We start from the raw sequence: 72,089 nt of genomic DNA on the forward strand, positions 1-72,089 counted from the left end.
GATCCAGGTGGCAGAGGATCATCGGTGAGCGTATCCTAAGACAGCAAAACAAGGACCTTCTTCGCTGAAAAATGCAAAAATTCAATACATCCTTAACAAAGGGTATTAGCAAAATGATTTTTTATAAATAGAAAACATGAATTCTGTCTTCATATGCTGTAATGTTTTAAATATCAAGTGTTAAACCAGACATAGTTTTCAAAGAGTTACTTCATCTGAAAATAATCATTACGGGGAAACCAATCCCAGTAGTATGTAACAACAACAACAACAACAACAACAACAACAACAACAACAACAACAACAACATGCATTTTAAGGCCATTTTCCCTGCTAGAGCGGGGGTTAGCCTTGCGGTCCCCATGACAATCCTCTCCATTTTGCCCTATTTTCTGCATCTCTCCTTGTAGTATGTAACTTGTAGTATGTAACTAACCCAGTAGTATGTAACTGGTGTACAAACTTTGTAGTCGATGCGCGACCCCTAAATAAATGGATACTCAAATAAAAATTTGTCTGTGGTGTTTTCTCCTTCAGTGGCTTAATTGAGAAAGTGAGCAAAATAAATGGGCCACCTTCAAATTTTTTCCTTTATGCAGCGACAGTACACCCCATGGAAAGTTTGAACTTTTTCAACATATTTCAACATACAGCTATTTGAATTTCATTTCAACAATATTGACAGATAAAGGTGATATAATGTAACAAATATCATGAAACATTTACATATAGTCCATTAGTCCCTGGTGTTGGGCTAGTGGCTAGGGTGCCAGCTTAGGATCCTAGAATCCTGGGCTCAAATCCCGGTCGATCGCTGAATTAACGCCATGGGGGTTGACTCAGCCTGTTCATCCTTCCGAGGTCAGCTAATTGAGTCCCAGTTCACTGGTAATTCCCAGTTTGTCGTAAAAGGCGGCAAAAAGGGTTGGCGGCAGGAAGGGCATCCGGCCGTAAAACACTGCTTCAAAAAGGGGACCAAAAAACAACAACAACCACGGTTCCCGAAAAAGGCCAACCCCCGCTTTGCGGTGAAAAATGGCCTCTAAAGGTGGTTTTTTTTTTTGTTTTGTTTTTTACATATAGTCCATTGTATAATTTAAATAAACATAAATGCAAATTTCACATGTGGAAAAAGTAAGTACACCCTTGGCTCTAATAGGTGGTATTGCCCCCTTTGGCAGAAACAACCTCAAGTAGGCGTTTCTTATAACTGTCTACCAGTCTCGGACATCGACAGGGAGAAATTTTTGCCCACTCCTCCATGCAGAATTCTTTCAGCTGTGCGATGTTGGAGGGGTTTCTTGCATGCACAGCTCGTTTCAAATCCCCCCACAACATCACGATGGGATTTAGATCCGGGCTTTGACTTGTCCATTCCAGAACTCTCCATTTCTTTCTTTTCAGCCATTCTTTGGTGGATTTACTGGTATGTTTAGGGTCATTGTCATGTTGCAAGGTCCACCTTCGGTTGAGCTTCAACTTTCCGACAGATGGCCTCACATTGTCCTCAAGCACCCTCTGGTACAATGAAGAATTCATTGTGGATTATATGATGGTGAGCTGCCCAGGCCCTGATGCAGCAAAGCTGCCCCAAACCATAATATTTCCACCGCCATGCTTTACAGTTGGTATCAGGTTCTTGTGGTCAATTTCTGTCTTTGGTTTTTGCCAAACATGTCTTCTGGTAATGTGGCCAAATAGCTCTACCTTTGACTCATCTGTCCAGAGCACATTGTTCCAGAAGTGCTGGTCTTTGCCCAGGTGTTCATTGGCAAACTTTAGTCTTGCCCTGATGTTCTTTCTGGACAGCAAAGGTTTCCTCCTGGCACACCTCCCATGTCGATCAAATTTGTGCAGCTTCTTTCTCATGGTAGACTCGTGCACTTTGACATCAACAGTGGCAAGAGCTACCTGGAGGTCCCGTGATGACATTCTGGGGTTCTTAGATCCTTCTTTCTGCATCTTGCAGTCTGCTCTCGGGCTGAACTTGCTGGGGCGGCCGGGCCTGAACAAGTTGGCAGTTGTTTGGAATCTTCTCCACTTGTAGATGATCTTCCGGACAGTCGAATGATTGATTTCAAATTGTTTGGAGATCTTTTTAAATCCCTTCCCAGACTCGTAGGCATCTATAACCTTCATTCTGAAGGCATCAGAGAGCTCTTTTGATCTAGGCATGGTGATGCCGCACACTTCAACAACAAAGAGCAAACCAAACTAAATGTCTGATGTTTAAATAAGACAGGTTCCTCCAAGATCCTCTCTCACGATGTTCTAATCATTTGCACCTGAGCTGGTGCACCTGATTCTAACTTTAGGTATTTGAAGTAGTGATAAATGTAGGGGTGTACTTACTTTTTCGACATGCGAAATTTGCATTTATGTTTATTTAAATTATACAATGGACTACAAAATGTAAATGTTTCATGATATTTGTTATATTATATCACTTTTATCTATCAATATTGTTGAAATTAAGATCAAATAGCTGTATGTCGAAATATGTTGAAAAAGTCAAAACTTTACATGAGGTGTACTTACTTTTTCACATGACTGTATATATATATAGTTACGTTTGTGGGGCATAGGTAAAAATATCCCATAGGAAAGGTAGGATTGTATAATTATAGCATGGACCGTGGACGCGTAGGAGAAATCTCGATGTACTTGAAAGTAGGGAGACTGTAACTTAAGATTGTTTGTGTGTACATCACATGGGGGGGGGGTGGTGTTGTGTTAATTAGTTAGGGATTATGGTTAGTTTTCTCCAGTATATAATTTTTCCCTCTGTAATTTTCCCTGATGTTTTACATTTACCATTTCCGGCCACAATAAAACCTCCATTTAACGATAACAACCGCCAACGGAACCCAAGCATAGCTGATCAGACTAAGCCCCGCCCACATGAACACTTACGGCAAAAGGCCACTCACCCAGTGGCATGAAAGAAAGAGCTGGCAGGCCACGCCCCTGAAGGTCATGAGTTGCTGAGAGGGCCAGGGGTGATGTGAGAGCAATAAGCTTTGAGAGCTTCGGGAGCTGAGAGGGAGCTTGTTGAAAGAGACGCTGGCCATTGTGTGCATTGGTTTATTTTGGTGCGTGTTTTCACAAAGCGTTTTGGGCGGTGGGCTCTACCAGGGAGCTGAAGGCCGCATTCTTCGGCCATTGTGACAAAGAGGTGGAGAAGCGAGAGGGCCACCTTCACAACTTTCGTTCACAAGGTTGTGGCGCAGTCGATCGCAACGCTGCCGCCATCTTGTGCAGGAGGGACATCGAGCTCTGAGCCTCGTCCCCAGCTGCCAACCTCGCAGAGGAACTCGTGAGGCCAGAGCTGTGTCGCCACTGAAAAGGGAAGCATTTTATTTTTATTATCTGTCCTCTTGTCTGTTTTTGAGTCCTTGTGTGGAGGTACCTCAGATAGGAATTAGTTTTATCTCAGCTTTCATTTTATTTCTTGGTTCATTTTTATTAAATCGTTATTATTGACTTTTTCTTGTCGCGTTTACTTGTTTTTTATTTTGGAATAAACCCGTGTGTTCCGTTCAGGTAAACGCTTCGCCTTCCTTCATTCCGCGCGCGACAAAAATACCGCCATCTTTCGGGCTGCCGCCTCGGGAGTAACACTGTCTCGGCTATCCGTCATCCAGCGGTCTTAATCGCTGGTGACGCGACAATATATGTGTGTGTGTGTATGTATGTATATATATATATATATATATATATATATATATATATATATATATATATATATATATACAGTATACACACACACACACACACACACACACACACACACACACACACACACACACACACACACACACACACACACACACACACACACACACACACACACACACACACACACCTCACATACGCACACACGATAACTTTGATAACTTTGTCAAGGATTTGAGGATCATTCTCATGGACTGCGAGTATGCTGATTGTGAGGACATTCTAATAGATGTGATAATTGCTGGATATTGTGAACCCAAGGTGCAGGAAAGGTTTCTAGATCAAGGTGAGGGACTGACACGAGCAAAGGTGCTCAAGATTGGACAACAGTTTGAGTTGTCTCGCAAGCCAATTCGCATCGTGCGGGATGAAGATAACTACCAGCCTGGAGCATGAACCATTACAGCTCAGAGGAAATCACATCCCAAGCCTCTTGCCTGGTCATCGTAGCCACAGGAATTCAAAGCGTGCTGTAGGTCTGGCAAGGATGAGCAGCATTTGTGGACCCAAGGGAAATGCCCTTGGTTCCACAAGGATGAGCGGCATTTGTGGACTCAAGGGAAATGCCCTTGGTTCCACAAGGATGAGCGGCATTTGTGGAACCAAGGGAAATGCCCTGCAGTGGCTGCACCTGTTCCTATTACAAACGACCGGACCACTGGAAGTTGATGTGCCATACGCGACAGCGACTCAGGCAAAATGCACCGAATGAATGGTGGAGAAAACAAGGAACAACTACGGGAATACAATTCAGAGGTCCTTCGGATACACAAGGTTGACAACATCGGCACTCTGGCAGGTGACAAATTGTCCCAGACTGTCTGTGTTGGTAGCATTGCGAACATTACCTTCAGTAATGATCCAGGTGAAAGGTCCAATGTACTCACTCTCAGGATTTTCAAAGACTATCGATTAACATTGAGTTCGCAAGTCTAATAGGACTCCGAGAACATACTCTAACCTTATCATTCAGCCAGTTGCTTCCACAGATATTTCCCTGGAATTCAAGGGGAGGTCCGCAATAGCTTAACGGAGCTGGTCAACCTGTATGAAGAGCACATGATATCTGGGGAGACAGCTGAGAACCTCAGCCTCATTGCTTGGCTGAGTTCCCTGGTGGAGATCCAGTCAGTGGATGGTGAATCGGTTTCCCCAGAGCTACGAGACTTTCCCGACATCATTGGTTATTTCAGGTTTCCTACCTGAGGTCAACTGAATCAAAATGTGCCATACGCCTGGCAGCCAATGGTGTGGTACATGCTGCATGCTGACAACCTGCTGTGCTGATGCCTAAAATCAGAGGATAACTTTCATAACTCCAGGGGATTGTCACACGGTCATGGATCGTTTAACCCCAATATTGGGCCATTCAAAAATCACACAACACTACTTTTTAGGGAGATGCCTACCATGCATGCTGACGGGCTTGATCAAACCATACTAATAATTCTTATTCGACATTGATTCAATTTTTTTCGGGGTCTCTCATCGTCAGTAACACTCAACCCAAACACAGCTAATGGAAATTATCTGATGCAACACACCCGGACAGTGTATAATTAGCAGAGGCCTACAGGCCTGATGTCTTAGGCCTACCAGAAAACCAAGATGGTGGCCATATTACTTCGGCTGGGTACCATGGTGGGTGGAGCCAAGCAACAAATGCGGGTAAGGGTAAGGGTAAATGTGGGTAGGCAGCTGTTCAAAGGCAGCAAATTTAAGCAAAAGGCACAGAAGAATTCAAAGGAAATGAACTATTGGACATGAGGAAGCAGTGATACCTTAATGGTATTAAGAATGACATTTTCTAAGCATTGAACCGGTGTTGAATCTCGAGAATAGTCGAGAAAGGTTGTGATAACATACAGTGCAATAAAAAACTAGAATGGCACTGTTCGACGTCTTGACGTGGTTATTTACCTGTTATTAGGTGACGTTGTGAAGTCGAGCAATATGCCTATGCCCACATTATTACATCATTATACGTACTTGTACCAAGTGTTACGTGTTCCTCCCCGACCTCCTGGTCTCGGTATACCTCCAAACCCCGGGAAGAATCACGGCAGAAAAATATATATATATCACTCCGTGTCGAAATCAATAAGAAAACCACACCAATGGGTATAAACAAACCAATAATATATTAAAACCCACACAAGAATAACATTACCAATAATAAAAGCAAATCCAGACAATCAATATCTTAGGATGGTACCATCTGTTAAAGTAATCGAACTCACTGTTCCCAGTACATGGAAAGAACCTCTTCAATATCTCTATAACCTTCAAGGCGAAGTTGATTCGCTCCGGCGATCGTTGGAACAATGTCCGATCAAGAGCAATCGAGGCGTAGACGGTCGAAGCGACACAGAAGTCACGTGGTCCAACACCCAGCAAACTCGCGGTAGAATGGACACTCTCCAAAGACGCGCACCAACGTACACGTTTGCCGTTCAATCAGCGAATTGCCGTGTACTCCTCAAACGCCGCTTTAATGCACAGCCGTCCCCGGCAAACCACCGGAGGATAAGCCCAGCCGACGCGACAAAAACCTTTTCCGATGAAGGCAGCGTGCGGGGAGAAATGGCGGACGGCTCTCACTCGGGCCGTGGCCTTGAGACGAAGATTCTCCGGAATCTCACCCCTGTACCTGGCTTCGCAGGCTTTTCCACGACGCCAGCGATAACACCGATCGCATGCGGTTCCTTTCAAGGACTCAAAGTTCACTCGCCATGTACGCTCGACCACGTTAGGTATGGAGCTTTTTCAGAACGCCTCGTTTCACTGTCCTCACGCCTTCTTCTTCTTTACCGCCTTTTTCTTCCGGGTCGGTTTCCTGTATCATTTTACGTTAACCTTTTAAACTTTAGACAGCTGTTCCTGAATACTAAACCTTTTGAGAATAATAATACTACATGATATCAGAAACATGTCAAGTGGGTGAAAACCACACAGCGGAAGTGAAGAATCCGTAACACAAGTTTGATTAAAATCCCTACAGCTGTTCTCAAGTATTACATTTTTACCTGACATGACCTCTGGCCTTTGATGCTGAAATCTAATCAGTTCATCTTCATCAGTTCATCTTTCATAATATATACTTGTACCAAGTTTGTTGAAAATCCCATGACTGGTTCACAAGTTAGCTCGGTAACAGAATTTTTACCTAACAGGATGTCGACATTTGACCTCTAGACTACAAAATCTCATCCATTTATCTTTACATCATTATACATACCTGTACCAAGTTCGACTTTTGAGGGAGGTGGATGAGAAAGAGAAAAAATTTACGCATGCAAAGAGTGCCCAACCTCAGTGTTGACCAGGTAAAAAAAGGAAATTGTAATACCCTCCACCACCATCACCAGGTGGCGCTACATGGTACACATTTACATGGAGAATTTACGCCCCTCTTCCGGTCCCCCACACCCCTGCTCGAGGCCACGGCCACATAGCCCATGTTACCCCCCCAGACAAAGTGGTATTTGTATTTGTACCCCGAGTAAAGTATAAAAGCCTTTATAGCTGGAGTACCCGGCGTTGCTTAAGCGAAAAAGAAACATTAACATCTTTGAAATGAGGGCAAATATAATGGAAAAGCAATTACATCCAATTCAGAATCCATCACAAATGTCAAATCATCATTCCACCTTTTTTGTTGAATATATCCAGGTGAATGTACCGTTCATCATGTTTCTGAGTTAAGAAAGATGACGTTCAGGAAGAAGAAGAAACCGTACTACGAACTTCGTACACTTCCGGAATTGTTTGATTTATTTGTGTTTAAATGTTTGTGAATTGTTTTGTATTTATTTATGTGAATGTGTACTTGTATATAATTATAACTGTCATTAATCAAAAACCAAAAGGTTGTTGGGCTAGCGGCTAGGGTGCCGGCTTAGGATCCTAGGATCCTGGGTTCGAATCCCGGTCAATCGCTGAATTAACGCCAGGGGGGTTGACTCAGCCTGTCATCCTTCCGAGGTCGGCAAATTGAGTACCAGTTCACTGGTAATTCCCTGCTTGTTGTTAAAGGCGGCAAAAAGGGTTGGCGTCAGGAAGGGCATCCGGCTGTAAAACATTGCTTCAAAAAGGGGACCGAAAAACAACAACAACCACAGTTCCCGAAAAAGGCCAACCCCCGCTTGCGGGGAAAAATGGCCTCTAAAGGTGGTTTTTTATTAATCAAAAAGGCTTAGGCACCATATAGCGATTTTTAGAAAATTCCAAAAAAACCAACTTAAATTTTTTTTTTTTTTATTGGCCTACAACACTCCCAGGAAATCACTGATGAACCTCTGAAAGTTTGACGAAGATCCGTTCAGCCATCTCTGAGAAAAATGGCGACACACACACACACACACACACACACACACACACACACACACACACACACACACACACACACACACACACACACACACACACACACACACACACACCAACAGCTCTCTTATATAGTAGATTACGGACACCTTTGACATCTTGACCCCAAAATCAAATCAGTTCATCCTTGCATCATAATTCATACTTGTACCAACTTTGGTCATAATCCCATTACTGGTTTACAAGTTATCGCAGTAACAGGATTTTTACTTAACATGGCTTTTGACCTCGTGACCCCAGAATCTAATTAGTTAATCTTTACCTCATTATACATACATGCACCAAGTTTGACTTAGATACCTTCAGCCATTCTCAAGTTATTGCAGTAACGAAAAGCTATCATGGACAGACGGACGGGCGGCGGACAGACAGCCAGACGGACAACCCGAAGACATAATCGCCGAAGGCATGAAAATAATAGAGGTTGTTGTAGCCATAGGTTCCTATAAATAAACTAAAGGTAAAATTAAATCAGTTTTGAAGTAATAAGGAGAGATTGCAAAACTTTACCCATGCTATGTTGTCATGCCGGTAGGGCCGCCAATTGCTTCCGGTGTCGGATGCAAGGAGGTGGTAGCGAGAGAGCCAGTCGTGACTTCCGTAACGGCCCTGTGTGGCCACAGCTTCGACCACAGTCCGTTGTCCCAAGTCTATCTGAAGCCATGATGAGTGATCTCCAGGCTTGGGAGACCAACCGCCTGCACCTACAACAACAACAACAGCAACAACAATAACAATAACAGCAGGACAAAATGAAGGAACAATTTAAGAATGGCAGTTCTAACCATGATCATAAAAATTACATGGATCTGAATTTTGCCAATTATGCTCCAAACGAGAGAGTTCATGGAACACGATATCCCAGGCAGTGTTCAAGTATATACAGGAGGGCGCGGTCGTTTGCAGGTATTACATTCTAGAAAATCCCCGTGAAATGCAAATCCACAAACTTAGGGGTTAATGGGGAAAATAGGGTTAAGGACTTCGACTTTAAAATCTGTGCAAACTGTAACCTTAATTAACATGTTTTTGCGATATTTATTCTCATTAATAAAAGGGTTATTAAGAACATTTAAAAAGTTTATTTTCTTGCGTTAAGATCATGAAGCTTACCTTTAATTACTATGATTATAAACGTGACCCAATAAATAATGGTGATGATGAGAGATGACTTGATGGTGAAGACGTGGTTGGAGGGGTTGTGGGTGTTATTGTGTGACGACCCATGTTAATTAGGTGAATAAATGTGGAAAATCGTATGCAAACCCAGGATTATTCAAGAGGATTCATCGAAATCCACAAACTTTGCCTCAATAAATTAAAATAAATGCCATTGCCAAATAATGCCAACTAATTCCAACTAAATGCCAATGAAATGCCTCTCCAAGAAGTTCTGTCATTCAAGCTTTTGGGTCTCACTATCTGCCATGATCTTTCCTGGGAAAACCACATTTCCAATCTGGCCTTCAAAGCCAGTCGCCGACTGGGCATCCTCCATCATGCGAAGTCCTTCCTTGGCACACCTGAGCTCCTCACTACATACAAGGATTTCATCCGCAGCTCAATGGAATACTGCTCTCCCCTCTGGGCTGGTGCTCCTGCCTCACACGTAGCTCGTCTTCACGCTGTAGAAACCAAAGCTTTCAGAATCATTGGAATCTCCCACGATGAAGCTGATTCTGAGGGCCTTTCACTTACTCACCGCAGGCAGGTTGGTGGTCTTTCTGTCTTCTACCGACTCCTCTCCGGCCTTGCTCCCCCTGCTCTCTCTGTGCTCTGTCCCCCAAATATTCCTACAGGTCGCACAAGATCTGCCAGCAACCCTCTTATGGTTAAACTGCCAAAATCAAGACTCTCTGCTCACCTTCACTCCTTCATTCCTGCTTACTCCTGCCTCTGGAACAAACTCCCTCACTCTCTTCAATCCCTCTCCTCCCTCCAGGTCTTTAAAAACAGCTGTTCACCACCATCTCTTATCTTCCCCAATCCAAAACCTTGATCTTTTCTACCCCCGCTAATTTCACCCCAAATCCACTTTTTTGAGGTGCCGACTTCTTTCCTGGAAGTCCTTGGTGTCCTTGCATTTTATGCCTATCCTGCCTCCCCCCAGGCCCTCTCCCTCCCACACATCTCCCGATGTCCCTGCTCTCAAATGTTGTGTTTGTGTGCTTCCTTCCCTTCTCTCCCCATCTTGTCGACCACTCCCCTTATTATATACTTTGTTTGCTTGTTTGTTTGATTTGTTTGTTTGATAAATGTTAGCTCTTTCACGAGCCTCGACTCTGTATCCAAAAAACAAAACAAAAAAAACCCAAAAAAAACACCCTCCATACACACACATATCCACCCCCCCCCCCCCCACACGCACACCCCTCCACACATACACACACACACACACACACACACACACACATCCAATCCCCCCTCCTCCATATGCACATCCCAACCCCCCCCCCCCCCACATACACACATATCCACCCCCTCCCACACACAAACACCCCCCACACACAAACACCCCCCACACCCCTCCCCCCCACACACACACACAAACCCCACCTCCACACATACACACACACATCTGCCCCCCCTCCATACGCACACCCCAACCCCCCCCCCCCCACACGCACATATCCCCCCCCCCCCCACACACACAGACATCCGCACATCCACACACACACACACACACACACACACACACACACACATTCCCCCTCCCCCCCCACACACACACACACATCCACACACACAAATCCCCACATGCATACACACACAAACACACACACACACACACACACACACACACACACACACACACACACACACACACACACACACACACACACACACACACACACACACACATCCCCAGACCCCCCCCCCCACCCCCACACACACACACTCTCCCCCCCCCCCACACACACACACACACATCCCTCCCCCCCCCCCACACCCACACACACATCCACACATGTCAATCCATGCACTGATTGCAGAAAAGGCCATTTTAAAAAAAAAACTAGAATCCGGGCACTCGGTAGAGCGCATACCTTCGCCGCAGCTACTGTTCTGTACTTGGCATGGGAGTGTATGCGATGTGAAACTTTATGTGAAATGCGATCGATTTTTAAAAATCAGAATTTGAGCAAATCTGTTTCATTCGTCTGTTAATATGCCTCCCCGATTGACAAATCTGCAATTTGAATTTCATTTGAGGTTGAAATGATTGCGGGAGATCGCGTTATAGTGATGACGTCTTGGATGGACATCCTCTTCTTCAGTCGCTCATAACTTTGAGTGAAATACGATCGAGTTAAAAATAGTCAGAATTTGAGCAAATCTGTTTCATTCGTTTGTTAATATGCCTCATCTCTTGACAAATCTGCAATTATAATTTTTTTTGAGGTTGAAATGATCGCGGGAGATCGCGTTATAGTGATGACGTCTTGGATGGACATCCTCTTCTTCAGTCGCTCATAACTTTGAGTGAAATACGATCGAGTTAAAAATAGTCAGAATTTGAGCAAATCTGTTTCCCAAAATCTAATCAAATGTGTCCCGTATAATAACCAATCATCCCACCAAATTTCATGCAATTCGGTTGAATACTTTTTGAGTTATGCGATTAACATACACACACACAGACATACAAATAAATACACAGCGATCAAAACATAACCTTCCGCTTTTGCGAAGGTAATTAGCCTGAAATTGCAGACAGAATTATTTATTTTATCTGAGAAGCCAAACGCTTCTTCTTCTTCTTTAGTTGCTCAACTTTGTGTGAAATGCGATCTCGTTAACAAAGTCTGAATTTCACCAAATCTGTTTCATTGGTTTGTTAATAGACCTCATCTATTGAGAAATCTGCAATTGGAATTTTATTTGAGGTTCAAATGGCCGCGGGAGATCGCGTTATCGTGATCACATCCTGGAAGGACAAAACAGTGTTTCTTCTTCTTTCAACAATAAAGACTTATAGCTTCGAGACCGTACATCCAATCCTTTTGAAATTTTGCACACGTCTTCCGATTGATGAGAGCTACATTGCATTAAAAATTCAAGTCGATCCATGCAATGGTTCAAGAGTTACAAGCTTTTAAAAATTTAACTTCCATTATTTATTGCGGCCAAACCATGTGACGTATCAAAACGTCTCAAGTAACGTTGAAACATCCCCCCATGAGGAACATTTGTGTAAAGTTTCCACTCGATATCTCCACAAATTATGGAGGTGATACCATTTCTAGTTTGAGCTTTAAAACGTCATAACTCTGAAACCATGTGTCGGACGACGTCGTGCTCACTGACTTTTTTTGTTCGTCATGGGTATGCGAATATGCATGCCAAGTTTGGGCTCGATCCGTTCAGCCGTTGTGGAGAAAAAGGGGTTTTTGTGTTTTTTCACAAAAAACAAGATGGCGGCCGAACCATGTGACGTATGACTTCGAAATTTTTTCAATCTGAGTTGTTTTTAACTAAGCATCTGGGGAAAAAATCCCATTTTTGGGGGAGAAAAGTTTTTGTTTGACGAATTCTAACCTCTTAACATTAGCATTTTTAATATACTCGATACACATGTCTTTTGTTCCCATTGAAGAGTTCTTTAGAATGAGCCATTCCTCAAATTTTTCCATTGAGCCGTTTCGGAGATACAGAGGGGCAAATTTGAATGTGTTTTACAAGATGGCGCCCATACCACGTGACCTATGACGTCATAATTAGCATTAAAAAATTATACGAGCCGAGACGATCATTTGATGAAAATTTCCTGTCAATCCGACTAGCGGTTGCTGAGAACATTAATTATGAAATTTTCGGAGGTGCAAAATATGGCGGAAGAATAATAAGAAAAACTCTAGCAGTAATAATAGGTTACTCTCCATTAAAGCTCTCCATTTCATGGAGAGTAAACCTAATAATAATACACGAGCCGTGCTAACTCTGGTTCCGTGTGTTCGTGTGGTTTATTCGGCAAGATACAACAGGTATAAGCTCGTGCGCGTAGTCTGAGGAGAATTACAAGGACCTTACAGGTTTTATAACCAAACGGGTTCATTCTACAAACAACCAGAGAAAATGAATTCAATAATAACTAAGGCGCCTTTCTGCAGTCACAAGCACAGACAGGGTGATGGACACAACCGGACGACTTGTCTCTGGTGGCAGCGTGGGACGGGAGGATGGGCACGGAGCAGGTGATGAGACGGGCAGGACTATCAACCGGCAAGAGTTAGCAGATGAGAACGGCTCAAGGACCACGGCAGGCGGGCAGGATGACCTCCTTAAAGCTCTCCTCCTTCTTAAAAAGATCAATCTCCTCCGACGTCCCTCAGTTGTCCTCACCAAACCACGATCTCCACAGCGCACTGTTAATTTTCCTCTCTCTCCCTGTTGATTCTCCTCACTAAAATCTAGAGAGAGCTCCTTTGTGTTCTGAATCTGTTCCCGCTCCTCCAGGCTCCTCCCCCTTCTCTTAGCTCTATTCTTCTTCTTCTTTTGGGGTTTATGGCGTTTTCAGAGCCGTGAGGCTCTATACACGCCACCCGCCTGAACATCACTGTATTGCAAAAAAAAAATGTATTGAAAAGGAGGCCTATGGGACATCCATAGAACTATTTAGGTCTCCCTCCCACACGCTTTCAAAAAGTTCAGGACCGCCTTGCACAAACGAGGATGCTTCTGGTCTAAATGTCCAAAAATGATGGGCAGTTCAGACCCACCGACCCCCTCCTCTCTAACGATTTTAAATAGGAGCAACCTGGGTCCGTCGTATTGGCGGCATACCATAAATAAGTGGGATAAATCTTCGGGTTCCCTCCAGGCGTCGCAAGTACCGGAAGGGTGACACGCTATGACGTGAAGATACGAATTAAGGCGACGGTGCCCACGTTTAAGCCTGGAGAGAGCCACCTGGTCTCTGAGGGACAATTGGGGTAGCCGAAAAGACGGGGTCACGTCTGGATTCTCTCAGATCTCTAGCAATCCTTTTACTTTAGTTTTAGATTTGTTCCCGCCAAATTCTCCTCAGTTCTCATCAGTCCTCCTCAGTTTCCACCAATCCTCCTCAGATATCACCAATTCTTCTCAATTCTCTTCAACAAAAGAAGCTCTCCTCAAATCCTATGCAGTTCCTCACAGGCCTGTTCCCGCTTCTTTCAGCCCACAGAAACGAGAGCTATAGCTCCTCCCTCGTCTCCCTTGACAACTCTCCGCCCTCCTTCAGGCGTTAGGCTCCACCCCCGTCCAGGGGACGATTTAGCTCCGCCCACTCTCTCATTGCTGGCAGAATCCCATAGCTTTCTGCTTCGTTTTCCTGGGCTGGTGTGAACTCTGTTCTCCAGAGAACCATGTTTTGAGGTTTACAATTTAAATAAACTTGAATATGGGATGTTGTGAAATTTACATCACTTACAGTAATCCTTTAAATTATATGAAATTTTTGGAACAACCGATACTGCACAATTAATTGTGTGTGTGTGTGTGTGTGTGTGTGTGTGTGTGTGTGTGTGTGTGTGTGTGTGTGTGTGTGTGTGTGTTGTATATATATGTATGTGTTGTGTATATGCGTGTTGTGTCCCAACATAGGTACACTGAACATTCGAAATACAGTTTGATCGAGAGGTCGGTGGTGCAGTCATGCTGGTTGGTAGATTGGTGTATTTAAGGTAAGATGTGAATGATTTAATGATACTAGGGCATGCCCGTACAAAATTATATCCCCCCCCTCTATTTACATGAAATGGTTTGGTCCATTCGCAAAGCCAAAGCGAACGGCTTGCGAGTACGGTGACAATCCCCCCCCTCTATTTACATGAAATGGTTTGGTCCAAAGCGAACGGCTTGCGAGTACGGTGACAATCCCCCCCCCTCTATTTACATGAAATGGTTTGGTCCAAAGCGAACGGCTTGCGAGTACGGTGACAATCCCCCCCCCTCTATTTACATGCAATGGTTTGGTCCAAAGCGAACGGCTTGCGGAGTTTGGTAAAGAAATCGCCATAGCTCGGTAACTACTTGTCCGATTAATATGAAACCTTGAAAAGGCACATCCTCGGGTCCCCAGCAATATACCTGGCAAGTTTCAAGTATATCGGACCGGTAGTTGTCGAGAAACAGCGGTCGCATACACACACACAGACACACACACACACACACACACACACAGAGATTACTGGAATTATAGATAGATTATCATATTATCGAGTGTGTAAGGAAAGTTATAAATATATGATAATACATTAAATCCTATTGCGAGTAAAGTTGGAATAAGTGATGTTGCATTGATGGGTTGACTGACTGCCTGGACGTAACTGACGTTGTGGATCTACTGATGTACCATCTATTGATGTGGATCCATGATCGAGGTTGTGGATCCGCCGTTTGGAGAGGTCCTGGGCTGAAAGGATCGAAACCTCGAGGAGGAACGGTACCCAGCTGATGATCCGTGCAGTCGGGAAACGAGTCAATTGCTTACAGGTTAAGGTTCTTGCTTTAGGTGGAGAAACGATGTTTGAGGGTTACAATTTAAATAAAGTTGAATATGGGATGTTGTGAAATTAACATCATGTACAGAAATCCTTTAAATTATTTATATTTAAGTTTATGAACAACCGATACTGTACAATTAATTAAATGTGTGTGTGTGTGTGTGTGTGTCTGTGTGTCTGTGAATAAAAGAGAGAGATAGAATTGTGAGGAGCAGAAATGTAAAATCGAGATGTCTGTGTGTGTGTGTGTGTGTGTGTGTGTGTGTGTGTGGTTGTGTGTGTGTATGGTTGTGTGTGTGTGTGTGTGTGTGTGTGTGTGTGTGTGTGTGTGTGTGTGTGTGTGTGTGTGTGTGTGTGTGTGTGTGTGTGTATGGTTGCGTGTATGTGTATGGTTGTGTGTGTGTGTGTATGGTTGTGTGTGTGTGTGTATGTGTGTGTGTATGTGTGTGTGTATGTGTATGGTTGTGTGTGTGTGTGTGTGTATGTGTATGGTTGCGTGTATGTGTATGGTTGTGTGTGTGTGTGTGTGTGTGTGTGTGTGTGTGTGTGTGTGTGTGTGTGTGTGTGTGTGTGTGTGTGTGTGTGTGTATGGTTGCACGTATGTGGATGTGGATGTGTGTGTATGTGTATGGTTGCATGTATGTGTATGTGTATGGTTGTGTGTGTGTGTGTGTGTGTGTGTGTGTGTGTGTGTGTGTGTGTGTGTATGTGTGTGTATATGTATGGTTGTGTGTGTATGTGTGTGTATGGTTGTGTGTATGTGTATGGTTGTGTGAGTGTGTGTGTGTGTGTGTGTGTGTGTGTGTGTGTGTGTGTGTGTGTGTGTGTGTGTGTGTGTGTGTGTGTGTATGGTTGCACGTATGTGGATGTGGATGTGTGTGTATGTGTATGGTTGCATGTATGTGTATGTGTATGGTTGTGTGTATGTGTATGGTTGTGTGTATGTGTATGGTTGTGTGTGTGTATGTGTGTGTGCATGTGTATGATTGTGTGTGTGTATGTGTATGGTTGTGTGTGTGTATGTGTATGGTTGCGTGTATGTGTATGGTTGTGTGTGTGTGTGTGTGTATGTGTATGGTTGCGTGTATGTGTATGGTTGCGTGTGTGTGTGTGTGTGTGTGTGTGTGTGTATGGTTGTGTGTGTGTGTATGTGTATGGTTGCGTGTATGCGTGTGTGTGTGTGTGTGTGTGTGTGTGTGTGTGTGTGTGTGTGTGTATGGTTGCACGTATGTGTATGTGTATGTGTGTGTATGTGTATGGTTGCACGTATGTGTATGTGTATGGTTGTGTGTATGTGTATGGTTGTGTGTGTGTATGTGTATGTGTGTGTGTATGTGTATGATTGTGTGTGTGTATGTGTATGGTTGTGTGTGTGTATGTGTATGGTTGCGTGTATGTGTATGGTTGTGTGTGTGTGTGTGTGTGTGTACGTGTGTGTGTGTGTGTATGTGTATGGTTGCGTGTATGTGTATGGTTGCGTGTATGTGTATGGTTGCGTGTATGTGTATGGTTGCGTGTATGTGTATGGTTGCGTGTGTGTGTGTGTGTGTGTATGGTTGCGTGTGTGTGTGTGTGTGTATGGTTGCGTGTGTGTGTGTGTGTGTGTGTGTGTGTGTGTGTGTGTGTGTGTGTGTGTGTGTGTGTGTGTGTGTGTGTGTGTGTGTGTGTGTGTGTGTGTGTGTGTGTGTGTGTGTGTGTGTGTGTGTGTGTGTGTGTGTGTGTGTGTGTGTGTGTGTGTGTGTGTGTGTGTGTGTGTGTGTGTGTAAGGCAGATAGAACTGTAAGGGACAGAAATGAAAAAACGAGATGTGTTTCTGTCTGGGTTATTACTTTTTTACCATTTAAGGTTTTGTCATCAAATTTTCAAGAAAGTTTTATTTTGAGAATATGGAGAAGACAAATTAATAATTTGGTCAAAAGGTCAAAAGTCAGTATCACATAAAATTGTCAATTTTCATCTGATTGACCTGAAATTTGAAGAATTTGCATATCGGTTCAGTGAACTGTTTCACCAATCAAAAGCTCGAAGCTGATTGCTTTTCATATCAAAAGGTCAAATGAAAGATCATGGCTGCATAAAATTGTCAATTTTCATTTGGTATTTTCTTTTAGCTGTTTTCATCATGTTTTGCATAACAAGAAGACATCTGAATACAAAGTGGACGCTGACTGGCTTTGCATTTTCAGTTGTTTTTTTTTGTTTGTTTTCTGTGCATGATTGAGGCTTGTGGAAAGGATAGAGCAGAATGGAGGGGAACAAATGGAAATGGGGGAAACATCGACAGTGGAGTAGAAGTGAGATTGAGATGAAGGGGAGGAGGAGAAGGATGAGTACATGGGGGTGAACAAGCTGAATGAAACACAAGAAGAAGAGGAATGGGAAAGAAGGGATGAAACAGAAAATAAATGTACTAACTGACTACTAAATGAAAAGGGTCGAGGGAAAGGGGGGGTCACAACAACCTGGAAAAAGTCTTGGGAATGGAGTCATTTGAGGTAGAAGAGACATTGAGTATGGAGATGGTATGACCTGAGATAGAGGCAAATAGCTGTCTTGAAGCTCTGGAGAGAAGAATGGGACTGAACAGACAGGAAGTTGGTTGCAGAGGTGAGCGAAAAGAGGAGCAAAGTAGTGGAGGTGAGCAGTGAGCCTGAAGAGGGTTGCTGGCAGACCATGTGCACCTTAAAGTAACCTGGGAGGGACAGAGCCAAGAGAGGACAACGTCTGCAATGTGAAAGTTAACAGGGCGAGACACTCAGCTTCATCGCCAGAGATCCCAATGATTTTGAGGGCCTTGCTTTCCATGGAATAATGACGGGCAAGGTGTACGGTAGGGAAGTGAGGATAAAGGGGAGATCAGTACTCAATTACGCTGCAAATGGAGGCTTTGTAGGTTGTCAAAAATTCAGATTGGCCAAAAAAAGACGTTGCATGATGAAGTATGCCCAGTCGGGGCCTGGCTTTGGAGGCCATCTTGGAAATATAGTCTACCCAAGAAATATCACGGCTGATGGTGAGGCCCAACTGTTTAAGTGACTTAACCTCTTCAAGTGGTTTGTTTACTAAGTAGATGGCAGTGTTTGCCAGACGATCCTTTCGGAGTGACCGGGCGTGCGTGGGATTTGTCAGGGTTGAAACACATGAAAAGTGTTCAACCAATTCCTGATTCCACAAAGGTGTGCAAAAAGGGAAGAGGTTGCTGCCTGTTTGAAGGATCAGATGTGATATAGCAAAGAGTGGAATCATCGGCAAAGAGATAGGATTTTCAGGGAATCCGAATGATCAAGGAGGTGGCCTTGGATGCCATAAGCAGTTCAGAGATTGAAGATCAAGACGAGGTGCCAGACTATATCAAATGCTCGGGATAGGCCCAGAGAGACGGACCTGATATCGTGTCTGAGATTGAGGGATTCCATCCATTGTTGGGAGAGTAGAATCAGCATGTCCAATCTCCAAGGTATAATGAGGGAACCTGGACATGAACTGATGATCTGAGATCAGTGTTTTGGACAAGAGAAAAGATTTGATGTCAAACGCAATGAGATCGATTCCATGACCTTGCTTATTATTTGAAGCAAGCTAATAGACATGTAGTTAAGAGGATCCCTTTTTGCACCATGTTTGTGTTTTACCATGATGTTGGCTAACTTCCAGGCACACTGAAACTGACCCAGAGAGAGTGATTGAGTGAACAGAGAAGAAAGAGCATGAAAAGGAGCACCAGAGAAACCTTTTGCTGTGTGGGCCTGTCGCAAAATCAGTCAAAGTTTCCCAGAAACGTCTCCACCTTCTTAAGTGAGAAAGACAGTATCCGGGAGCAGTTGGGTACGAGAGGGTTAGGCAGTTGTCAGGAGTGAGGGGTTGGGGAGACAAAAACACAGAATTGAGGCATTCGGCCTGCTTAGGGGCCCGCAAAATCGGCTGTGGTGCCATTTGAAGAGAGGGAAGGGATGGAGGGGGAGCATACTCCAGAGACAGACTTGACAAGGTGCCACCGGGTCTTTGAAGGAGACACGTTTGAGAGTTCAGCTTTGAGATTCATGGCCGAATGTTGTTTTTCTGGCTTTCCTGGGAGTGGACACTTATCCTTCATTTTATTTATTTATTTATCTGCTTGCAGAATGCAAGTGCAATCCACTATTACTCGACTAAAATCGTCCTCCCTTTGTTTATTATTCTTCGTTTCCATTTTCCACTTGGAAGATTGAATACATTATTAAAATACAAAAAAAGGATGAAAATCACAACTTAACAATGAACATTTACCATTGATTCCTGTGCAGATTTATGATAATTAGGCTTTCAAATCCACAGGCGGGGAACCTGTTGTTGTTTTTATTTTGAAATCGCTCTTCAAATATCCCATTTATTAATTATTTATTTATTTTCATGTCATTCTTCCGACATGTTATGGTTAGGATTCGGGTTAGGGTTGGAAACTCGTAGGTGATGGAGGACCTGAACCTCAAGCAAAATGTCAGGGAAGACTTTATGCACACACAACCTATATATATATGCAGTATATGCATTTGACGGAGTCTAATATCCGACTTTACATGTCTTTGGTAGTTATTTTAACCTTACAGGAAGGCTTTCTACTTCCATGTCAGCAGTGAATAATTTCCCATGACTTCATTTATCCACTTACTCCAATAAGACTCCCAGTGTGCTTGCTGGGCCCTATCCTTTTTCTGATTTACATCATTGACATTTTTGTCCCCCGTCGCACCGCGGAGCGAAAGGGGGACTATGGTTTTCCCCTCCGTCCGTGTGTGCGTCCGTCCGTCCGTCCGTCCGTGCGTCCGTGCGTGCGTGCGTAAGCGAAGTACCAACTTCTAATCTGGTGTGTGGGTGTATCTACGCATATGGAAGAACCCTATTGAAAATTGGGTCGCCACGTCAAAATCCAAGATGGCCGCCTCCATGTATGTCTGAACCTTGTGAGCGGAATATCTTGAAAAATAAGCAAAGTACCAACTTCTAATCTGGTGTGTGGGTGTATCTACGCATATGGAAGAACCCTATTGAAAATTGGGTCGCCACGTCAAAATCCAAGATGGCCGCCTCCATGTATGTCTGAACCTTGTGAGCGGAATATCTTGAAAAATAAGCAAAGTACCAACTTCTAATCTGGTGTGTGGGTGTATCTACGCATATGGAAGAACCCTATTGAAAATTGGGTCGCCACGTCAAAATCCAAGATGGCCACCACAATATATGTCTGCACCTTGTGAGCGAAATATCTTGAAAAATAAGCAAAGTACCAACTTCTAATCTGGTGTGTGGGTGTATCTCGGCATAAGGGAGAACGCTATTGAAAATTGGGTCGCCACGTCAAAATCCAAGATGGCCGCCTCCATGTATGTCTGAACCTTGTGAGCGGAATATCTTGAAAAATAAGCAAAGTACCAACTTCTAATCTGGTGTGTGGGTGTATCTACGCATATGGAAGAACCCTATTGAAAATTGGGTCGCCACGTCAAAATCCAAGATGGCCGCCTCCATGTATGTCTGAACCTTGTGAGCGGAATATCTTGAAAAATAAGCAAAGTACCAACTTCTAATCTGGTGTGTGGGTGTATCTCGGCATAAGGGAGAACGCTATTGAAAATTGGGTCGCCACGTCAAAATCCAAGATGGCCGCCACCATATATGTCTGCACATTGTGAGCACAATATCTTGAAAAATAAGCGAAGTACCAACTTCTGATCTGGTGTGTGGGTGTATCTACGCATAAGGAAGAACGCTATTGAAAATTGGGTCGCCACGTCAAAATCCAAGATGGCCGCCTTGCGTCTTCCACTTTGTCAACTCGCATCACTTCACCGACGGGGGACCTAGGCGTAACGCTTGTTCCTTTTATAACAAACTTTTGGAACACTTTATGGGTGACTCTACCTTGTGCTACACAGCTCGTTACCCTGACACCCAGGTTGCAGCAAATTACCATCTTACAAAGTGCAAAGATGGTGAACTCACCTTTGAGCTATCTCACGTTGGCTTGATTCTCGACCCGACTGCAAACGCTCGGACTGATGCTTCACAGTCATGTTATTGAATCAGGAAGTGCAACATCATTTGGGCATGTTAAACTAGGGGCTCATCGGATGGTGTTAGTTGCTGGATGTTAACACTGCCAGTAATAATTTTCTTAGTATGAAAAAAAATTCTTCAAATAAGAAAGGCTTTCTTGAAACAAGAAAACCATTAGAGAATGTATCATGTCTTTTGAGGAAGAGTAGCTCAGTTGCCAAAGGCAACAAATTCCTGCCCTACTCACAGGGGGCACTGCATCACCATTATAATGACGCTCTCCCCCGCCCCGAGTTTTGCTTCTTCTCACCTGACTCGTTTTTAGCAGTGGTGGCTCGGGATGTAAACGGGACAATAATTTATGGGATTTAAACCATTAATCCCAGCATGACCCTGGTGTTGGGCTAGCGGCTAGGGTGCCAGCTTAGGATCCTAGGATCCTGGGTTCGAATCCCGGTCGATTGCTGAATTAACGCCAGGGGGGTTGACTCAGCCTGTCATCCTTCCGAGGTCGGCAAATTGAGTACCAGTTCACTGGTAATTCCCTGTTTGTCGTTAAAGGCGGCAAAAAGGGTTGGCGTCAGGAAGGGCATCCGGCCGTAAAACATTGCTTCAAAAAGGGGACCGAAAAACAACAACAACCACGGTTCCCGAAAAAGGCCAACCCCCGCTTGCGGGGAAAAATGGCCTCTAAAGGTGGTTTTTTTTTTGGTTTTTTTTAATCCCAGCATCATGAGCCATGGGTCAAAAGAGGAATTGCTCAACCGCTAAACCCAAAGTAATTTATTTTTTGTCCTTAACCTATCATTAAATACAAGTCATTTGAGTAGAGCATCATGGAATATTGCTACCTGCTTAGACCCACGATCCTGTGCCCTACCTGGTGGCACTTTGTGATCAAGTGACATCCAAAACATGAAGCGCATCATTATCTGCAAACGGAATGTCAAAGCACAGAGTTTCCTGCTGTGCAGGTTCAAACAACATGGTGGCCTCTGTTATCTACCAGTTTGTCTTCTCTTGTATTGCCAGCTTTCTTTGTAATCCACCCTTTTCCAATCCCCATGGTCAAATTCAATCCGAGACCAACCTATTTCTTGATTGCCTAACTAAATGCTTACTTGACCTTCTGCCCAGCTCCTATCTTTCTCTTCTTTTTACTCCTTCTTACTCCTTTTTCTTTCTCCTTTTATTCATTCGACTGCCTTTCCTTCCTACTCCTTTTTAACTCAGCTTTTACTCCTTTCCTGGATCATCTTCCAGCTTAGGTTAATAAACCCTGTGCCCACTTTTAACTATCACCTCCTCTCTCTCACCTTATAACTGTCGGTTTTTCTGGCCCTTGCCAAGATGCTCGTTTCTCAGCCCTCTATTGGTTAGCTCGAGCATTGGTCCAGACATCTGTATATTTCAAAAGGAATGTACCAGCTTGGAATATCAGCAGCACAGTCGGGTTCTGGGTTGATTCGACCAACATGGATTCTGCATTGCAATCTGGCGAGTGCACAAAAAGAAGACAACTCCATGCTTTGGCAATGGGAAACAGCCAAGTGGGAATTCCTTGTCAAAGGTCTCTGCACCAGTGGCAATGCCGTGCCCCAATAATAATAACAAGGAGCTGATACTCGAGGTCTCCAACGTTTTGGGTGATATGACGAATATATTTGTGTAATATGAAGGCTAAATCTTGAACGGTTTTTGAAATATCGTGTGCGCAATTCAAGTTAATGAGACGGGTGCCATGGCAACATAATTCAGCCAATGATTGCAGTCGGTTGATTGAACCAATGATTGTAGTCGCGATCTAATCAGGTTGAGATAATGTTATGAGGAATAGATATCTACAATATGAAAGCTTAATCTTGAACGTTTTTGGAAATATTGCGTACACAAAAGTACATGGACAGGTGATTGGTGGGTCGGTCGGTCGGACGGAGCTCATTTTATTGTCCCCCATCTCCAACCTTGTCGGAGAGGTGGTGGACAATGATGTAACCTGAAGATCACGTGTATATGTTGATTGAGCAACACAAGGGCTAAGCAAAAATTGTGGACAATTTCTAAATGTAATTAAAAGATATCAAAAGGCCAAATTGTACATTCCCATGTACCCAGTGTATTCTAAAGTTTGTTCAGGCATTCTAAAGTTCTATTAGCTCAGCCATTCAATCTGTCTGACTGTCCAAACTCTGCTCTCTGCCTGATCCATTATTGAGATCACCGACAGCATTAACCTGCAAGTTTTCACATCTGTAGAGAGTGTTGTGTACGTAAAGGTATATTTCATGATCATACACTTCTATAATATCATTCATAGTTTTATATAAAACATTCTCATGAGGGTAAAACATGAACCATTTGCTATTGCTTCATCAAATTGTATAGACAGGTGTGTGTGCCCGCATCTCCAGCTGCCGCAGCTTCAGCCATGCGGATGTTTGCACATTCAAAATGAACTGCAAACGCATCTCATTGGTGAGTCTCAGATAATAACATCGTATTTTTATGGTAGGTTACCATTACAATCACTATAGCCTCAGGTTGAAACTTAGTGGTAGGTACAGACAGTCCCAGGGAACGTTATGTGGGAGAGTGGAGCGTAAACTGGAAAAAGAAATCGCACCCGTGTCTGAAGGAAGTGGTTCAAATTGGCATTTTTAATATGAAATAGGCAAAGTCCAGAAACCAATAAAACCCATTAGACCTACCCTTTAGAATCCTTTAGAATTATACCTTAGAACCCTATACAACAACCCTTTAGAATTACCCTTTAGAACCCTTTACGTTTACAACAACCCTTTAGAATCCATTGGAATAAAAAAAATTGTATACAAGATCGAGGCTCGTGTAAGAGCTAACAACCACAAAAGAAAAAACGGACACATAAAACATATAATAAAGGGAGCGGGAGACAAGATGGGGAGAGAGAGGGAAGCACACAAGTACAACAGTAGAGAACAGGGACATTGGGAGATCTGTGGGAGGGAGAGGGCTTGGGGGGATGGGGCATGGGAAAGGGGTAGGGGGGGGGGGTGGGAGAGGTATAAAACAAATGGACACAGCTAGGACTTCCAGGAAAGAAGTTGTTATTTAAAAAAGGTTAATCTGGGGTGAATTAACGGGGGTAGAAAAGATCAAGGTTTTGGATGGGGGAAGATAAGAGATGGTGGTGAACAGCTGTTTTAAAGACCTGGAGGGAGGAGTGGGATTGAAGAGAGTGAGGGAGTTTGTTCCAGATGCGGGAGAAAAGAGGAATGAAGGAGTGAAGGTGAGCAGAGAAGGGAAATATTGAATTGCCCTTTAAAACCCATTATAATTACCCTTTGGATCCTTCTAGAAAACCCTTTAGAACACTTTAAAATTACCCTTTAGAACCTTCTAGAATTACCCTTTAGAACCTTCTAGAATTACTCTTTAGAACCCATTAGAATAACCTTTTATAAACCTCTATAATTACCCTTTAGAACCCTTTAAAATTACAATTATCACATGGGTTAAACATTGTAATCCAAAACGCCTTGATAACCTTCTGATTTCCTGATGCCATGCACACATTCAAGGTAAGCAGTGCCAGAGGCAGCACAGCAACCCCAAAACATTACTGAACCTCCTCCATGTTTAAATGTAGGTAAGGTGTTCTTTTCTTTGAAGGATTCATTTTGTTTTCTGTAAACATAGAGATGATGTGCTTTACGGCCAAGATCTAATTTGGTCTCATCTGTCCACAGGACATTCTCCCAGAAGGATTTTGGCTTCTTCAGGTGTGTTTTGGAAAACTCCAGTCGGGCTTTCTCAGCAGTGGGGTCCTCCTGGGTCTCCTACCATAGAAACCCCTTTCATTGAGTTGGCAACGGATGTTGTGAATTGAAACTGTTGTACCTTGTGTGTGAAAGTGAGCTTGAATCTGTTTGCCAGTTGATCGATGTGCTTTCTCCACCATTCGAACAATCCTTCTCTGCAATTTCAATCAAGTTTTCTCTCGCAGCCACGTCCAGGGAGGACGGCTACAGTACCATGGGCCTTAAACTTCCTGATAACATTGCGTACGGGGACACAGGAACATCAAGGTCTCTGGAGATGGACTTGTAGCCTTGAGATTGCCCATGCTTGGCTACAATCTTGTGCCTGACCTCCTCAGACAATTTTCTGGTTTTCTTTATTTTCTCCATGCTCATTGCGGTGCACACAGTGACACAAAACAGCAGAATGACTCCTTTTCTCTATTCAAACTGGTTGAATGAGTGATTTTTATATTGCAGGCACCTGCAACTCACCACAGGTGAGTTCAATTGCAAAGTAAAGGAGAATCACCTGCTTGAAATCAAATTATTTCTAACAACTTCTAAAAGGTGCCAATAATATTGTCCGGGCCATTTTAGGATTTCTGTGTGGAATACACTAAGATTTAGTAATAATTTCAGCTTTTTTGTTTTGTTCCACTGCAAACCAAATAAGTGCATTTGTGGATACCGAAAGATTTTTTAATTTCAACAATGTTCTGGAAGAAATGGTGCATTATTTGAAAAAGGTGCAAGGGTGCCAAAACATTTGGCCACAACTGTACACACATGTGGGTTCATCATCTCTAGCTGTGTTTATGTAAATGGTGGGTTCATCATCTGTAGCTGTGTTTATGTAAATGATGGGTTCATCATCTCAAGCTGTGCTATAGCAATGCAGAATACTATGTGTCAGCATGACAGTTGTTGTTTGTTGTTCTTCGCAGATTGTGTAGTAATGATCTGTTGTCTTGCTATGCACAACTGGAGGCTGGGCTGTACTGTAATCGGAAAGTATTGTCCTGTCCGTGGCTGAGGAATAGCCGAAACGGTCTTTAATTCTGAGGCGAGTAGCCAAAAATTGGCAGTTGGTCCGTTGCGCGCGGGTTGAAGGAAACAAAGTGCTTACATGAACGGAAGCACATGGGTTTATTCCCAAACCCACAACAAATAAACAAACACAATGAATGAGAAATGCCACACAATGAATTTAATGAAGTAAATCAAGGAATAAAAATGAAAGGTGAGATGTCTCCACTCAGTCACAAATACAACACACAGGGAAAAGATAATGAAAATAAAATGTTTCTTTGAGACGGCCAGCACTCAGCTTTGGCCTCAACGAGGACTTTTAAGAGCTTGGTGGTCGTTGAAGCTCGAAGCCCCACAGGTGGGAAGCGTGCAAGATGGCCACGGAGTCACGCGGCTTGGCACCACAAACGTGAGGTACTTTGTGAGGGCGGTCCTCTTTCGGGTCCCTCTGCCGTCAGGGGAAGCACAACGCAGACCCAGTCCACCACGACCTCGGCAGTGTCTGAAAAACCCCTCAAAATCCTGCCGACTCAGCAAAAGCGATCCTTTCAGGTGCACACACAAAAGAAGAGACACAGTTCCTCCACCAACGTCCGTTTCTCTCCAAAAACCCACACCGACAGAGTGAGTGAGATGCGCTCTTCTTCCTCTCACTCCTCTCGAACCTTCTCTCCTGACGTCATACTGACCAATGGCCGAGCTCTATTGAATAACCCCACAGTCTTCTCACCCAATCATAAACTTTGGGTCGTGGGGCGGCTTTGCTTGGCATCAGTGTTAATTAAGGCGGGGCTTAGTTGCCGATCGTCAATGTTTGGGTTTTGTAGGCAGTTGTGGTGGTCTAATGGAGGCTTTGCATGACTGGCCTTGAGTTGTTGTAAAAACGTAGGGACAAAATCACAAAGGGAATATCACGTACTGGGGAGAACTAACCTTAATACCTAACGAGTTAACACAGCTTCACCCCTCGTGTGAAGACACGTAAACAATCGTAAACTCCAGTTTCCCTACTTAAATACATTGAGATGTATTCTACGAGTCCACGGTCCATGCTATAACTATACAATTCTATCTATACTATGGCGTTCCTTCATCTACCCACCACAAATGTAATAGTATTTTCAAGCCTTGGTAGACGGTAGGGGAACTACATGATGCTGATCCTCCACAACCATGGTGAAACGCATTCACAGCTGTACTCTTACCTCTGTCTGTGGCATAAAACCCCACCATCCACAATTGAGACCTTAAAAAATGAGGTTTTTGAGGTGTGCGTGTGTGTGTGTGCTGTGTCGAACAAATCAGTTTTGAAGACAGTAAAGACTGACCTAAGAACAGCAGCTTTGATGGGATGAGATGTTGGTTGGTGTCGCGACGTTTGACGTACGTTTGAACAGCCTGGACCTGGAGCTTGGTGGGACTTGTGAGCCCCGTGCTGCTGAGTGGGAAGGCACAGTCTTTGACGGACCTCATCTGGTAGAGTTCCATCCATTGAGGATGATAGGTAAGATTGAGGAGTGCACAGTGGCTATGATGGGGGCAAAGGGCCGTGCACATGACGCCCGAGTTTGCGTGGATCGTCTGGGACATGGCTTGGCCTGGAGTCTTGCTCGGTTTCTCCAACTTCGTCATACTGGGAGTGAGGACCCGGGATTTGGTGACTCTCTTTTGAGCTATGTTATGCCTGCAGGGAACTGAGCTCCCCGAGATCCAGTAACACCACAACAGCTGTGTGTGTGGTTTTGGTGGGGGTAGAGGGAGGTGCCCGTGGCTTGATGCTTTTTGCCAACTGTAACCCATTGAGGATGGCATGCATGCACGCACAGGGAGATGGCCTGAGATTTGGCGGAACTGAGTGGAAACGGGCCTGACATTTGATGGACACGAGTGGAGGGGGCTTTATATTTGGCGGGAATGAGTGGAGTGGGCCTGAGATTTTGCAGATATGAGTCGAGGGGGACTGAGATTCGGCGGACACGAGTGGAGGGGGCCTGAGATTTGGCGGACATGAGCGGAGGGGGCCTGAGATTTGGCAGACACGAGTGGAGGGGACTGAGATTTGGTGGACACGAGTGGGAGGGGGGCCTGTGATTTGGCGGACCTGATTGGTAGAGGGGGAAGGTCATGATTTGCATCTCCAAATGCATGATAATGGTTTATTATACACATGTTTGGCTTTGGTTTTGCTTTTGGTTTTGCTTTGGCATGTTTTGTTTTGCCTTGCGTGACATCATATGCTATGTATTGTATCCACACATATTTTTACGCGTTATATACAGTGCCTTCAGAAAGTATTCACACCCCTTGACTTTTTTCACATTTTGCTGTGTAAAAGCCTGAATTCAAAATGGTTTAAATTGAGATTTTTTGTAACTGATCCATGCATAATACCCAATAATGTCAAAGTGGAAATTTTTTTAGAATCTTTTTTACAAAATAATTAAAATGAAAAGCTGAAATGTCTTGAATCAATAAGTATTCTATGAACCCCTTTGCTATGACACTCCAAATTTTGTTCAGGTACATCCAATTTCCTTTTATCATCCTTGAGGTGTCTCTACAACTTGATTGGAGTCCACCTGTGGCCAATTCAATTAATTGGGCATGAATTGGAAAGAACCACACCTGTCCATATAAGGTCCCACAGTTGACAGTGCATGTCTGAACAGAAATTCTACCACAAATTCCAAGGAACGGTCCATAGAACTCCGAGATATAATTGTGAGGAGGCATCGATCTTGCGAAGGGTATAAAACAGTTTCAAGTGTTGAAAGTTCCCAAGAGCACAGTGAGCTCCAAAATTAGGAAATGCAAAGAATATAGAACTACGCAGAATCTTCCGAAAGTGAGCAAACTGAGCAAACCGGACAAGAAGTACCTTGGTCAGGGAGGTGACCAAGAACCCAATGAACACTGACAAAACTGCAGAGTTCCTTGGCTGAGATGGGAGAACCTTCTGGAAGGACAATATTTTCTGCAGCACTTCACAAAACTAGGCTTTATGGCAGAGTGGTCACGCGGAAGCCACTCCTGAGAAAAGGCACATGTAAGCGTGCCTGGAGTTTGCAATAGGGCGCATGAAAGACTGATGAAAGACTGACGGCATGAGGCAAAAGATTCTGTTGTCTGATGAGATGAAAATTTAACTCTTTGGCCTGAAAACAAAGTGATACATCTGGCGGAAACTGAGGATGGCTCATCGCACATGTAGCACATCCCTACCATGGAGCATGGTGGTGGCAGCATCGTACTATGGGGATGTTTCTTCAGCAGCAGGGACTGTGAAACTTGTAAAGATAGAGGGAACAATGAATGGAGCCAAATACAGGAAATCCTTGAAGAGAACCTGCTTCAGAGTACAAATGACCTAAGACTTAGGCGAAGATTTATGCGTCAACAGAACAATGACCCCAAGCATACAGCCAAAGCAACACTGGAATGGCTTTAGAACAAGAACGTGGAAGTCCTTGAGTGGCCCAGCCAAAGCCCAGACTTGAATCCCATTGAGAATCTGTGGAAAGACGTGAAGATTGCTCTTCACCGACACTCCCCATCCAACTTGACAGAGCTTGAGCAAATCTGAAATGAAGAATGAGAGAAACTTCCCAAATCCAGATGCGCAAAGCTGATATAAGTAGAACGGCACTCAGTAGAGAGTATACCTCCACCTGGTTGGCCACATCACTCAATAGTGAAGAATCTCTTAAAAATTAAATAACTCCTATCCAAATCCATATTCAGATCTTCACCAAAATCGAATCGATTCTTCCTTGTCACACACACAACATGTCCACCAAGTTTCGTCCAAATCCGTCCACAAATTTTTTGAGATATCCTGCTTGTATCGTTTTTGGCCCGATCTCCCAATGGTGAAGAATCACTGTAAAAATTCTAGTAGCCGGAACCGAATCCGGATCTTCACCAAAATCTAATCATTTCGTCCTTGTCACATACGCTACATCTCTGCCAAATGTCTGCCAAAACAAACAGACAGGGGTGAAAACATGACCTCCATCCACCTTTGGTGGCGGAGGTAAACATACCCAAGAAGAGTCAAAGCTGTAATCGCTGTCACAGGCGCTTCTATGAAGTATTAACTCAGGGGGTTGAATACTTATGGAAATTCGATATTTCTGTATTTCATATTAAATTACTCGTACTTTGTGAAATTTTCAAACAACAAAACTCCATTTGACATTATAGGGTGTAAAATCTCAATGTAATCCATTTTTAATTCAAGTTGCAGCACAACAAAATATGAAAAGAGTCAAGGGGTGTGAATACTTTCTGAAGGCACTGTATATGTATATATATTGTGCACGTTGCATTGTATACACACATGTTATATGTGACACGCTGTACAGCAGTATGTTGTGTACCCGTGTCTTCTGTGTGACGTATTGCACATATTTTGTGTGCACACACACATACAAATACACACAAAGGACGAAGGTAGATACCTTGAGATCTGGGAGGGCACCGTTCCAATTTCTGAAACCCGCATATATGGAGATAACAACAAACACACACGCACACACGCCTCAAAAACCTATTTTTTTTTAAAGCCTGAATTGTGGATGGTGGGGTTAATATGCCACAGACAGAGGTAAGAGTACAGCTATGAATATGTTTCATCCTGGTTGAGGAGGATCAACATCATGTAGTGCCCCTACCGTCTACTGAAGTTTGAATATACTTTCAGATTATCGGTACAGCCCAGCCTCCAGCTGCGCATAGCAAGACAACAGATCATTATTACACGATCTGTGAACAACAAACAACAAACAACACCTGTCACGCTGACGCATTGCAATCTGAATTGCTATAGCACAGCTAGAGATCATGAACCCACCATTCACATGAACACAGCTAGAGATCATGAACCCACCATTCACATTAACACAGCCAGAGATCATGAACCCACCATTCACATTAACACAGCTAGAGATCATGAACCCACCATTCACATGAACACAGCTAGAGATCATGAACCCACCATTCACATTAACACAGCCAGAGATCATGAACCCACCATTCACATTAACACAGCTAGAGATCATGAACCCACCATTCACATTAACACAGCCAGAGATCATGAACCCACCATTCACATTAACACAGCTAGAGATCATGAACCCACCATTCACATTAACACAGCCAGAGATCATGAACCCACCATTCACATTAACACAGCCAGAGATCATGAACCCACCATTCACATTAACACAGCCAGAGATCATGAACCCACCATTCACATTAACACAGCTAGAGATCATGAACCCACCATTCACATTAACACAGCCAGAGATCATGAACCCACCATTCACATTAACACAGCCAGAGATCATGAACCCACCATTCACATTAACACAGCTAAACATCATGGACCCACCATTCACATTAACACAGCTAAACATCATGGACCCACCATTCACATTAACACAGCGAGAGATCATTAACCCACCATTCACATGAACACAGCTATAGATCATGAACCCACCATTCACGTGAACACAGCTAGAGATCATGAACCCACCATTCACATTAACACAGCCAGAGATCATGAACCCACCATTTACATTAACACAGCAATGATCATGAACCCACCATTCATGTTAACATAGCTAGAGATGATGAACCCACCATTCATATTTACACAGCCAGAGATCATGAACCCACCATTCACATTAACACAGCCAGAGATCATGAACCCACCATTCACATTAACACAGCCAGAGATCATGAACCCACCATTCACATTAACACAGCTAAACATCATGGACCCACCATTCACATTAACACAGCTAAACATCATGGACCCACCATTCACATTAACACAGCGAGAGACCATTAACCCACCATTCACATGAACACAGCTATAGATCATGAACCCACCATTCACGTGAACACAGCTAGAGATCATGAACCCACCATTCATGTTAACACAGCTAGAGATCATGAACCCACCATTCACATTAACACAGCCAGAGATCATGAACCCACCATTCACATTAACACAGCTAAACATCATGCACCCACCATTCACATTAACACAGCCAGAGATTGTGAACCCACCATTCACATTAACACAGCCAGAGATCATGAACCCACCATTCACATTAACACAGCCAGAAATCATGAACCCACCATTTACATTAACACAGCAATGATCATGAACCCACCATTCACATTAACACAGCTAAACATCATGGACCCACCATTCACATTAACACAGCCAGAGATCATGAACCCACCATTCACATTAACACAGCCAGAGATCATGAACCCACCATTCACATTAACACAGCAATGATCATGAACCCACCATTCACATTAACACAGCTAAACATCATGAACCCACCATTCACATTAACACAGCCAGAGATCATGAACCCACCATTCACATTAACACAGCCAGAGATCATGAACCCACCATTTACATTAACACAGCCAGAGATCGTGAACCCACCATTCACATTAACACAGCCAGAGATCATGAACCCACCATTCACATTAACACAGCCAGAGATCATGAACCCACCATTTACATTAACACAGCAATGATCATGAACCCACCATTCATGTTAACATAGCTAGAGATGATGAACCCACCATTCATATTTACACAGCTAGAGATGATGAACCCACCAATCACATTAACACAGCTAGAGATCATGAACTTGAGTTGACCTTTGACCTTTTGACCTTAAAATAGTTGGTTTCCCAATTTAATAACTCAATATGCAAATGCTGTTGAACTTTGAACAGCATTTGATACCCGTGTACAGAATCGTCGGTTAGTTCGTGTCGCGCATTCTGAGGCCTAGTGTAGTAGGCTACCGTGTCCGGCCTTGGCTTAAGGCTTTGTTTTTGTCTCAACGGTTCTTCGATCGCGCTGCAATTACTTTCGGTCTCTGTTTTTCCCGGTCTTTTCACCTCATACTTCCTTGTTTTAAAATCTCCTCAAAAAAAATTTTTTTTTCCTTCTCTGTTCTTATCCGTTTGTTTGTTCTTATTTGTTCGTTCGTTCTTCGACCACGTTGTTCGTGATCACGTGATCACGTTGTTAAAAAATGTTTAATCTGTCCCCTGAAGAACTGTATTCTGTCGTATACTATAACACCTTTTTCTTCTTCTTCTATAAAAGGATGCTTTCGACTTGCTCACCAAATCTATTCATTCCAAAAAAAAATTCCATCTCTTACAGTGCCTCTTTCATACATTCCCTAAACTCTCCAGCACTCCACTCCACCCATCCTTCAGCGTCCTCAGACGTATTTTTAACTCGAAGGTCTCAAGAAACTCATTTTGGAATAAATGTTCGTTTCCCATTAATCATACACTTTTCAAAATCCAATCTCACCCCTCCCCTCCAAATCTTCCCCATCACCCCTTCCCTCCAAATCTTCCCCATCACCCCTCCCCTTCAAAACTTCCCCATCACCCATCTCTTTCAAATCTTCCCCCTTGCCCCTCCCCTCCAAATCTTCCCCATCACCCATCCCTTTCAAATCTCCCCCCTTGCCCCTTCCCTCCTAAACTCCCCCCACACCCCTCCCCTCCGAGACTCTCCCTTGCTCCTCTCCTCTGAGACTCCCCTCTCACCCCTCCTCCTCGAAGCGTCCTCCCCGCTTCTTCCCCCTTCCAACTTTCACCTTCATCTCCCTCAACCTTCTGCCTCACTTTTCCCCTCCTCAAATAACACCTCACTGCGCCTCACCCAATCACCATCAAACCTTTTGTCCGCCCCATTCTTCCCTTTCTCCAAGCTATTCTGAAATCTCTGACACACCTTCAACTGCTCTCCCTACCTCTTCCTCCTCTTCCACATCTTACCCTACCACTCCCACCCCCCCCCCCCCTGTTCTGTATCCGATGCTCCCCCTTCCTCTTCTTTAACAGTATGGACCTCAAACATCCGGGGCCTTCGCTCAAACTTGACTGATCTCTCCATACAGGTTGCTTCTGACAAACCAGACGTGATCTGCTTAACATAAACTTTCCTCCTTCATGATGTCTCTGATTCCTTGGTATCTCTCCCAGGTTACTCCCTCCGTATGATAGACCTGAGCATCGTCCTGGAGGTGGGGTTGCTATCTTTATAAAAAAAACTCTTCCTCACTCGCCCTGCACTGCCCTCTCTCCACCTCACCCCCAGGAATACCTTTGGCTACGGCTTCCCCTTCGCTCCCACCTTTTGTTCATATGTGTGTTGTACCGTCCACCAAACAGTGATGACTCCATCTACATCTCGCTGTCTGATAATATGGACCAACTTCAATCTACCCATCCCAACTCTCTCTTCCTCATATGTGGTGATTTCAATTGTCACCATGCCAGGTGGCTGGATGTGGGTAGCTCTCTCACCAGCCATGGCTCTTCAGCAAAGGACTTCTGTGACTCACTGAGACCGACACAATCTGTCAATTTCCCGACCCGGATCTCAGTCAACGGAGTATCTTCTCTTCTGGACTTGGTTATGACTAACTTCCCTGAAAATGTCTGCTGCTCTTCGTCTGCTCCAAACGGCTCATCTGATCATGTGCTTGTTAAAGTGGACATCTCTCTGACCATTCTCAGAGAGCCTCCTCAGCGTCGATGAGTCTGGCATTTCACTCAGGCCAATTGGCACGGTCTTCAAGCAGCCATCAATCTGCTGGACTGGTCTCCCATCTCTACCGCCTCTGACATCAACTCATCCTGAGAATTCTTCGAAAGTAAATTGCTCTCTCTCATGTACAGATTTATCCCATCTCGTCTTCAGTTGTCATACCCTTCCTCCCGTCCATGGTACACGGAATCTTGTGGTGAGGCTATTGCCCAGAAACAACTTGCTTTCGTCTCCTGGAAAGCAAATCCAACGGAAGGAAATCTCATTTCCTTTCACAAAGCCCGAAACAAGTGTGTGTCCACCCTCAGGAGAGCCAGGAAACAATATCTCTCTGTTCTCAGGACCGAACACTCTTATCTGTCTCCCTCTTCCAAATCCTGGTGGCGTCTGGTCAAATCTGTTTCTGGTGTTTGTTCCCCCTCCATCCCTCCCTCGCCTCAAATGGCCACACGGCTGACTCCGCACGTGAAAAAGCTGAATGCCTCAACTCTGTGTTTGCCTCTAAATCTTGTGTCCCAAACCCATCCCTCTCTGTACCCACCGTACCCAGTCGTACCCAGCTGCTCCTGGACTCTGTGTCCTTTCCTCCTGACAAGGTGGAAAAGTTTCTGTCAACCCTCGACTCCGATTCTGCAACTGGACCTGACGGCATCAGCCCACGGGTCCTAAAATCCTGTTCTTCCGCTCTTTCACTCCCTCTCTCTGTTCTCTTCACCCTCTCTTTTGCTCAAGGTCATCTTCCATCTGCTTGGAAATCTGCCAACATCACCGCTTTGCACAAAAATGGTGCAAAAACAGACCCCAGCAACTACAGACCAATCAGCCTTCTCCCAATTATCAGCAAAGTCATGGAATCCATCATTGTTTCAGATATGAAATCTTTCCTCTTCTCCAATGGCTTGATCTCTGATCATCAATTTGGTTTCAGACCTGGTCACTCTACTCTGGACATGCTGCTTCTGCTTTCTCAACAATGGATGGAGGTCCTCAATGCCAAACAGGAAATTAGAGCAGTCTGCCTTGACATATCACGTGCCTTCAATACGGTCTGGCACCCCGCTCTGCTCACCAAACTTTCCTCTTTTGGTATCCATGGAAATCTCCATGCATGGCTGGCTGACTTCCTCTCTAGTCAGAGTCAACGTGTGGGCCTGAATGGGTTTCTCTCATCTCCTCTTCCTGTTCAGGCTGGAGTTCCCCAAGGCAGTGTTCTGGGCCCTGTGCTTTTTCTGGTCTTCATCAATGATCTCTCTGACTCTCTTGAAAATCCACTCTATCCCTTTGCTGATGACTCCACTCTCTGTCGCTCCATTCTTCATCCCTCACATCGGCAGTCTGCAGTCTCCTCACTCTCTGCAGACCTGGACAAAATCACAGACTGGGCAAACAAGTGGAACATATCTTTCAATCCTGACAAATCTCACACTGTTACGATGTCTCTCCGAAAAGACCGACTGGACAACCCTCCCATCCACTTTCTGAATAATCCTCTCCAAGAAGTTCTGTCACTCAAGCTTTTGGGTCTCACTATCTGCCATGATATTTCCTGGGAAAACCACATTTCAAATCTGGCCTCTAAAGCCAGTCGCCGACTGGGCATCCTCCGTCGTGCGAAGTCCTTCCTTAGCACACCTGAGCTCCTCACCACATACAACGCTTTCATCCGCAGCTCAATGGAATACTGCTCTCCCCTCTGGGCTGGTGCTCCTGCCTCACACCTAGCTCGTCTTCATGCTGTTGAAACCAAAGCGTTCAGAATCATTGGAATCTCCTGCGATGAAGCTAACTCCAAGGGCCTTTCACTCACTCACCGCAGGCAGGTTGGTGGTCTTTCCGTCTTCTACCGACTCCTCTCTGGCCTTGCCCCCCCCCAGCTCTCTCTGGGCTCTGTCCCGCAAATATTCCTACAGGTCGCACAAGATCTGCCTGCACCCTCTTATGGTTAAACTGCCAAAATCAAGACTCTCTGCTCACCTTCACTCCTCTTTTCTCCCGCCTCTGGAACAAACTCCCACACTCTCTTCAATCCCACTCCACCCTCCAGGTCTTTAAAACAGCTGTTCACCACCATCTCTTATCGTCCCCCATCCAAAACCTTGATCTTTTCTACCCCCGCTAATTTCACCCCAATTCCACTTTTTTGAAATACCAACTTCTGTCGTGGAAGTCCTTGGTGTCCTTGTGTTTTATACTTCTCCCTCCCCCCCCCCCCCTCCCCTTCCCGCTCCTCCTCCCCCCAAGCCCTCTCCCTTCCACACATCTCCCTGCTCTCAAATGTTGTGTTTGTGTGCTTCCCCTTCTCTCCCCATCTTGTCTTCTGCTCCCTCTTTTTATATATTTTGTTTGTCTGGTTGATTTGTTTGTGAAGTAAATGTTAGGTCTTTCACGAGCCTCGATTCAGTATACAAAAAAAAACAAAAAAAAACTTTCAAGTCAATTGGATGAAAAATGACCAATTTTAGAAATTCGACCTCAAGATGACCTTTGACCGCAAAATCAATAGGCTTCGTCCTTATGACCAACTCTACTATTTGGTGAAGATTCGTGAAGATCGGTTCAATATTGTGACCTGTAGGCAATTGACATACAAACAGACAGAGACAAATTGAAAAATCACTCGTAGAGCGGCACTTGGCAAAACAGAACAAAGTAGAATGGCACTCAGAAGAGCATCCTTTTTACCTCAAAAATAATTAGTGGTCAGTGACCTGATATGGAAATCGTCTTCAAAGTTTAACTTAATCTGATGAAAATTGAAAATTTTAGAACTTTGGTCTATGTTGACCGTTTGGCCTATGACCCTATGTTGACCTCAAAAATAGTTCTTGGTTGGTTTCAGTAAGCTAATATGCTAATCCTATTCAGATTTCAAGTCAATTGGATGAAAATTGAGGGTTTTAGAAATCAAAAAAAGTGGTTGATCTTTGGCCTATGTTGACCTTGTGACCTACGTTGATCAAAAAAATAGTTGGTGGTTGAATACAGTTAGCCGATATGAAAATCCTATTCAAATTTCAAGTCAATCGGATGAAAATTGAGGATTTTAGAAATTTGAAAAAAGTGGTTGACCTTTGGCCTATTTGACCTTGTGACCTATGTTGACCTCAAAAATAGTTGTGGGTTGAATTCAGTTAACTGATATGTAAATCCTATTCAAATTTTTGAATTCAAACTTTGAATTCAAAATTCAAACTTTTGCTAGTAACAAACAGTGTGGCCCTGAATGGATTTCTCTCATCTCCCCTTCCTGTTCAGGCTGGAGTTCCCCAAGGCAGTGTGCTGGGCCCTGTGCTTTTTCTGGTCTTTATCAATGATCTCTCCGACTCTCTGGAAAATCCTCTCTATCTCTTTGCTGATGACTCCACTCTCTGCCGCTCCATTCCTCTTCCCGCAGATCGGCAGTCTGCAGCCTCCTCACTCTCTAAAGACCTGGACAAAATCACAGACTGGTCAAACAAGTGGAACATGTCTTTCAATCCTGACAAATCTCACACTCTTAGGATGTCTCTCCGAAAAGATCGACTGGACAACCCTCCCATTTACTTTCTCAACAATCCTCTCCAAGAAGTTCTGTCGCTCAAGCTTTTGGGTCTCACTATCTGCCATGATCTTTCTTGGGAAAACCACATTTCCAAGCTGGCCTCCAAAGCCAGTCACCGACTGGGCATCCTCCGTCGTGCGAAGTCCTTCCTAGGCACACCTGAGCTCCTCACCACATACAAGGCTTTCATCCGCAGCTCAATGGAATACTGTTCTCCCCTATGGGCTGGTGCTCCTGCCTCACACCTGGGTCGGCTTCACGCTGTTGAATCCAAAGCTTTCAGAATCATTGGAATCTCCCGCGATGAAGCTTTCTCTGAGGGCCTTTCACTCACTCACCGCAGGCAGGTCGGTGGTCTTTCTGTCTTCTACCGACTCCTCTCCGGCCTTGCACCCCCAGCTCTCTCTGTGCTCTGTCCCCCAAATATTCCTACAGGTCGCACAAGATCTGCCAGCCACCCTCTGATGGTTAAACTGCCGAAATCTCGGCTCTCTGCTCACCTTCACTCTTTCATTCCTCTTTTCTCCCGCCTCTGGAACAAACTCCCACACTCACTTCAATCCCACTCCTCCCTCCAGGTCTTTAAAACAGCTGTTCACCACCATCTCTTATCTTCCCCCATCCAAAACCTTGATCTTTTCTACCCCCACTAATTCACCACAGATCCACCTTGTTTGAAATTCCAACTTCTTTCCTGGAAGTCTTGGCAGTGTCCATATGTTTTATACCTCTCCCACCCCCCCCCACCCCCTTCCCATGCCTCCACCCCAAAGCCCTCTCCCTCCCACAGTTCTCTTGATGTCTCCATGTCTCTCGGTCCCTGCTCTCAAATGTTGTGTTTGTGTCCTTTCCCCTCTCTCTAACGCTCCCGATGTTATTTGTTTTATGTGTCTGTTTGTCTTTCTGTGTGATTAATGTTCGCTCTTTCACGAGCCTCGATCTTGTATACACAAAAAAAAAAAAAAAAAAAATTGAAGTGGATCGGATGAAAATTGAGGATTTTAGAAATTTTAAATGGTTGTTGACCTTTGGCCTATGTTGACCTTTTGGCCTATGCTGATCTCAAATATAGTTGGTTGTTGAATTCAGTTAGCTAATATGTAAATCCCATTCAAATTTCAAGTGAATGGGATGAAAATTGAGGATTTTAGAAATTTTAAATTGTTGTTGACCTTTGGCCTATGCTGATCTCAAATATAGTTGGTGGTTGAATTCAGTTCGCCGATATGTAAATCCTATTCAAATTTCAAGTCAATCGGATTAAAATTGAGGATTTTTGAAATTTGAAAAAAAAGTGGTTGACCTTTGGCCTATGTTGACCTTTTGACGTCAAAAATATATAGGATTTTGTCGGACCACAAACTCTACCATTTGGTGAAGTTTCGTTAATATCGGTTTAAAACTGTGACCTGTAGGCAAGTCTAAGTGAACGGGGACGGACGGACGGACGGACGGACGGACGGACACACACACACACACACACACACACACACACACACACACACACACACACACACACACACACCGGTGTGATCAACATATTTGCAAAATATATATTTAAAAAATTGCCAAGTAAGAACGCACAAGACGTACTAATATAGTTGAAGGGGGGGGGGGGGGGGCGAGGAACAAGCCTGCTTTTGCTAGTAACAAACAGTTGAACAGGGGTGAAAACATAACCTCAGTCCACCTTGTGTGGTCGAGGTGCAAATGAAAAGAGGCAGATTTAAAATGAACATTTGAAGGTGCGCAAAAGAAGGTAGTCTGCTCATACCCAATGCGGCAAAAGAAGTCATTCCAAATTGTACATGTGAGTGTCAATGTGTCAGAATAAATGTGTCACTCCTCGGCTCGATGGGCAGCACCAGCAACCCAGGACACGTTCAAAGCTGAAGGTATCGCGACGGCCTCATACCTTTCCTGCGATTGAGATGAGCAAACCAAGGTGAGTGACTCGGCGAAAGGGAGGACGAGGCAGAAAACCCGCTATCAGGTAATCCCGCAGTGAGAGCTTCCTCGCACAACTCTGCAATACATGAATCGAAAAATATTCATCGCAAAGTCCACACGTGTTGTCCCACACAAGCGAGCACATACCGTGTATGTATGTGTACACACGTGTACGTACATGTACACACACACACACACACACACATGGGGGAGTGGGGCACACACACACACACATGGGGGGGGGGGGCACACACACACACACACGGGGGAGTGGGTCACACACACACACGGGGGAGTGGGTCACACACACACGGGGGGGAGGGGGGGGAGTGGGACGCGCGCACACACACACACGGGGGGGGGGGGGGGGAGGAGGGGAGTGGGACACACACACACACACACACACACACACACACACACACACACACACACACACACACACACGTAAGCCGTAAAAGAGTAATTACTCTGCTATTGGAAGGATGTTTTATGAAGTGTTTTGTTGCAGACAAAGCACATAATGCAGAGCTTGTCCTCGTGTCCATCAGAGTGAATTTCCAACCACTCTAAACCTACATATGCATATACTCTGTACATACTGAGCTGCACATGCATGTAAACACACACATGCACTCCCACACCTGTAACATGCACTCCTGCACCTGTAATATACACACCTGCTTTTATGATAAAACCTTACAAATCGTGTCATTTATTGAACAGTAACGGTGATTAATGAAGCATTTGACTAACATTTAAAGGATGTTACATATGACAACTTCAACAACACCTGGAACTTTATCTTAATTGTAAATCTGAGAATAGTTCAACAAAAGAAAGAAATTTGGCGTATGTTGGCCTTTGTGTGTTACAGGTCGCACAAGATCTGCCAGCAACCCTCTTATGGTTAAACTGCCAAAATCTCGGCTCTCTGCTCACCTTCACTCCTTCATTCCCCTTTCTCCTGCCTCTGGAACAAACTCCCCCACTCTCTTCAATCCCACTCCTCCCTCCAGGTCTTTAAAACAGCTGTTCACCACCATCTCTTATCTTCCCCCATCCAAAACCTTGATCTTTTCTACCCCCGCTAATTCACCCCAGATACACTTTTTTGAAATTTCAACTTCTTTCCTGGATGTCCTTGCAGTGTTCATATGTTTTATACCTCTCCCACCTCCCCCCAAGCCCTCTCCCTCCCACAGTTCTCTCGATGTCCCTGCTCTCAAATGTTGTTTGTGTCCTTCTCCCTCTCTCCCCATCTTGTCTACCGCTCCCCTTATTTTTGTGTTTTATGTGTCGGTTTGACTTTTTGTGTGATTAATGTTAGCTCTTTCACGAGCCTCGATATTGTATACAAAAAAAATAAAAATTGATCGAGTTATCTACTTCCGTCATGTCATGTGCAACTTCTGGTGACATTGGTGATCAGATTTCTCCAAACATCCCTGGCCTGAACTGCTTCCCGAAGCTTTGGCTGAGACAGCACTGTTACAGCCTTTACACCATCCGTCCAGCACATTTACCGCATCCGTCCAGCACATTTACCGCATCCATCCAGCAAATTTACCTCATCCATCCAACACATTTACCCCATCCATCCAGCACATACATGTTCTAACTCTTCCTCTTATTCCCTAAATTATACTCAGCTTGGTTGCAGTCACTGTACTCTATAATATGGAGGAACTACCGGCCGATGCTGATGAGGCCACGCGGCTGTCACATTGGGACTCACTACCGACCAAAAGTTCCAGAGTAAAAAAAACGTGGAAAAACAAATCAAAGATGAGCAGGTTTTTAACTAAACTGAGTTTTATTATCGGGCTTTTTCATGTTATGGTGTGGATTATCGGGGGAAGAAAAGATCAAGGCTTGGGTTGGGGAAAGATAAGAGATGGTGGTGAACAGCAGTTTTAAAGACCTGGAGGGTGGAGTGGGATTGAAGTGAGTGAGGGAGTTTGTTCCAGAGGCGGGAGAAAAGAGGAATGAAGGAGTGAAGGTGAGCAGAGAGTCTTGATTTTGGCAGTTTAACCATCAGAGGGTGGCTGGCAGATCTTGTGCGACCTGTGGGAGTATTTGGGGGACAGAGCCCAGAGAGAGCTGGGGGAGCAAGGCCGGAGAGGAGTCGGTAGAATACAGAAAGACCACCAACCTGCCTGCGGTGAGTGAGTGAAAGGCCCTTAGAGTTAGCTTCATCGTGGGAGATTCCAATGATTCTGAACGCTTTGGTTTCAACAGCGTGAAGACGAGCTAGGTGTGAGGCAGGAGCACCAGCCCAGAGGGGAGAGCAGTACTCCATAGAGCTGCGGATGAAAGCCTTGTACGTGGTGAGGAGCTCAGGTGTGCTGAGGAAGGACTTCGCACGACGGAGAATGCCGAGTCGGCGACTGGCTTTGGAGGCCAGCTTGGAAATGTGGTTTTCCCAGGAAAGATCATAGCAGATAGTGAGATCCAAAAGCTTGAGTGACAGAACTTCTTGGAGAGGATTGTTGAGAAAGTGGATGGGAGGGTTGTCCAGACGGTCTTTACGGAGAGACATCGTAAGAGTGTGAGATTTGTCAGGATTGAAAGACATGTTTACAAACAAACGAAGTTGTTCTTTTTAATCGGGCTTTTTCATGTTGTTGTGAGTACCAATACCAGGTTGATAAATAAACGGAGTTTTTCGTTTTAGTAGGCCTTTATCATGTGGTATCGAGTACCAAGAGTAGGTTTATAAATGAACTGTGAGTTTTTATTTTCATAGGGACTTTTACCCTCGCCAGAGGAGAAGGTATTGCATTTGAGTCCGTTTGTTTGTTCGTTTGTCTGTTTGTCCGCACAGAATAAATATGATTTTCTCGGCAACCGTTGACCCGATTGACAGGAAATTTTCACCAGAGGTGCAACTCCACCTGTAGAATTTTTTAATGATAATTATGACGTCATACGTCACGTGGTCTGGCCGCCATCTTGGAAAAAATCCAAAAACTTTGCACCTCCATATCTCCGAAAGTGCTGAATAGAAAAAATTGAGACATGGCTCATTGTAAAGAACTCTCCATGGGAATAAAACATGTTAATGATGATGTCAGAGGTGCCTCCATTATGACGTCATAATTCGACAAGTACAAAACTTCAACCGATCAAGATGAAATTTCTTGAGCATAATCTAGGAATAAATTAGTTTAGAAAAAAAAATGATGACGTCATCGGTCACGTGGTTTGGCCGCCATATTTGTTTTAACACAAAAGCCTTAAAAACCACTGAAAATACATCCTGGCAAGGGTTTGCAATCTCTGATTGCACTTTTTCTTGTTCATGTTGTGGTGAATACCAAGCTGGCAGCCGGTGACTTCGGTTTATTCAGCAAACCAGTGATCGAGTTGTATTTCGATCAGCGGTTGCAGCCGGTACCCCATCCATCCAGCATATACAAGGTCTACACCTCTTCCTTTTCTTCCTTATATCATACCCAGCATGGTTGACATGTCCAGACTTTTGTTTTCTGCATGCATGATGTGACAAAAGTATAACAGTTTCGGTTTATCATCAGCTCTTCTAATATACATGGTGGTTTAATTTCTTCCAGAACGGATTTGTTTGTCCTTCTTGTTGTCCATGGTATTTTTAACATTCGTCCCAAACTATATACATTTCAAAACTGTCAATATTCCTCCTCTTTCTTTTTCACTGTCCACGATTCACATCCATACATTGCAGATGGAAACACCAGATCATCCACCAGCCTCCCCTTGGTTTGTTTTATCACATCTGTGTCTTTCCAGATCTTTGTCAATCCTGACATTGCTGTTCTCCCCAATGCTGCCTATATTAATTTCTCCTTCACATTCTGCACTCACATCAATCATAGAACCCAAGAAGAAACTTTGCTCCATTTTCACACGATCGTCTTCCAATCTGAAAACGTCGATCTTCTCAGCTGACAAGTTTTTAGTCTTTTTTTAGGTTTAAATAAGGACCAGATTTTCACTTTCCTCCTTCATTGTCTGTAGCAGTTTCATCAAGTTCTCTTCACTTTCTGCCAACTGATGAGCGATTGATTTTTGGACTGCCGGGTCTGGATCGTCAGTTGGGCTCTGTTCTTCAGTTGTTTACACCCCTTCAGCCTAGACCCTCTCCAAACATGGATTCACAACTTCAGTTGTGTCCAGACAGTCAGTAAACCAAGCAAAGCAACCTGATCACCACTCAAATTTTCCACTTGTAGCATAAATCTTTACCTGTAGAATCAGAGACGTTTACCTTTCTTGAGAGGGGGATTCATGTGTTATCATATATTCACAATGTCACCACGCGTATGTGTACACACTCACATGCCTGCTTATAATAAAAATGAACACTGTATTAACTAGAACGCCACTCAGTAGAGCGCATACTCCCGCCGTGGGTTCAGTTGGAATAATACGTTTTGTTTAACATCCCCTCTCCCCAAAACAATAAATGAAAAAGAAAGTAAGCCCTAACTGTCAGAGAATTAATTTTGATATATCTCGGAATTGGAGGAGAAAAACATCATTTAAGAATAAGAATAAAAGCTTTAATGCAGTAAAACAGAAAAACAAATTCCCAAAAATAATTCCTGGATCCGGAATCCTGAGCTTCACCAAAAACTAATCAATTCTTCCTTATCCCAAGGGAAATCATCCCACCAACTTCCATCCAAATCTGTTCAGAACTTTTCCAGATATCTTGTTTACAAACACACGAACATACACACGGACGGACACGATCGAATGCATTACTCCCGTCAGGGAGTAATAATAGAAGACCTAGATTCCAAATTCAGAGATGCAACAATCATTGAAGGAAGTGGACACATGGCGCAGGAATCATCCTGTACTCTGAATCACGTGATGTTATCTCACGTGAATTTCATTTCAAATTGCCACATGCATCAACTAGAACGCCACTCAGTGGAGCGCATACTCCCGCCGTGGGTTTAGTTGGAATAATACGTTTTGTTTAACATCCCCTCTCCCCAAAACAATAAATGAAAAAGAAAGTAAGCCCTAACTGTCAGAGAATTTATTTTGATATATCTCGGAATTAGAGGAGAAAAACATCATTTAAGAATAAGAATAAAAGCTTTAATGCAGTAAAACTGAAAAAATCTTTCCCAAGAAATTCCTGGATCCGGAATAATATCCTGAGCTTCACCAAAAACTAATCAATTCTTCCTTATCCCAAGGGCAATCATCCCACCAACTTTCATCCAAATCTGTTCAGAACTTTTCCAGATATCCTGTTCACAAGCACACGAACATACGAACACACACACACACGGACGGACACGATCGAATGCGTTACTCTCTGGCGCGAGTAATAAACCTGAAAATCGCAGAGCCAGAACCAGAATTATTTATTTGGTCTGGGAAGCGGCTGTGAGGTTTCTTCTTCAGCCTCTCACAACCCTGGGTGAATATGCGATCTTTTTAAAAAAAGTTGGAATTTTGCCAAATCTGTTTTATTCGTTTGTTAATATACTTCAGCCATTGACAAATGTGGAACTAAGTCTTTATAAGTTCATCAAATACTGACACCGCGAATGACATTCGCTGAGCTAAATGTTGATATCTCTTCTGAGGTAAAAAAAAAAAAAGAAAAAAAAAAAAGGTTTTAAAGCATTATACGTATCAAACGATACATTTTATGAAACGGGGAAACCTAATACACACTTTGGTGGTTTTAAAATGACAGAATATGTCTTTATTAGAAGAAAAAAAAAATGAACATTGAAGACAACGCTGCTAAAAAAAATACACCGCTCTAACGCATAACCACGAGTTTAAACTACATTTACAACAAATATGAAAACTATTTTCATATCACAATGTTAAATATAGAAGATATAGAAGATAATGTTAAAAAAAATGAGCCCTATCTTCCAATGGTGAAAAAAATCCTTCTAAAAATTCCTGGATTGGGAATAATATCCTGAGCTTCACCAAAAACTAATCAATTCTTCCTTACCCCAAGGGCAATCATCACACCAACTTTCATCCAAATCCGTTCAGAACTTTTCCAGATATCTTGTTCGCGCGCACACACACACACACACACACACACACACACACACACACACACACACACACACACACACACACACACACACACACACACACACACACACACACACACACACACACACACACGCACACACGAGTGAATGCATTACTCCCTGGCGGGAGTAACTAGAACAGCACTCGGTAGATAACACACCTCCACCAGGCTGAACATTTGACCTTTTTATCCCACTTGATGGGTCGGATTTTGATTTCGACCTGAACCAAAATCGAATCGGCTTGTTTTTGTCACTTACTCAACTCATTCAACAAGTTTTGTCATAAGTCGTCCACAACATTTTAAAATATCAAGCCATATATTGGCATGAACTATATCATGCCTTTTGGCATTATCATTCTTTAAATGGTGAAGAATCACTTCAAAATTAAAAATAAATTATTTGATCCGGATCCGGATATTCACCAAAATCGAATCGATTAGGTCTCGTCACACACCAAACCTGTCCACCAAGTTTCGTCGGAATCCGTCATAACTTTTTGAGATATCATGCTGTTACGTGCTCCTCCCCGACCCCCTGGTCACGGTGTACCTCCGAGCCCCGAGAGGAGTCACGGCAGAAAAATGTGTTATTCTGTGTGTCAAAGATCAATGGAGAAGCCACCCCAATTGTTACTAACAAACAAATATTGTATTGAGATCACACAAGAATAACGGCATAACAACAATCATATTCAAAAGTACAATCAATATGTCCGATGATGGTACCATCAGTTTTGCAATATATAACTCACTGTGCTCCAAGTGAGTGCAACAAAAACATTCCCCAATGTCTCTTATTCCCGGCTCCAAGACGAAGTTGATTCGCTCCAGCGATCGCTAGAACGATGTCCAAATGACCAGAATTCCGTGCGGATGGCCAGGGCAGTCACACAGCCGAAGCTGTACAAAGGCACCCTCAAGGCGACTGGGAAATCCAAAGGCGCCCTACAGGCGACCGAGAGATCACACCCTCGGGTATGGACGAATTGGCCTTCAAAAATCCGCGTCACACACACGCCCCAGATCGACGTCTGAATGCGGTGAGAATTGTCGAAAAGAAACGAAACTGCGAGCGACGCACAAATCCTGCGCGAGTCAAAATGGCCGATGACCCGGTCTCGTGATGCACGGCACGACGATGATTCTCTCCTGAATCGATCGCAAAACCTGACATGCAGGTTGACCGGTCACAGCGATGTCAACTCCGTCATAGGAATTCCTCTCCCGGAAACCTAAAAGTTCGCTAGTGACTGGCTCGCCAACGTTCGCTTCAGAACCCGGAGCAACTCGGCTTTCTTGTCCGACTCATTCGCTCCGCCCTTTTTTTCTCTTCTTCTTCATCTTCCGGTTCCCGATCCGGTTTCATTTTTAAAACATTCCTTTTACCTTTTGACAATAATAATTGCTATTTCCCTCAAACAACAATAATAACAATACATGGAACCAGAAATGTCTCAAGTGGATGAAAGCCACCACAACGGAAGTGACGAATCCGTAACATTTCCCCCCCTCAAGAAAGAAAGTTTGAACATAGTGAAAACTTTCTTTGTAGGCAAAACTCTTCCAACAAACAAAAGTAAACTCACACCCAAATCATCAATTCCCATGAGCAACGATAATCAATATTTCCCAAAAATAAAGCAACAAAACTTCAAACAACCTACAGATATCTCCAAAGTTAGTTCACTCTGGACAAAGCATCCGCAACGACATTGTCCCTGCCCTTTACATGCTCAATTTCTAAGTTGAAGTCCTGCAAAGCCAAACTCCATCTCATCAACCTCTAATTTTATTTTTCATTTTTTTGAATGAAGGTTAAGGGGGTGTGATCAAAAATCCAAAGTCAAGCAAATCTATAACACTTTTTAGGGAGGCCGAGCTGAGCCAGGTTTAATGGTGGTTGGGTGGTGAGGCCTGGAAATATTCACTACATGGACGCCTTGAGGAACGTGGAGTTCACGGTTAATCCGTGCAGGAAAGTTCACTACATGGACGCCTTTAGGAACGTGGAGTTCGCGGTTAATCCGTGTAGGAATTTTGGCTCGGCTGCTCCGCAGCATTCAGTGCTTCAACTCTTCCTAACTTTCATAATAATCATGGTTGGAACGCTTGTCGCTGTAATCACGTGAATAGCGGTCTCCTTCTCGGCCACTACCCTGATAATCATCCCTTCGGGAGCTGCTGTAACTCTGGGAGCCTCCAAAGCAATATCGGCTGCGGCCACCACCAAAACTACTACTCCCACCCCAGGAGCCATAGCCACCCCTGAAACTACCTCCACGTTTTCCTCCTCTGTAGCCCGCTTGACGTCTATGGCCTGCCTTCTCTACTGTTATGGTCCGACCATCCAAATCCTTGCCATTCAAATCCTTTTCTGCACCTTTGGCGTCCTTTGTATTTTCAAACATGACAAAGCCAAACCCTCTTGACTTTTGCGTCTCCCTGTCTTTTATCAGCAGCACTTCCAAGAGCGGTCCATATTTGCCAAAGACAGAGTCCAGAACATCTTCCCTTGTTTTGAAGTTCAGTCCACCTACAAAGAGCTTGCCAACATAGCCTCCATCCATGACTTGTGTGCACTGACACTTAGTTTTTGGGTACTTGACAAGACGTGCCTGTGCAAAGCGTGACGTCAGTCCCTTCCTCTTCTCTTCAGAGCGCTTCCGAACCATAGCACGAGTCGCGGTACAGGATGGAAAGATACCCGGATTCTCCTGCTCTCACTGCGCAGTGTTAGTTTCCATACTAGGCTTTTCAACAAACTTCGGGTTACCAGAAACTTGACCACCGGCCAAATCATTCCCGATAACAAAAGATACTACTCCCTCTACAGGTAGAGTGGCTTGTAAACCTACGGTGACCGGTCCTGACACCAAATCAGACTGCAAATGGATGACATGAAGTGGAGCTTTAACATCGACACCAACCCCCTGTAGACGAACACTAACCCCAGTTGCCGTCTTCTCTGACAATGGCAAAATGCCTTCAAGCATCAAAGATTGATGTGCTCCTGTGTCCCTCAATGCCCTTGTTGGAACCCATCTGTGGATCGGTCCCATCGGCCGATGGGTCTGACCCATCTGTGGATGCACAAGAAATGACAATGCAGACCCATCGGCGGATGTGTTGTTCACCTTGAAGGAATGTGTTGACAGATGGTGCTCTTCAATCAGGTACACAGTCATTGGAATTACATGTGGTAGGAATTTAACAGAGATGATTTTTAAATGTTTTATTTAACTTTTATTTTTAAAATTTAAATTTTATTTTTTTATTTAATTTAAATTTTATTTAATTTAATTTAATATAAAGGAATTTAACATTCCCCATCGCCATTATCAGGAGAACACCTAATGTTTTGTATGAATGTTGAGTATGTTATGTAAAGCTTTACTAAAACTGCCATGTATCTGTTAATTACAAAATGTATTGACAAAATGTATAAATAGATGGGTAGAAATAGATAATAAAACATTTTAAAATCATCTCTGTTAAATTCCTACCACATGTAATTCCAATGATTGTGTACCTGATTGAAGAGCACCATTCTGTCAACACATTCCTTCAAGGTGAACAACACATCCGCAGATGGCGCAGACCCATCGGCCGATGGGTCTGCATTGTCATTTCTCGTGCATCCACAGATGGGTCAGACCCATCGGCCGATGGGACCGATCCACAGATGGGTTCCAACACCCTAACCGGTATCTGGTTAGTCAAGTCTCCATCCAGTGACACAAACCCCTCTGAAATAAAAGGTTTGTAACCCCCTTGAACAAGGTCGTTCTGAGATGCCGGAACTTTGGCATGGGAACCTCCACAAGACTCTGTCCTCCAAGGACGATTTCTCACATTTGCCAATGCATTCGGAGTTGGACTAATCTGACTCCGCTCCTGATTTTTCCTTTCCAGGGCATAACATTGGGACATCAAATGTCCAGGTTTCTTGCAAAAAGCGCAAGTAGGCCTGGAGGAAAAACTCGTGGTCTGCCTCGAGCCCCCCGGAAGATAAGTCTGTCTTGGAACTGTCGATTTCTGATCCCTAAGAGTCGTGGTATCAGATCTGTCCTCATAGTCATCTCTAGGCCACCCCCATGAATCTTTGTTCTCCGCACCAGATGTACCAAAACAACCCTGGCGAACTCTAGGCGGGAAGTTAGGTTTGTGGAACTCCATCCTGTGGGTCAAGGCATAGTCATCTGCCACGGTGGCTGCCTCATACAACTCTGGTACCTTATTTTCCTCCAGATGTACTTTAATGTCCTCGTGGACACACTGTTTGAATTCCTCCACCAAGATCAATTGTCGCAACAGTTTGAAGTCTTTCCCAACCCCTTTCGAATCACACCACCGATCAAACATGGTTTCCTTCATTCTGGCAAACTCCACATGGGTCTCACTCTCCCTCTTCCTGGCATTCCGGAATTTTTGCCGGTAAGCTTCAGGGACCAATTCATAGGCTTTGAGAATGGTTTTCTTCACTTTCTCATAATCTGCACATCGGTCAATCGGTAAAGCCGAAAATATATCCTGAGCTTTACCCACCAGAACACTTTGCACTAACATAGTCCAGGACTCCCCAGGCCATTTTAGCATTTGAGCCACTTTCTCAAAGTGTAAAAAAAAACTTGGCTACCTCCTTTTCATTGAAGGGTAGAACCAGCCTCACATGCCTACCAACATCCCAGGTGTTCTGACCAGTTGTCGAACTAGCCGGCATGGATGTTACCTCTCCCCGTTCTTCCATTATTTGCAGCTCCTTGAGTTTAAGTTCCCTCTGACACTCCATGTCACGTTCCTTTAACTCCCTTTCGGCTCTTCTTTCCTCTGCTCTTTCCTTTTCTCTTCTTTCTTAGAGTTCCCTTTCCTGTCCTGCTCTTTCCTTTTCTGCCTTCCTTTCCTCTGCTTTTAACCTTTCCTGGCTCTGCAGTCGCATCTCCAGTTTCCGGAGCTCCACATTTTCTTTTTCTCCGGGTAACCAATCCAAGGCTACCTCTGTCCATGTGCCATGTCCCACCAGAGATTCTATCACCAATGTCTGCATCTCTGCTTTCTTCATATTAACTCGGACCTCCAAGTTAAAATGTCTGGCCAATATCAAGAGTTCCGATTTTTTTAACGCTTGGAACTGTGCCTCATTAGGGGACGCCGCAAACTTTCCTGCATCAAACACCATGGTGACTATCAGTTAACACCTGTTAATCTTCACACAAAAATTTCCAAATTTTTGAAAAATTTGGGAATGTTAGAAAAATTCCAAATTTGTGAATTTTGGGAATGTTACGGAATTCTATCCCAGACGAATTATCACTATCAGCGAATTTAATCCCGGATGAAGACCCAATTTCGAGCCCCCAAGTCAATTGGACGAGCCCCCAATTTCTGTTACGTGCTCCTCCCCAACCCCCTGCCCTGGTCACGGTGTACCTCTGAGCCCCGAGAGGAGTCACGGCAGAAAAATGTGTTATTCTGTGTGTCAAAGATCAATGGAGAAGCCACCCCAATTGTTACTCACAAACAAATATTGTATTGAGATCACACAAGAATAACGGTACAACAACAATAGTATTCAAAAGTACAATCAATATGTCCTATGATTGTACCATCAGTTTTGCAATATATAACTCACTGTGCTCCAAGTGAGTGTAACAAGAACATTCCCCAATGGCTCTTATTCCCGGCTCCAATACGAAGTTGATTCGCTCCAGCGATCGCTAGAACGATGTCCAAATGACCAGAATCCCGTGCGGATGGCCAGGGCAGTCACACAGCCGAAGATGTACAAAGGCGCCCTCAAGGCGACTGGGAAATCCAAAGGCGCCCTACAGGCGACCGAGAGATCACACCCTCGGGTATGGACGAATTAGCCTTCAAAAATCCGCGTCACACACACGCCCCAGATCGATGTCTGAATGCGGTGAGAATTGTCGAAAAGAAACGAAACTGCGAGCGAAGCACAAATCCTGCGCGAGTCAAAATGGCCGACGACCCGGTCTCGTGGCGCACGGCACGGTGATGATTCTCTCCTGAATCGATCGCAAAACCTGACATGCAGGTTGACCGGTCACAGCGATGACAACTCCGTCATAGGAATTCCTCTCCCGGAAACCCGAAAGTTCGCGAGTGACTCTGGCTCGCCAACATTCGCTTCAGAACCCGGAGCAACTCGGCTTTCTTGTCCGACTCATTCGCTGCGCCCATTTTTCTCTTCTTCTTCCTCATCTTCCGGTTCCCGATCCGGTTTCATTTTTAAAACATTCCTTTTACCTTTTGACAATAATAATTGCTATTTCCCTCAAATAACAATAATAATAATACATGGAACCAGAAATGTCTCAAGTGGATGAAAGCCACCACAACGGAAGTGACGAATCCATAACACTACATATTGTTTTTCCCCCATCGCTCAATTTTGCCCCCATTTATTTCGAATTTTTTCCTGGAAGTCCGAGCTGTGTCCATGTGTTGCTGTTTTTTTTACCTCTCCCACCCACCCCCTTCCCATAGCTTCCTCCTCCCAAGCCCTCTCCCTCCCACAGATCTCCCGATGTCCCTGCTCTCAAATGTTGTACTTGTGTGCTTCCCCCCTCTTCCCATCCTGTCTCCTGCTCCCTTTATTTCCTCTTATGTGTCCGTTTGTTTTGTTGTTTTTTTGTCATCAATGTTAGCTCTTACACGAGCCTCGATCTTGTATACAAAAAAAAAAGAAAACAAAATGGTGAAGAATCACTTTTAACAATTCTCTGAATCGGATCTGGATTCGAATTTTCACCAAAATTTATTCAATCCATCCTTGAATGGATTGAATACCCAACCCAATGGATTGAAACACCCAACCTTTCCACCAAGTTTCGTCCGAATCCATCCACAACTTTTTGGGATATCCTGTTCGCACAGAAACAAGCATGGGTGGAAACAGATAACCTCCGTCCACACTTAGTGGCGGAGGTGAAGATATAAATTCTTTCGAAATTGTTTATATTTATGAACGACAGAATGTTGTTGTCATGGTAACAGTGGGGGTGAATGAGAGGTGCTGAAATCATAAACTCTATAATTATCCAAAAAGTCTCAATCCGTCAATCCGTCAGTAACACAACAGCGGCAATAACAAGTGAATCCTCTTGGATTGCGCTGAGGTTCGGGCATGGAATTTCTAGGAGGAAGTATAATTTGTATGCAATGAAAGTACATGGAATATGGGATCGAGTAAGATCGAGTAAGCTTCACCAGTGCGCGTGCGCGAATTTACGTCACGTCGGCAGCGAGAAGGCGTTCCCCAACACGAACCAATCAGGAACTGCCACGCCCACTTATATGATCTCAGAATTCCTGTGACAGGAATTAGCGTTACACTGGCTGGAAGTCAATCGCTAAAGGCGCTTCCTCAGCGCCAATAATCCTGATGGAGAAACAAAGATGGTTGTCGAATCATTCTGATATGGAGCATCACAATAATTTTTGGTATGGAATTGAGCTCCTGGTTCAACTGAAAGACAGGAGGTCAATGGATGAAATGAAAGTCAGAAAGTTACAGGCCTATTCCCTATTTGCAGATTATTGTGGAGAGACGGTGCATATGCAATGAGACGTCTGTGTTGAACATCATGTTCCAAGTAGCCGACCAGCGGCTTAACTTCGGAGATCAGACAAAAGTAATTCAGCACTGGCTGACCTTTCATAAGTACGATGTAAATTCAATACAAGGTGGAGTCGTTCACAAAATGACAATGTTGGATTTCAATGAGATGATAGAAAAGCAGGAAGAAGGAATAGAGGTGAGTATCATTATTGGACATTTAGAGGGTACATCTACATTCTACATGAACGCTAGTGTGTATATATATGCAGTGCATTCAGAAAGTATTCAGACCCCTTCGCTTTTTTCACATTTTGTTATGTTGCAGCCTTATGCTGAAATCGTTTAAATTCATTTTTTCCCTCATCAATCTACACTCAATACCCCATAATGACAAAGAGAAAACAGGATTTTAGAAAGTTTTGCAAATTTATTAAAAAGAAAAAACTGAAATATCACATTCACATAAGTATTCATACCCTTTGCTATGACACTTGAAATTTAGCTCAGCTGCCTCCCATTTCTCTTGATCATCTTTGAGATGTTTCTACACCTTGATTGAAGTCCACCTGTGGTAAATTCAATTGATTGGACATGATTTGGAAAGGCACACACCTGTCTATATAATGTCGCACAGCTGACAATGCATATCAGAGCAAAAACCAAGCCATGAGGTCGAAGGAACTGCCCGCAGAGCTCAGAGACAGGATTGTGCCGAGGCACAGATCTGGGGAAGCCTACAAAAAAATCTCTGCTGCATTGAAGGTTCCCAAGAGCACAGTGGCCTCCTTAATTCTTATTTGTTCCCCCTCCATCCCCTCCCTCACCTTAAATGGCCACACGGCTGACTCCGCACGTGAAAAAGCTGAATGCCTCAACTCTGTGTTTGCCTCTAAATCTTGTGTCCCAAACCCATCCCTCTCTGTACCCACCGTACCCAGTCGTACCCAGCTGCTCCTAGACTCTGTGTCCTTTCCTCCTGACAAGGTGGAAAAGTTTCTGTCAACCCTCGACTCTGATTCTGCAACTGGACCTGACGGCATCAGCCCACGGGTCCTAAAATCATGTTCTTCCGCTCTTTTACTCCCCCTCTCTGTTCTCTTCACCCTCTCTTTTGCTCAAGGTCATCTTCCATCTGCTTGGAAATCTGCCAACATCACCGCTTTGCACAAAAAAGGTGCAAAAACAGATCCCAGCAACTACAGACCAATCAGCCTTCTCCCAATTATCAGCAAAGTCATGGAATCCATCATTGCTTCAGATATGAAATCTTTCCTCTTCTCCAATGGCTTGATCTCTGATCATCAATTTGGTTTCAGACCTGGACACTCCACTCTGGACATGCTGCTTCTGCTTTCTCAACAATGGATGGAGGTCCTCAATGCCAAACAGGAAATTAGAGCTGTCTCCCTTGACATATCACATGCCTTCGATACGGTCTGGCACCCCGCTCTGCTCACCAAACTCTCCTCTTTCGGTATCCATGGAAATCTCCACGCATGGCTGACGGACTTCCTCTCTAGTCGTAGTCAACGTGTGGCCCTGAATGGGTTTCTCTCATCTCCTCTTCCTGTTCAGGCTGGAGTTCCCCAAGGCAGTGTTCTGGGCCCTGTGCTTTTTCTGGTCTTCATCAATGATCTCTCTGACTCTCTTGAAAATCCTCTCTATCTCTTTGCTGACGACTCTACTCTCTGTCGCTCCATTCTTCATCCCTCAGATCGGCAGTCTGCAGCCTCCTCACTCTCTGCAGACCTTGACAAAATCACAGACTGGGCAAACAAGTGGAACATGTCTTTCAATCCTGACAAATCTCACACTCTTACGATGTCTCTCCGAAAAGACCGACTGGACAACCCTCCCATCCACTTTCTGAATAATCCTCTCCAAGAAGTTCTGTCACTCAAGCTTTTGGGTCTCACTATCTGCCATGATCTTTCCTGGAAAAACCACATTTCAAATCTGGCCTCCAAAGCCAGTCGCCGACTGGGCATCCTTCGTCGTGCGAAGTCCTTCCTTGGCACACCTGAGCTCCTCACCACATACAAGGCTTTCATCCACAGCTCAATGGAATACTGCTCTCCCCTCTGGGCTGGTGCTCCTGCCTCACACCTAGCTCGCCTTCACGCTGTTGAAACCAAAGCATTCAGAATCATTGGAATCTCCCGCGATGAAGCTAACTCCAAGGGCCTCTCACTCACTCACCGCAGGCAGGTTGGTGGTCTTTCCGTCTTCTACCGACTCCTCTCTGGCCTTGCCCCCCCAGCTCTCTCTGGGCTCTGTCCCGCAAATATTCCTACAGGTCGCACAAGATCTGCCTGCAACCCTCTTTTGGTTAAACTGCCAAAATCAAGACTCTCTGCTCACCTTCACTCCTTCATTCCTCTTTTCTCCCGCCTCTGGAACAAACTCCCTCACTCTCTTCAATCCCACTCCACCCTCCAAGTCTTTAAAACAGCTGTTCACCACCATCTCTTATCTTCCCCCATCCAAAACCTTGATCTTTTCTACCCCCGCTAATTTCACCCCAATTCCACTTTTTGAAATACCAACTTTTGTCCTGGAAGTCCTTGGTGTCCTTGTGCTTTATACTTCTCCCTCCCCCCCCCCCCCCTTCCCACGCCTCCTCCCCCCGGGCCCTCTCCCTTCCACACATCTCCCTGCTCTCGGATGTTGTGTGTGTGTGCTTCCCCTTTTCTCCCCATCTTGTCTTCCGCTCCCTCTTTTTGTGTATTTTGTTTGTCTGGTCGATTTGTTTGTGAAGTTAATGTTAGCTCTTTCACGAGCCTCGATTCAGTATACAAAAAAAAAAAAAAAAAAATGGAAGAAGTTTGGAACAACCAGGACTCTTCCTAGAGCTGGCCGCCCGGCCAAACTGAGCAATCGGGGGAGAAGGGCCTTGGTAAGAGAGGTGACCAAGAACCCGATGGTCACTCTGGCTGAGCTCCAGAGATCCTGTGTGGAGATGGGAGAAACTTCCAGAAGGACAACCGTCACTGCAACACTCCACCAATCTGGGCTTTATGGCAGAGTAGCCAGACGGAAGCCTCTCCTCAGTGAAAGACACATGAAAGCCTGATTGGGGTTTGCAAAAAAGCACCTAAAGGACTCTCAGACTGATTCTGTCTGTGACTGTGAGAAACAAGATTCTGTGGTCTGATGAAACCAAGATTTAACTGTTTGGCCTCAATTCTAAGAGTCATGCCAGGAGGAAACCAGGCACCGCTCATCACCTGCCCAATACCATCCCAACGGTGAAGCATGGTTGTGGCAGCATCATGCTGTGTGGGGTTTTCAGCAGCAGGGACTGTGGGACTGGTCCCCCAGTCCCTGAGTTAAGGGTCTGAATACTTATGTCAATGTGATATTTCAGTTTTTTCTTTTTAATAAATTTGCAAAACTTTCTAAAATTCTGTTTTCTCTTTGTCATTATGGGGTATTGAGTGTAGATTGATGAGGGAAAAAATGAATTTAAACGATTTCAATATAAGGCTGCAACATAACAAAATGTGAAAAAAGTGAAGGGGTCTGAATACTTTCTGAATGCACTGTCTATATATATAATTTCAAAACACCTGACCACAAGTGTGCCTCACTGACCGGGGCCTCAGGATCATCCCGTTTCGGCCCCTCAACCTCGATACGGTTGACTAAGGTGGGCCAGCAGGGGCACATACGCCTTCCCATGCAGCCAGTACACCTGGATGTGTGCATACCCCCACCCCCACCCCCAGCCAGTGAGAACACACACGACAGCAACAAAACAGCCTCCACTCCCAGAATCAACAGCACCAAACAAGTAAACAGGGGGGGCACTCAAACACCCACCTTTATAATCTTCAACACTCACCAGCAAAACACACCAGATCTCACACACACATATAACACAACACCAACCAACCACCTACCTTTGCAACATACACCACTCAACATAAAAAAACACACACACTCATGCAAAAATTCATTCATGCACAAAAACACCCACTCATGCAAAAACACACCCTCACCCACTCACTCACACACAATTTTTTTTTTTATTATAAAAAAAACGCAACCAACCGACCACTTACCTCTACAACATACACCACTCAAACAAAAACACTCATGCAAAACCACACCCACTCCTGGAACACACACACCCACTCCTACAAAACACACATCCACTCCTGCAACACACTCACCCACTCCTGCAACACACACATGCACTCCTGCAACACACACACACACACACACACACAAACACACACCATTCACACATCTCCATTTCTCTTCCACGCTCAGTCACTACCCCTTTCGGATGAAATAAACCACCACCCACAACCTCAACCTACACTGTTCGACGTGCCTCCATAAACTTCCTCCATATCCAAAATGAGCCTTTCAAGGCAACCTGGGCCACTTTGTCACACATCCTCCTTCTTTCTGTCCCACACACTCCAAGCCGAGCAAGAAATGCAGAAAAGGAATTGCCAATGTACCCTCAACACCCAACCTCAAATGGCTGACAAGAAACTCGCCAACCCTTCTCCTGGCACTCTGCCTCCAGCTCACTGTACTTTCCTCTCTTCCTCTCGTGCACCTCCTCCATATTCTCTTCCCAAGGAACAGACAATTCCCCTAAGGTGATCTGTCTTGTTGCACCTGACCAGATGACAATGTCAGGCCACAACCTTGTCACACAGATCTCCTCTGGGAATACTAATTGTGGCTTTAGGTCTGCCACCATCTGCCAATCACAAGCATGTGACAACCCTCTTGCTTTCCACCTCTTATATATATATATATATGTATATATATATAATTTTATATATATATATATATATAGATAATATATATACAGTCGTGGCGAAAAATGTTGGCACACTTGCACTTTTTTCAAATAATGCACCATTTCTTCCAGAAAATTGTTGAAATTTAAAAATATTTTCGCATCTACATATGTATTTCTTTGGTTTGCAGTGGAACAAAGCAAAAATTGAAGCAGGACAATGCAGGACAACAGGACAAGCAGGACAACAAAACCCAGTGTCAGAAAGCTGGGTCTCCGTCGAAGGTCATGGGTCTTCCAGCAGGACAATGACCCCAAACACACATCAAAAAGCACCCAGGAATGGTTCAAGGCAAAACGTTGGACTGTTCTGAAGTGGCCAGCAATGAGTCGAGATCTAAATCCCATTGAACACCTGTGGGGAGATCTGAAAACAGCAGTTTGGAGAAGGCACCCGTCAAATCTGGGAGAACTGAAGTAGTTTTCACAGGAAGAGTGGAACAAACTGTCAGTGGAGAGGTGTAGGAAGCTCATTCATGGCTATAGGAAGAGCTTGACTGCAGTTATTTTGTCCAAAGGCCGTGCTACCAAATATTAGGTTTTGGGTGTCAATAATTTTGTCAATGCCATTTCTTTTTATTTTCTGATTTAAAAGGATGTATGAAGTTCTAAATAAAAAACAAAAGTTCTGTAATATTAACAGTGAAATAAAGAATTGTGGAGACGAAATACTTTTGCCAATTTCAACTTATTTTTAGAGAAAATTGAGTTATTTGAAAAAAGTGCAAGGGTGCCAATATTTTTGGCCACGACTGTATATAACTATATATGTATGTATGTGTGTGTACACATATATTATTCATCAAGCAAAGTGTGTGCCAAGTCGAGCCTCAGTTGTCAAGGCCAGCTGCCACACCAGCTCCTTGTTGTGCCATCGTGGAGGATTCAAAGCAACCTTGTTGCAACAATGCAAACTACACGGGACAGCCAGATGGTATTCGTTCTGTTTGCAAAGGCAATGAATGTGACCAACGTTTTGTTTTCACTCTTGACACTGTCCATCCGAAAATAACAAAAATGCATGTTCCCCAGGTGGTCCGATGGAACACTCAGTTTGGAGTAATGGTTCATATCCACATTTGTGCAGTCAGGGAGGAACACAGCAGGGAACACAATCAATGCATGGTTTGTGTGGAACACTCAATAATGCAACGCATTGGAAGGAATTGAATATGGCCTAATTGTTATGATGAATCATTAAGGCCCATTTATACAAATGATATTGTGGAGGTGATAATTATGGGTGTAGAGTGAGCTGAGAGGTTCATGGCAACACCTGAGGAAACAAAACACAAGGAAGAGCATCCATAAATACATTGGATCACAGATGAACACATGTGGGTATCCATAAATACATCGGATCCCAGATGAACACATGTCGGTAACCATAAATACATTGGATCACAGATGAACACATGTGGGTATCCATAAAGATATTGGATCACAGATGAACACATGTGGGTATCCATAAATACATCGGATCCCAGATGAACACATGTCGGTAACCATAAATACATTGGATCACAAATGAATACATGTGGGTATCCATAAAGATATTGGATCACAGATGAACACATGTGGGTATCCATAAATACATCGGATCACAAATGAATACATGTGCGTAGCCATAAAGACATCGGATCACAGATGAACACATGTGGGTATCCATAAAGACATCGGATCACAAATGAATACATGTGCGTAGCCATAAAGACATCGGATCACAGATGAACACATGTGGGTATCCATAAAGATATTGGATCACAGATGAACACATGTGGGTATCCATAAATACATCGGATCCCAGATGAATACATGTGGGTATCCATAAATACATCGGATCCCAGATGAACACATGTCGGTAACCATAAATACATTGGATCACAAATGAATACATGTGGGTATCCATAAAGATATTGGATCACAGATGAACACATGTGGGTATCCATAAATACATCGGATCACAAATGAATACATGTGCGTAGCCATAAAGACATCGGATCACAGATGAACACATGTGGGTATCCATAAAGACATCGGATCACAAATGAATACATGTGCGTAGCCATAAAGACATCGGATCACAGATGAACACATGTGGGTATCCATAAAGACATCGGATCACAAATGAATACATGTGCGTAGCCATAAAGACATCGGATCACAGATGAACACATGTCGGTATCCATAAAGACATCGGATCATAGATGAACACATGTCGGTATCCATAAAGACATCGGATCACAAATGAATACATGTGGGTATCCATAAAGACATCGGATCACAAATGAATACATGTGCATATCCCTAAAGACATCGGATCACAGATGAACACATGTGGGTATCTATAAAGACATCGGATCACAAATGAACACATGTGGGTATCCATAAAGACATCGGATCACAAATGAACACATGTGGGTATCCATAAAGACATCGGATCATAGATGAACACATGTGGGTATCCATAAATACATTGGATCACAGATGAACACATGTGGGTATCCATAAATACATTGCATCACAGATGAACACCTGTGGGTATCCATAAATACATTGGATCATAGATGAACACATGTGGGTATCCATAAATACATTGAATCACAGATGAACACATGTGGGTATCCATAAATATTGTTACGGTTTTTAGAACCTTCACTAGTAAATTTTAGTAAATGCATTCCCTTATAAGTGTTCCCCTGTAAATACCCCCATCAATTGGCTTGGTAAAGATCGCACCCTCGTTAGTCCATGAACAACATGTAGCGAACCATAGGACCTCTTCGTAGTTATTTCATTATTGTGTGTTTCAGTTAAGGACTTGTTCCCAATAGTTGAATCTGCGTTGCATTAATCAAATAAGATAGGCCCCAGTACTTCATTTGCCAGCAGCGTTCGCTGCTCCTTGCCTTGATTCGGGTTGGCACCACGCCGCCATTAGCCATGCGGTCAAGCCGAGAAAGAAGGGGGTGGAGCCACCAGATCACGGGCGTGGCACGCCGACGCACCACACGAGGCGGAGTCAGCGAGCCCCCACCAGCCAACCAAGGCTGACGAAAGACCATCGTGGGCGTGGCTCTATGAAGCGCGCATTGATTCCAACACGCATAATATAAGCGCTGGCACGAAGCCTTTTTACAGAAGAAGGCAGAGAGAGATGCGTGAGAAGGTACGAGTCGGGTGAGAAGGTGCGGTTGCGAGTCGAGTGAGAAGGAGATAAACGAGAATCGACTTGGGTTGGAGACGGCGCTTGGTGGGGTCTGGCTGTGAGAGACGGAGCTGCGCGGGGCTGCTTCGGAAAGCCCCTACCGCGTGAAACGAATACGTGATGCTGCCGCCGGGTTTTCACCTCGAGCCGGAGCGTGGACTGGAGCCAACCTCGATGCTGCGCACCGGCCTGGACCTTCCTACCCTGTCACCTGCATGGACCCTTCTCCTTCTTCCTGTCCTTCCTGCCTGCTTTCCCTTGTCGTGTAAGTCTGTTTGTCTGTCCTGTTTGTTGTCCTGGGGAATAATAGAAGATTGTTTTAAGGTTTGCCCTGTGTCTTCCTCTTCTTCTGTATATTACTTTCGTTTCTTCTTTGGTTCTTTGGTTTTGTGAATAATTAATAAGTGTCTGTTATTTCTTACCCTTTTGGTTTCATTCTCCCCCGATCACTTTAGTCTTTTCCCTGATTGAATACCTGTGGCACGATTCGGCCAACGCTCAGAATCGGGTTTAGTCAATTGCTAACGGCTCGAGCCGTGGATTGCTAAACCGCTCGGCAAATACCATCTTGTCCGTGGTTCGAGCGGTACTTGTTTCCCTGTTTTGCGGAGGGATTGGTAAAGATATTCGGGAGAACACCTTGACCAATAACCCTGATCAATTCCACGCCCGCAAAAGAGTGTTACAAGTACCAGGACGAGAGACGGCCAGCTTAACAGGCCAAGGGGATCAACTCCCCCCCCCCCCTTGTTTAGGGGAGTGCCGTCTCTGAGATCCGTAACAATACATTGGATCACAGATGAACACATGTGGGTATCCATAAATACATTGGATCACAGATGAACACATGTGGGTGAGTATCCATAAATACATTGGATCATAGATGAACACATGTGGGTGAGTATCCATAAATACATTGGATCATAGATGAACACATGTGGGTGAGTATCCATAAATACATTGGATCACAGATGAACACATGTGGGTGAGTATCCATAAATACATTGGATCACAGATGAACACATGTGGGTGAGTATCCATAAATACATTGGATCACAGATGAACACATGTGGGTGAGTATCCATAAATACATTGGATCACAGATGAACACATGTGGGTATCCATAAACACATTGGATCACAGATGAACACATGTGTGTATCCATAAACACATTGGATCACAGATGAACACGTGGGTATCCATAAACACATTGGATCACAGATAAATACATGTGGGTATCCATAAATACATTGGATCACAGATGAACACATGTCGGTATCCATAAACACATTGGATTATAGATGAACACATGTGGGTATCCTTAAACACATTGGATCATAGATGAACACATGTCGGTATCCATAAATACATTGGATCACAGATGAACACATGTGGGTATCCATAAATACATTGGATCACAGATGAACACATGTGGGTATCCTTAAACACATTGGATCACAGATGAACACATGTGGGTATCCATAAACACACTGGATCACAGATGAACACATGTGGGTATCCATAAATACATTGGATCACAGATGAACACATGTGGGTATCCATAAATACATTGGATCACAGATGAACACATGTGGGTATCCATAAATACATTGGATCACAGATGAATACATGTGGTATCCATAAATACATTGGATCACAGATGAACACATGTGGGTATCCATAAATACATTGGATCACAGATGAACACATGTGGGTATCCATAAATACATTGGATCACAGATGAACACATGTGGGTATCCATAAATACATTGGATCACAGATGAACACATGTGGGTATCCATAAATACATTGGATCACAGATGAACACATGTGGGTATCCATAAATACATTGGATCACAGATGAACACATGTGGGTATCCATAAATACATTGGATCACAGATGAACACATGTGGGTATCCATAAATACATTGGATCACAGATGAACACATGTGGGTATCCATAAATACATTGGATCACAGATGAACACATGTCGGTATCCATAAATACATTGGATCACAGATGAACACATGTCGGTATCCATAAATACATTGGATCACAACCATAAAGATAAATCATAAAGACATTGACCTACTTCACCCAGGAGCACGCTTCATCACCTGGACCCAAAGGTCTCTCACCCACTCTTGTTGGGTCTTCTCACCCACTTGCATCCTCACTCTGCCATGATTTTATTACCTGCATTGGCTTCATTGATTGCCACTACCCACCACTACTCGGTCTACAATCAACTCAAACATATTTTCCTGATATACCTGATTTGCAGGCTGCTTTTATGGTTTCTGCTGCTCTTGCTCCTCTCACTTCTCTGTACAAATCCTCATCTCCCAGGTGTAAACTTACTGATCACATTCATTCTTCCTTTCCCTTCCTATCTCTCCTATGGTACTGTCTAACAAGTATGGCGCCTTGAGCTCCACCCTCCAGGCGTTCATGTCTCCGCTGCCCCCTATCACATCATGGTCTCTTCCATGTCTACCTGCGAGCTTCCCAACACCTACTAACACCATGGCCTTCTTTTCACCTGCAATTCCTCCCCCGTGCTGTGTGTGCATCCGTGCATTGTCGCTTCCCCTATTAGTAGAGGGCACTGAGTCTGTTAACCCGTTCCCCCCTGGTGTTTTACAGTTCTTATAGAAGCCTCGATATCTGTACAAAAAAAATCACCTTGGAAAAGGGAAGAATCAAGTGGATAAATCGATTGGCAACAACATGGATGCAAGAATTTTTTCATTTTTATTTATATTTTTATTTATTTATTTGTTTGTTTTGTTTTCAAAAATACCGGTATCTATTTTTTTGGTTTTACACCATCTTTTGTTTTACAGCACATTTTACACCACATTTTACACTTGTTTTTTGTTTTACACCATTTACACACTTTTTTGTTTTACACCCTTTTTTTTGCTTTGTTTTAAAAAATACCGGTATCCCGGTATCCTTTTTTTTGTTTTTCACCATCTTTTGTTTTACAGCACATTTTTACACTACATTTAACACTGTTGTTTTTTGGTTTTACACCATTTACACCTTTTTTGTTTTACACCATTTTACCTTTTTTTGTTTTACACCATTTTCTTTTGCTTTGTTTTCAAAAATACCGGTATCAATTTTTTTGTTTTGCACCACATTTTTACACCACATTTTACACTTGTTTTTTTTGTTTTACACCATTTTTTTGCTTTGTTTTCAAAAATACCGGTATCAATTTTTTTGTTTTACACCATCTTTTGTTTTATACCACATTTTTACACCACATTTTACACTTGTTTTTTTGTTTTACACCATTTACACATTTTTTGGTTTTACACCCTTTTTTGTTTTAAAAAATACTGGTATCCATTTTTTTGTTTTACACCATCTTTTGTTTTACAGCACATTTTTACACATTTTACACTGTTGTTTTTTTGTTTTACACCATTTACACCTTTTTTGTTTTACACATTTTTTTGCTTTGTTTTCAAAAATACCGGTATCAATTTTTTTGTTTTACACGATCTTTTGTTTTACACCACATTTTTACACCACATTTTACACTTGTTTTTTTTGTTTTACACCATTTACACATTTTTTTGTTTTACACCATTTACACATTTTTGGGTTTTACATCATTTACACATTTTTTGTTTTACACCATTTACACATTTTTGGGTTTTACACCATTTACACATTTTTTTGTTTTACACCTTTTTTTGCTTTTTTTCAAAAATACCGGTATCAATTTTTTTGTTTTACACCACATTTTTACACCACATTTTACACTGTTGTTTTTTTGTTTTACACCTTTTTTTTTGCTTTACACCATGTCGAAAGCCAGCAGGTGGTTGCATTTTACATCACGATGAACAATCACGATGGTTGCAATCACGATGAACAAAGTGGGCAGTAGTTTTCTGTTCTCTCTCAACCAAACTTATGGCTGAACCAGTATAAGGGTTCCAGGCCTCGGCTCGGTATTCTAGCTGAGGGCGTAGCAGCACTTGGCTTGGCAGGGCCTCATTTAAATTTCCTCAGAGCAGGAAGACAGAGTTCCACACAGTAGTCCAACAGTGTGGCTTGCCTAACGTGTAATCTTGTGGCAGTGGTTGATCGTTTGAAGATCATGTGATACCGTCACACCCAGCGAGTAATAAACTGGTCGATTCATGGGATAGCATCACCAAGGACCTCATGCAGGTGGAGACAGCTGAGTTACCTTTCTTTGTCATAGTTAGTGCGACACACTTTTTTTTTCTTTTCCACATGTACAGAATGAAGGATCGAGAAACATCTAGAACATAGAATGGTTCAGGACACAACATAACAATAGGGCAGAAATATGGAGAGGGAGAGGTGAGGGTTAACGGATGAAGAAAAGATCATGGTTTTCAATTTGGGGGGTGATCCAAGGTGGTGGTGAACAGCTGTCTTGAAGACCATCAACCATTCGGTAGACTAGACCACTCCACGAATGTAAGCAGGTCTTCTTTGAGAATGCGATGGTCGGCATTGCTCTGCATCTCACGATAGACGATGTTATCATCAGCAAAGAGACGCAACTTCAATTGGATTTGGTCTTGGATGTCGTTGACATAAATAATGAAAAAGGCAATTCCCGGCACTGACCCCTGGGCCACACCAGGTATGACGTTGCCCCAGGTAGAGTGGGTAGCACTCTGTTTATATGGCTTGCTGTCTATCAATGAGAAACAACATGATCCAACGTAAAGTGTCTGCCGGAACGAAGTTTTGTGAACAACCATTTATAAGGAACTCCGTTGAGCACTTTGTCGAAATCCCAAAAATAATCTCAGCTTGTCTTCTTTTCTGTAACTTACTGCACCAGTCATGAGTTTCACATATGAGTTGATTAGTGGTGGAAAGCTTTTCCCTAAATCCATGTTGTGGATCTCACAAAATGTTATTTACAAACGAGCGGTTCAAAATATGGTTCAACAAGATATGATCCATAACCTTAAAACAGACATACAGTGCATTCAGAAAGTATTCAGACCGCTTCACTTTTTTCACATTTTGTTATGTTGCAGCCTTATGCTGAAATCGTTTAAATTAATTTTTTCCCTCATCAATCTCCACTCAATACCCCATAATGACAGAGAAAACAAGATTTTAGAAAGTTTTGCAAGTTTATTGAAAATAAAAAACTGAAATATCACATTTACATAAGTATTCAGACCCTTAACTCGGTACTTAGTTGTAGCACCTTTGGCAGCGATCACAGCCTCAAGTCTTCTTGGGTATGACGCGACAAGCTTTGCACACCTGGATTTGGGGATTTTCTGCCATTCTTCTCTGCAGATCCTCTCAAGCTCTGTCAGGTTGGATGGGTCCGTCGGTGGACAGCCATTTTCAGGTCTCTCCAGAGATGTTCGATTGGGTTCAAGTCGGGGCTCTGGCTGGGCCACTCAAGGACCTTCACAGAGTTGTCCCTAAGCCACTCCTGCGTTGTCTTGGCTGTGTGTTTAGGGTCATTGTCCTGTTGGAAGGTGAACCTTCGGCCCAGTCTGAGGTCCTGAGCACTCTGTTTCAGGTTTTCATTAAGGATATCTCTGAACTTTGCTCCGTTCATTGTTCCCTCAACCCTGACCAGTCCCCCAGTCCCTGCTGCTGAAAACCACCCCCACAGCATGATGCTGCCACCACCATGCTTCACCGTTGGGATGGTATTGGGCAGGTGATGAGCGGTGCCTGGTTTCCTCCAGACATGACGCTTAGAATTGAGGCCAAACAGTTCAATCTTGGTTTCATCAGACCACAGAATCAGACCACAAGTTGACTTTCATGTGTCTTTCACTGAGGAGAGGCTTCCGTCTGGCCACTCTGCCATAAAGCCCAGATCGGTGGAGTGTTGCAGTGATTGTTGTCCTTCTGGAAGTTTCTCCCATCTCCACACAGGATATCTGGAGCTCAGCCAGAGTGACCATCGGGTTCTTGGTCACCTCTCTTACCAAGGCCCTTCTCCCCCGATTGCTCAGTTTGGCCGGGCGGCCAGCTCTATGAAGAGTCCTGGTTGTTCCAAACTTCTTCCATTTAAGAGTTATGGAGGCCACTGTGCTCTTGGGAACCTTCAATACAGCAGAGATTTTTTGTAGGCTTCCCCAGATCTGTGCCTCGACACAATCCTGTCTCTGAGCTCTGCAGGCAGTTCCTTCGACCTCATGGCTTGGTTTTTGCTCTGATATGCATTGTCAGCTGTGAGACTTTATATAGACAGGTGTGTGCCTTTCCAAATCATGTCCAATCAATTGAATTTACCACAGGTGGACTCCAATCAAGGTGTAGAAACATCTCAAAGATGATCAAGAGAAATGGGAGGCACCTGAGCTAAATTTCAAGTATCATCGCAAAGGGTCTGAATACTTATGTCAATGTGATATTTCAGTTTTTTTTTTCAATAAATTTGCAAAACTTTCTAAAATCCTGTTTTCTCTTTGTCATTACGGGGTATTGAGTGTAGATTGATGAGGGAAAAAATGAATTTAAACGATTTCAGCGTAAGGCTGCAACATGTGAAAAAAGTGAAGGGGTCTGAATACTTTCTGAATGCACTGTAGGTTAAGGAAATGGACATTCCGTTAAAAAGTTCATGGTTGGCAACTCATTTATGGATTGCTGTAACTAAGGCCTGTTTCCATTGGTGAATAAGATTTCCTTCATTATCAGTTTTTTGAAAGAGAAAGGATAGAGCTGGAGCTCTCTCGTAACTAGTTTCAGGAGTTTAGGTGGGAGATCATGAGGTCGACTGGCTTGAAGTGGGTTGTGGTCCGGCAGTGGCTTTTCAACACCTGAGACGTGTACATGTATTATGCACATGGTCAATGAATATGTCGAGAGATGATCCTTTATCGAAGCTTGGAAGAGCAGATTTTTGTCATGAAAGTAGACTGGAAGTGCAGGTTCGGAGTGTCTACCTTTTCTTTTTCTGAAGTGAAAAGCGTGGTTGGCATTTGGAGAGTGCGGATACTCAGATTTTCTACGCGACAATCTATCATAATAAAAGGTAGTGTGTGTGTATGAGAGAGAGGGGAGAGCGAGAGCGAGAGCGAGAGCGAGAGAGAGAGAGAGAGAGAGAGAGAGAGAGAGAGAGAGAGAGAGAGAGAGAGAGAGAGAGAGAGTGTGTCTCCTCCATAACTTCAAAACCATGAAACCTAACGGCTCCAAACTTTGCACGAATACTTCTCAAACTGAAAGGGGCTGCATGGATGAAAACTAGGTGTTTCGGTGTGTTTAAACACCCCTTTTGAAGATCATTTATGCAAAAATATACACTAAAACTAGAAACAGGCTTACCTCTGGCAACGCCGGGTACTTCTGCTAGTTTAATATAAGACCCTGCTGTTTTACTATTTCGGTTTGTCTCCAAGACCGCTTCCAATAACATAGTTAATGTAATTACAGCACGCTTGGCTAACATTTTTGGTGATGTTGTTGTGATACTGAAAAGAAAGTACACCATGCTCCCCTGTCTAGTTTGCCGTCCCTCTTTCTCATCTGGTATTTTACACTAATTGACCTCAAGAAAACATGACGTTTACCCTTACTCATCTTGGAGGGAACATCGTCAACATGCAACTTCTCAGAAAATGTAAAATGATAATCCAATTTGAAATAACTGCGCTTACATCTTGATTTGATTGGAGAAAGTCAGTTGTGAATGTCGGAGTAGAGTGTAGCATCTGTGGTAGAATCCTTCAATCGTTGTAAATCAGCTTTGTGGAAACATTACAGATTTCTTGGTGACTTGAGCGTTGGTTTTGAGTTACCAATAATATTGAAAGTGACAATATTATGATCCGAGTTGCCAGGATGCAATGCAACATTGCTGATAATGTCACTTGTTTGTAGTGAGGATCCGATCCAAGATGTTAGATACTGATCTGGTAATCTTAAGTTGCACCAGAGGACACGATGTCTCATTCTAAGATCAGACACAACACCTTTATCTGTTAAACCAAAACGAGCTGGTCGCTGGAGGTGCCACACCCAGTTAGTCTGTAATTTACATTTTATTCAATGTTTATACATTTATTCCATCCGGCTGGTTTCCCGCTCGCTTTCCTTCACTGATGTAGCATCATTTCCACCCGACATTTGACGATTTGCCGACTTGGGAATGCATTGTGCTTCCCCCTTGTTATTCTCGACAAAGCAGACAATCTGAAAACGGGGCCAATGCCCAATTCCCCGTGAGGGTCAGGAAGGAAGAAAATAAAAATGTGATCCAACTGTTAGCATCGAATCGAACTGCGATACCGGATGTAAATTATGATACTCATAGTACATGTTTGTGACACTGTAAAGCAGAAGTTAATAACAAGAAAAAGAGCAATCAGAGATTGAAAACCCTCGCCAGGATGTATTTTCAGTTGTTTTTAAGGCGTTTGTGTTAAAACAAATATGGCGGCCAAACATGACCGATGACGTCATCATTATTTTTTCCCTAAACTAATTTATTCCTAGATTATGCTCAAGAAATTTCATCTTGATCGGATGAAGTTTTGTACTTGTCGAATTATGACGTCATAATGGAGGCACCTCTGACATCATCATTAACATGTTTTATTCCCCATGGAGAGTTCTTTACAATGAGCCATGTCTCAATTTTTTTCTATTCAGCGCTTTCGGAGATATAGAGGTGCAAAGTTTTTCGGTTTTTCCAAGATGGCGGCCGAACCACGTGACCGATGACGTCATCATTGTTTTTTTTCTCCACCAGTTTATGCCGATATGGCGCTCAATAAATTGCATCTTGATCGGATGAAGTTTTGTACTTGTCGAATTATGACGTCATAATGGAGGCACCTATGACATCACCATTAACATATTTTATTCCCCATTGAGAGTTCTTTACAATGAGCCATGTCTCAATTTTTTATATTTAGCGCTTTCGGAGACATAGAGGTGCAACCATTTTCGGTTTTTTCAAGATGGCGGTCGAACCACGTGATGTATGACGTCATAATTATCATTACAAAATTATACAGGTGGAGTTGCACCTGTGGTCAAAATTTCTTGTCAATCGGACCAACGGTTGCAGAGAAAATCATATTTATTCTGTGCGGACAAACAAACAAACGGACAAACAAACAAACGGACTCAATGCAATACCCTCTCCTCAGGCGAGGGTAAATAATGAGTGATTCTTCCTCCACATGATGGACAATGTTACATGACTAAGCATGGCGGCGATGCCCACGCTCTGTTATAAAAGTGTAACATTGGAATGCTGTTCAAATAGCAGGAAAGCTTCTGTCATTGTCACTCACTGTACTCCTGTGACCACACTGCAACACCACAGTGGTGACGTGTCAGGTAGACCATTCACTCAAACTTGTCAGGTAGACCATTCACTCAACCTTGTCCATTTATAAACCTTTACCGAAGGTTAAACTTGAACCACGGACAAACCGGATTGTGATGCCATTTGTCTTGTGTGTCGAACCACATCGTATTCCCGGATCAGCAACTTAAAAACGCCAATTACTGTATGTCAAAGCATGTAACACCTTTTGCATAGTATACAGGTGGAGTGTACAAGAAAAGGTGAAGATGATTGATTGTTACTGTATCAAAACGGTTAAATGCCATCCGACATAAACCTACACCTGAGATGGAGAGAGCAAATGGTTTGCATGGCCTTTCCATTTATGGAGCACTATTTCAAAACAAGGAAATGCTATCTATTTCGAAGCAATCCCCGTGGTTTTCCAATCGCAGACTAAGTGGAGCGTCACTGGTGTGAGTGTGCCAGGAATGGCTTCCTGGAGGCAATGTGACAAACATCCAGGGAATGGACCAATGGGAAAAGAGGAGATGGAGGCCGGAGGGGAGGAAACT

Source organism: Myxine glutinosa, chromosome 10 (assembly GCF_964187855.1).
Source record: "Myxine glutinosa chromosome 10, kmMyxGlut1.1, whole genome shotgun sequence".
In the NCBI taxonomy this organism is placed as follows: Eukaryota; Metazoa; Chordata; class Myxini; order Myxiniformes; family Myxinidae; genus Myxine; species Myxine glutinosa.